We start from the raw sequence: 72089 nt of genomic DNA, 5'->3' as shown, positions 1-72089 counted from the left end.
AACACCAATTGTCCCCATCCTCTTTAATCACTCACAACAGGGAAGCAAAGAGGGCCCAAGGAGCCCATGAATCTTTCAGACCTCAATGAACCTTGGTTTTCACTCAACCTTTCCAGGTGCAGTGGGAAGAGAAAAGTGCAAAGGGTCTGACTGGGGGCCTATGGGGAAAGCAGTTGTGCCCCAGGGGGACGGTGGCAGAAAGGACTGTGAGGTTTCTATGGGGGACTGAACCACTGTTGTAACCTTTGTGGCCTTGCAGACAATCACACACTGCAGCCTACCCAGGCTCCAGACTGTGATAGGAGGATGTATTCTGTCCCTGACCCACTGCCAATGAACCGGGCTGGGACTCCACTGGCCCTGCTGGATGCACTATAGATGAGGCATCTGGGAGCCTGCCCAGGCCTCTGTTTGTACCAGGAGAAGGAGAAGCCAACACTCTGACGGCCCTGCAGGTTAGGGTGGCTCATTCCCCTGGAGACAAAGCCACAGAGGCTGGAGTCTGTGTCAGCACAATTTCTCTTGTGGCACCTGAGATGGAAAGAGAACAGAAAGGTCACCTGTGCACTCTAGGTAATATCCCAGTCTTCACAATAGAGCCAGGACCCAGCAGTGCCCTGAGCTTGAATCACTGGGCTTGCTAAACAGAGGTGCCAGGACACAGGACCCAATCACACTGAAAGAGTTTTTACAGACATGCAGAACCATCCCATAGTCCCTCACCTGGGAGCTGGAGTAGCAGGAGGCAGAGGAGCTGACTGGGGGCTGCCATGGCTCTCTCTGGGTCCCACCTGAGGCAGAGCTTCCCAGAGCCCTGCTCACCATGTCCCAGCAACATGAAGTCATCCAAGTTTATGAGCTTTACTAAATGAGCAACTTTAGCCACCAGGGAAAACTTGTAAAGGACCCTATATGTACATCTATTGAAGGAAAGGGGAATGTATCTGTGACAATGTTTTTCTTGTTTGAAGTGACAGATGGTACAGATGACAATATCGTGAAGTGACCTGGTTCAGCTCTGCTGGAGTGGGAGAGGCTTCAAGTACCAGCTGTGCCTTCAAAGCTCAGAAACAGAGTATGGTGTAACCAAGTGTCTCTGTTCAGACAGAAACAGGGACCAGCTACAGGGCCCAGTCACAGAGCAGATACTAGCTGCCACAGACCTCTGGCTGAACTTGTAGTCTTCTGGAATCCACAGAAGCTCAGGCCTCAGACCTGAGCTCAGGCAAAGATAACCCTCTTGCTCTAGTTAACAGCACAGCCTGAAGTAACTGTGGACATGAGGACACAAGGCAGCACCGCCCCATTTGACTGTATGGATGGCCTCATGTCGCTTGGACATGATGAGCAGGAAATGGCAAGAACTCTGGTGTCCAGAGAAAACCATGCTGTCCAGAAGGTGGGCTGCAGACCTACAGCAACTGATGGGCCTCTCACATTGGAAAGATGTTTGGGCCCAGATGTGTGAGGCCTTCTACCTCTTCCCCTTCAGAAGAAGGACAAGACATTGATCCTTGCTCCTCTAATCACTAAGAAGGATGCTCAGTGCTGGCTTGGCTCTGGGCAGAGCTGAGATGGCACCCTCCATGCTGGGTGAGCTGACCAACCACTCATAAGCTACCTGGGAATCCTGTCTGTGCTGAGGAATCCAGAGCAGGACACTGTGCAGGAGGCTTGTGCTGTGACCCAGGAGCCCTCCTCAGTGACCATGGGGCCCAGCACATTACTAGGGGAAGAAGGGTTTTTACTAGATGAGGACAGTGTGTGTGCCTCTGACAAGTCCCCAGTAAGAGTCACAGTGGAGATGTGCAGAGCATTAGAGAAAAGCAGGCCATCCCCAGGAAATAAAACAGAAGGAAAGAAAAGAAGGAAGGAAGGAAGGAAGGAAGGAAGGAAGGAAGGAAGGAAGGAAGGAAGGAAGGAAGGAAGGAGGAAAGAGGGAAGGAGGAAGAAAGACTACTGACTGTTCTAAAAGCAGCTCCGAGGCATCTCTGAGCCCTGGCCCCATGCCCTGGGCACTGAGTGACTGGGTGACTAAGCTGCTCACCACACGGGAGTGTGGGACTGAGCACAGGGCAGCACCAGCTGGGCCCAGCTCTGCTTACATTAAGATGGAAGTGGTACATTGAGATTGAAATTGAGAAGATTCAGAGGGTCCACTTAACAAACACACAGTGTCCCAGGATCCCAAGAGCCTTCCCTTTCCTTATGGCATCACTTGACCCCTGTGACCTCATTGAATTTTCACATATGTTAATTCCAAAAGGAAGGAAGTTAGACTGTCCTAAATGGCACAAAGAAGGTGTACTGCCTTCCCAGTTCAGCCATGGTAATGGGGACAACTGACATATTACTTGAGGTTAGCAAATGTCTGAGCAGAGCATATGGTCATAACCTTAATGGGTCAGAGGAGTGATCTGAGTCCAAGATGTGAGCATAGTTTTCTGGGGTCTGTGCAAGGCTGGTGAGCATGGCCTTTATTAAGAGCAGCCATACTCCCAAACTCCAGAGGCTGCAGCTTGCACGAAACCCACCTGCCCGCAGAAGCCAGGCAACTCCAGTTTCAAAATTAGTGCTGTGATGGTCTCCTGCTCCTTACTAGATGGCTCAGAAAAGTTCACCTGGGAATGTATCAGGACTGAGGAAACATGATGGACACCTGTCAAAAGCAGATGATAACTTGCCACCAGAGGAGGTAAGATAAGATTGGGAGCCATCAGGGAATGAGTAGGTAGAACAGTTGTAGGTCCTGCCCAGGCAAAGGCACCATAGAGAGGAGGTGCTGGCACTCACGATGGGATACCTGTGAGGAGGAGGGTTCAAGGATAAACCAGCACAGTGAGCTGATATTGCTGTTGCTGTTGGCACCAGGTATTGGTCCCAGGGGCACTTAACCACTGATCCACACCCCAGCACCTTTTCTGTTTTATTTGCTGCATGAGGGAATCACAACAGTTATGTGCACATTATTGTCTGTGCTATAGTTTGGGTGTCAGTATCCCTGAGGAGCTCCTGGGCCACTGCAGGAATCTACAGGCTCCACCTTCACTCAGATGAGCTGTGACTTCTTGGGAGCAGGGGACCTTCTCATGCAGAGATCCCAGGTTTTGAAAGCATTGACTTAGACTGTGATTCCATGGATTTCAAAAAATGCAACTTGAAATGGCTACAGTGTCTCATAATTTTGCTATGAATCCAAAGTGACACAGAGAGCCAACTCCTCCCATGAAGTGACAAAGTCACTTACTAAAACTGGAGGAAATGGTCATGTCTCACTTGTAGGGTCTGAGAAGGAAAGCAGGTGGGGTGCAGAAGAGCCTACCTGGCCCTTACTACCACAGTCTACTAGAGACCTCCAGAGCCTGGTGCCCCTGAGCAGTGCCCTCACCAGGTGGAGGCAGCAGGAGGAGTAGCTGGGGCAGCCCAGCCTCACACTTCTGCTCCCTGGGAGGTTTTTATCATGGCCTGTGTCACTGTGGGAGGGTAACTGTTATGCTGTTGGCAGTAATAAGTGGCCACATCTTCAGTGTCCATGCTGCTGATGGTAAAAGTGTAATCTGCCCCAGATCCACTGCCACTGAATCTTGAGGGGATCCCAGATTGTAAATTGGATGCATTATATATCAGGAGCTTAGGAGCTTGCCCTGGTATCTGTTGATACCAAGCTAACCAACTGTTAATATTCTGACTGGCCCTGCAGGTGATGGTGACTCTGTCTCCTGGAGATGCAGACAGAGAGGATGGAGACTGGGTCATCATGATGTTACATCTGGCACCTGACATTGAACACATAAAAAGAAATATCCTTATAATTAATCATCTTTCAAGAAGACTTTCCTGAGTATCCAGGCAGCACTGACCACACTGTGATTAGTACATTCCCAGTACTGTCCCTCCTTACCTGGGAGGCAGAGCATCAGGAGCCCCAGGAGCTGAGCAGGGGCCCCCCATGACCATGCTGTGTCCTGTCAGGGACTGACTCCTGCACAGGGTGTGCGCAGCCAATTAAGAAGTCCTCAGGGCAGTGGGCTGTACTGTGGGCATATGTAAATCAACTAGGCTCGGCAGGCTGGGCACAGCTGCAGGGCTGGTCCATATGTCACTCAGCACAGGCCAGGTGCCCATTGTCCCAGTTCAGTTGAGAGCAGCATAGATGTGCCAGAGCAGGATATGATTCACCTGGAAATCACAGGACACAACCAGAATACTCTCCTTGAAGAGTGAATTATTGCTTTCTTCATGATCCAGGGAAGGCTTTTCTTGTGTCTCCTATGAAAATTTCTTTATTAATGACCATAGGAACAGAAAGGAATTAAGAGACAAATTGACAATTCATGCTTATGATGTGAAAAGTACACTGAAGACAGAAAGAAATCACAATTGGTAAACTCTGTGATGTAGTTGAGGTTTCTGTACTCATTGGCCTTGCTGGACCAGGAGACCAGGGTGGGATGGAACCCAGTGTGACTGTGCCCTTCCTGCCTCATTGTCTCCAAGACGTACTTAGACATGTGGTGGTTCTTCCCATCCTGAGAATAGCAGGCAAAGCTTACACAGGCTCTTTCCTAACTTAGAGTGATTTTAGAAGCAAGTTTTAGTTTCTTTCATTGCTCTAGTGAAGATGGAGCTCAGGCCACCCTGGGACCCTGTGCACTGAATAGTTACCTGCTCCTAGCTGAGGACTACAGGCACATCCTGGAGACACAAGTGGAATTGCAACCCCCCCACACTTCTGTCTTCTCCTTCATGGATACATCCAGGGTCTGGTCACAATCACTGAAAGGGATTTTAGTGTGTTCTGTCACTTTTCTTAAATTCACAAGGGAAAATCATCCTCACTCCCCACCTGGGGCACCTTCAGAGCAGGATCTTTTGTCCTCCCACCAGCCTGGTCCACTTGTTGACCTGTATTCTGACTCCACTCCATGAATCACTAAGGAAGTGGTCTCTTTGTCTTATTATTATGATTCCAGATCACAAAGTAAAATGTTAAAAGTTTCCAAACTTGCATCTGGGGAGACACAGCTGATGTGCAGAGCCCCAGCAGCCCTGTGGGCCTGAGTGCAGGGCAGAGCTCCCAAGTCTTAGTGTTTCCCATGGGACAGGATCACTGCTTCTGTCCCTGGGTTTTTAGATCCGGTTCCTGGGGTTGTTTATTTTGTACTGTTTGCTCTCTAGTGACAGGTCTATGGAGCATCAACAGGCAGGATTTGTAGTTTGGGATCCCAGAGCCTTGATCAAGGATCTTTTTTCCCCAATTCATAAGGCTTCCACTTCCTCCATCACTAGGAGAAATTCTGTAGGAAATTCAAGTGATTACTCTCCCCAAGAAATTGTCCTATTATTTAAGGACAAAGGATTAACAGTTCAATAGGAATGAATAAACCATTCTGGTTTCAGGACTGTTGACATCTTGGCCTTGTGACTCAAATGAGATGTGGTTTTGTCAAAGAGACGTGGCCTGAGGATCCCTGTGTGGTGCAGGCATAGGAGTGGAGGGTATGGGGGCTCCTGGTGTGGAGCTGACAACATGTCTAATTCTTCCCACCCAATTCCTTCAGGAGCCTCTATAAGACCCTTAGGAGCTCCCAGGTGTTCACAGGCCCAGGCCAGAACTCAGCAATTGGGTGGGATCACCCAGGGCCCAGGGGAGTAGCAGGGAAGGTCCCAGAGGTGCTGCAGCTCCAGGTGCCACCAGACACTGGGCCTCTCCCTACAGCCTCTGCAGGTGGAGAGCAAGGGAAGGACCTACTCAGGCCCTCTGAGGACCGCTGCTCAGATGCCCATCTTCCCTGTAGGAATCCTGGGGCTCCTGGGTCATGTATAACTAGGGTGTCCTCTGCACAGGTGAGAGCAGCTTTGATTTTTATTTTTTAATCAAGTTTTCTCACACTATTTTTGTATCAAGAACAAACCCACTTGGAGGTGGGCCAGGAGCAAGGTGACCTTAGGCTCTGCAGGGGAGGATGTGTCAAGAGCTTGGTTCCTCGATGACTTCTGGAGTCTGCTGTGACCAGGGAGGTTCAGCACATTACAGCTGTGACTCATCCCAGCCACTAACACAGGGACAGAGGACATGGAAATAGAAGGGGGAAGGGAAAGTGTCCAAGGTCATCTACACAGGAACTCTCTTGGGACAGCAGACACTGTGGAGGTCAAGTTGAAAGAGAAAACGGTTTCCCAGCCCTGGAGACAGGTCAAAAAGTCCCATATGAGGGGGAAGAAGAGGATGAAAAGTAAAGAAAATCATGCACAGTTATGTTTTCACAGCACTGTTGGAAGTCGGCTCATCCAGGATGTAAGTTGTGGTCAATTAACTAGTGATTTTTATTTGAAATATTTTGAAAAGGTTATTGATTGCTGTAGACCTTGGTTGATTTTGTGCATTACAAAAGTAAATATATATATATATATATATATATATATATATATATATATATATATATATGAAATAAATATTTATATATATATGTGTGTGTGTGCATATATATATATATATATATGTATATATATATATATATAAATAAACAATGTTCTTTTGAGTTCTTGAGGTCCCTGCTTCCCTGCTTTTCCCAAGTGCCCCTCCTGGTCTTGCTGTTGCTGTCCCCCATGGTTATGGGGCTCCTTCCTCCCCTCTCAGATGCATCCCCATATGCCCCTGGGCCTTCCCTGATCCACACAGAGGAACAGCCCCACACACCACACACCACACATCACAGCAGACTCCACACAGAATTCAACAGGGATTGAAATGATTCTGCTCACTTTCCCTTCTGCAGTCACACTTTCCTGCATGCCTTGGTCCCCATGAACATGAGGACAGCGGTGCCTGTGTCACACACTGGCTCAGGTGCACCTGTCCTGTGTGAGGGCTGTTACTTATTCCTGCAAACTCTGCCATTCAGCTGAAAACCCTCAATCACAATAGTATTTCATGGCTTTTCTATTACATAAAAATATGGCGCACTCCACTAAACTTCAGGTACAACTTTCACAGTTGAAAAAGATCAATTGGGCAATGAAAAGGAAACTTACAAGAGCAACAAGGATCTTTTGAAATGATACAAAGACAGCTTGTATGTAAAATGTCAGCTATGGTTTATTGTTTGTTTATTGTTTATTGTTCCCCACAAAGGAGGACAGAGAGACCCCAGTAGGGTGGTGCTTGATGGGAAGGTCCATCCTGGGAAGGAGGTTGGGGTCTCAGGACACACTCATGAAGCCATCTGACATCAGGACCAGGTGGCTATTTACAACTGTGTCTCTTGAGCTCTGACCCTAGAAAGAGAGGGTAAGGTCTGAGCATGTTCCTAGAGTAAGTGGAGCAGACATTGAAAATAGCATCTTCACATCCAGCACATAGAGCTCACACACAGGCCCAACAGAAGGTCCCCTGAGTGCCCAACAGAAGGTCCCCTCTCACTAAGGCTGTTTAACATTTGGTCTCAACAATCATGCCACACAATTCCAGAGTATAACATATGATGATCTCCAATATGAATTTTTTGTGGAGATAATTTATGAATGTGTCTGGCAGGAGGCACACTGTAGAAATATCATCATCAATAATGTATTTTGCTCTATTTGGGATTAAATCTGTGCTATACTGAATATTGTTCAAAAATGATTTTCATATATAGTACTTAGTGAAAGTCATTAATGAAATGCCCTTAACTGAGATCTATATCTGAATTTTTGATGCTGATATTTTTATGCCAAAAATCAGTGTTGGAAGGGTGAACAAGCAGATAGATTACTTTATGTTAAGAAGCAGATAGATTACTTTATGTTAAGATGCAGATAATACTGTCATCGATCAGCAGATTTATGTCAAGTTATAATTCATGGACAATATCCTGATGTCCACTACCAATTTTCTGTCTTTCCCTGTCACCTCTGCATGAGCTCACTCCTGGAATCACAGGGATTCTCCCACAGTTAATGTCAAGGGGGTTGGGGGGGTAATATAGACTTTGACTTGAATGGATTAGCATTAAAAAATGGCACAGGTTACTTGACTGATCCCAGAATGTAGTCAGAATAATGGCTCCTCAGGGGTGACATCAAATGTCTTATTTAGGGGTTCCTCTTCATGCTGAGGAGGGTGTAAGTCACCTGAAAACTTAAACTCTAAAATAATTTGTGAAGAACAAAGGACAATTTTTCAGAAATATAGATACAAAAACGGAGCCCCTGATGCACCCAGTCCACACAAGAGCTGGAATTAGACAAAGGAAAGATGGCTATGGTGGTTTATTTAAGGGGGTGCATCAAAGGCAGGGGTAATGTCTCAAAGGAGAGCCTTGCTTCCTGTTGTCTTGCAGTTAGCAGGTTGATTGGCACCTTGGCAGGTCACATCCATCTCAGGTGCTGTGTGGGCCATGATAAAATGGGATAGAAATTCACAATATCTCTGGGCAATTGACATGATAAAATGCCCACTGGTTATTCCCAGATAACAGATGTTTCTATCCACCAGGCTTTCATGCACAGTGACCCACACACAACCCATGAATAGCTCATGACAATGGTGCATCTTGTATATTACATCAAGCTAGTAGATGTTTAGGAAGAGCATATGGTGTGTGGACAGGGGGTGCCCTGGTCAAAGATCTGTGCCTGGACTCTTAGACAGCTGCTTGGCTGAGGACCTGGAGGAGAAAACAGAAAATCAGACACAGTGATCCTGAGAGATGCAGCAGATGGGCTCGTGAGGGGGTTCTGCATGTCCATAATTTATGGATTCTGTGGAATGGAAGAGAAGGTGCTACAGAAGAGAGTCAAGTGACCATGTATGCTAGAAGCCTCTCTCTCCTCTTGGAATATTGTCTGTTCTCTGTGTCCCCCTCACTACCACCATATTTGCACAATAGATCCTTGATTAAGTGGAGGCAGGGATGGGGGTCATGACAAGTGCCACGTCTCACCACTCCATCTCTACTGTGCTGTTGGTACTACAGCCACCTCAGGGAATCTGATTTCTCTGCAGGAGAACCAAATGCCACCAGCCACCTGTGGGTAGCTGGAGTTTAATCAGTGTCCCCTGGAGGGCTGTGGTGCCTTTTTCCTGGAACATACCTGTTCTGTGGTCATGTGAACCTTCCCTGCCCATTCTGAAGAGTGTCAGTTTCCAGGCACTCAGAGAGCGTGTGGTCGACTGAGATGGGAATCTTCACACCTGGACCTACTGTGTGCTGCAGAAAAAGGAACACTAAGTGCATGATGGTGACTTCCACTGGCCCTCCTAATACAGCATCAACCACAACCCACTTGGGGAGGACCTACTGCAGACTAGAGGAATCTCCTTTGAGATTTGCTTCATCTTCATTTCATAACCCTGATGGCAGAAAGAAATGTCTTAGAGAGCTAAGGGGCAAGTGACTTCTAGTCTCATGACTGTAAACTCTGCTGGGAACAGATCCTCATCTCAGCAGTAAAATTTCTCCTGGAAACACGAAGAATACTTTAAAGTATATTCTAATTTTTATTAACTCAGGATCCTTCAGACAGGAGACAAAGAGACATCTAAGATACTTATTGTTGTGCAGGTTGTACAATTCAACTGTAATAATAGGTTTCTGATTCTCACTTGGTGGTTGAGACAAGTATGTTGGAGGATGTCCTCAAATGAAGGTGATGTAACATCAGCAACCAGCAGAAGGAGGAAGAGCATGGCATCTAATTTAAGCCCTCACCTGCTCATACAGGTCTCCACAGAGGCTGCAGCTGTGCTATGGAGGCCTGGGGTGGAGGGGGAGGAGAAGGTACATTGAGGACTTCTTGGTTTTCTCTCATGGCAGGCTTCCTTCAGAATCATGGACCATAGGTGCTGTTTGTTTCCAGGCCTGGAGCCCTTAGTGAGCCTCTGTTTTAAGACAAAATTACTGCAAGAGAGGATGAAGAGAATTTTTTTAAAGTGACTATTTGTGTACTTCTGTAGACTATGTTACAGTTTGATTTAGGGTTCCCCCTAAACCTTCTGAGTTAATGTAGGAATATTCAGAGGGGAGATGATTGGTCTAAAAGAGCTGAGCCTAGTCAGTCCCTCAAGTGGGAGTGAGCTAACTGGATGGGGACTGTAGGCAGGTAAGTGTGGCAGGAGGACATGTGACACTAGGGGTGAGCCCTGGAAGGGTGCATCTTCCCTGAAGCCCCTCCCCATCTCTTCTTACACTTCCTGATCCCCATGGGTGAAGAAGCTGTCCCACCACACCCTTCTGCCATGATTTTCTGCCCACCTGGACACAGAGCAATGGGGTCAGCTGAACATGACTGGACTTCTGAACTCATGAGTCCAAATAAATTCTCCTGCACTATGTTAGACTTGTGCTGAATTATTGGCACAACAATGTAAACTGACCAACACAAATTGGAGATTAAAAGGATTTGCCTTCAATTCAGGTATCTGTGGCTACTAAGTCTTTCCAAAGAGGTTCCTAGGCCCTGCAGGATAAGAAACTTTTATCTGGTGGGTCCTGCCCTCTGTGAAGTCACAGACTTGGCATGAACTAGGAAATGATTACCCATTCATAATTTCCAGCCCTGTGATGTGAGCCAATTCCAGGATTGTACAGGTTGCAAAGAAAACACTCAACATCATAAAAACTTTTACAACCTCCTAAAATGAGAAAACTCAATCAGTTCACATAAACATCTAGTTGAAAAGTATCTAAGGATTATCTGAACAGAATTTTAAATTAGCCAAAAGAAAAGTGCATTATCCAGCAATTGCAAATGTGTTTGAAATAAATGAAGAACAAACAAAAGCATCAGTCAGGGAACAGAAATTATGCAAGGACCAAAAAAGGAAAGTTCCAGAACTGAAAACTGCATTCACCATAATATGAGCCTAGTGGGGACCTGAGCAGGTGAATGGAGCAGACAGAGGAAGGAGGCAGCAGGAGGGACAGCCATGGTCACACCCAGCTAGAGAACCCTGGGGACAGCCTAGTGGTCCAGGGAACAGGGACTCAGATGACAAGGAGGTGCCTGCCAGCCCACCCCACAGCCACACTGCCAGCTTCTGAAGACAGACAGAGACATTAAAAGCTGGGAGGGAAAAGCAACTCCTTAGCTTTATGGGAGAAGCAACTGGGATGAACAGAAAATTTCTCCCCTGGAAACAGGGAGGACAAAGGAAATGACACACTTTCAAGTGTTGAAGGAAAATATTGTGGACACAGAACTCTAGATCCAGGAGATGTTCCTCAGGAATCATGGTAAACTCAAGAGCTCTCAGTTGTAGAAACATGAAGAGAGTGTGTAGCTGACCCCAAAGTGACTGTGAGGTGCTCTATAAAGAATAGAGACATGACAGGAGCAGGAACCTTGGAAGACAGGATGGGGAAGGACCATAAAAGATGGACAAGTGACAAGCATTTGATAGCTGTATCTGACCATTACACATTGTAGAAATTTGTCCAAACCTCACTGTGACATCCCAGTGGAAAATTTTAATGAAAATTAAAACACATGAGAAAACAGCCCCCCGAGGGATGGCCAAGTCCAGGAGGGAGCACCCACAGGCAGCAGGAGGGGAAACCAGGCCCCATCCCTGCTGCTGAGCTGCTCCTGGCTGCAGTCACAAGCCACTCCCAGCAGTTGAGTGTTCTCAGAAGTGTCCAAAAGCTGTCTCCAAGATGGAGACAGGACGTGCAAGACCGTGTGACAGATTCTGATAACACTAGGCATTCTGCTATGAAACTAAAGATGGTGAACATACATATTTAAAAATAAATAAAAATCTACAAATGAAAAATCATAAAAACTGTGTTCCGCATTGAAAACTTGGAGGACACAAGCCTGCCCTCTCTAGGGAAATGAATCGATACTTTCAAAGATCCAGAGAGTAGCATATTACTCAGCAATGAAAAGAACACAGCTATCATGGTGGCTGTGGTTCTCACCTGTACCCTCACCAAGCAGGAGGCTGAGCTAACAGGATTACAAGTTTAAGGCCAGGTTCAACAACTTAGCAAGGACCTAACAACTTAGAGGATACTGCCTCAAAAAAAAATTGAAGAAGATTTTGGAAAAAAAAAAAAAAAAGAAAACAACTCTCTAAGGTATAGTGAAAACCCCTGGAGGTTTGTGTGTACAGCACTCAGGGTGACCGGCCAGTCTGAACATCATCATGCTGTGAGTGCCAGGCAGGTGTCACTCAGCCCAGGTGAAACTACAGGATGGAAAATCATGAAGGTCAAAAGCAGAGATGGGGGTGAGGAGCAGCTGGAGCTCAGACAGTGTGAGGGAGACCTGCACTGAGCCAGGCCACACTGTTTGACACACATCACTGTCCACTTGTCTAGTTCCACAGAATGCACAAAGCTGAAAGAAAGAGTCTGGGTGCAGAGGAGCTCCCTGGATCCTTCCACAAAACCTCCCAGTCACCTCAGAGTCTGGCTGACTCTGAGCAGTGCCCTCAGCAGGTGGAGGCAACAGGAGGAGCAGCTGGGGCAGCCCAGCCTCACACTTCTCCTCCCTGGGAGGTTTTTGTCATGGCCTGTGTCACTGTGGGAGGGTAACTGTTACTTTGTTGACAGTAATAATCAGCAACGTCTTCAGGCTCCACGCTGCTGATGGTGAGAGTGAAATCTGTCCCAGATCCACTGCCACTGAACCTGGAGGGGACCCCAGATTCCAAAATGTTTGCATATTTGATGAGGAGTTTAGGAGCTTGCCCTGGTTTCTGCTGATACCAGTTTAAATAACTGCTAATGCCCTCACTGGCCCTGAAGGTGAGGGTGACTCTGTCTCCATGAGACACAGGCAAGGAGGATGGAGACTGGGTCATCATGATGTCACATCTGACACCTGCCATTGAAAACATAAAAATAAATATTCTTATGAGTGTTATGTTACAAGAGGATTTTCCTGAGTAGCCAGACAGCACTGACCACACTGTGATTAGTAAATCCCCAGTGCTGTCCCTCCTTACCTGGGAAGCAGAGCAGCAAGAGCCCCAGGAGCTGAGCAGAGGCCCTCATGGCCATGCTGTGTCCTGACTGGGACTGACTCCTGCACAGGGTGTGAACAGCCTCTTAAGAAGTCCTCAGGACAATGTGCTCTGCTGTGGGCACATGCAAATCAGCAGGGCTGGGCAGGCTGGGCACAGCTGCATGGCTGCTCCTCTCTGTCACTCAGCATAGAATCATCATCACCCCAATTTCCAGGGTAACACAGATATTCTGCTTCTCTCTTGGGCCCAAGACCACCTGTGTCCAGTACCCCTGAATAGCTTGTTATCTTGATCTCTTCTAAGTTCAGTGATTGCTTTCTCCCATCTATGATAGGGGCTATCAATGATGGCACAATCCCAGACACTGCAGGACAGTTTACCAGCTACTTTCCATTGCACTTACAAAAATTGCTGATACATATAAGCTTTCTCTTTGCTCTTATTCCCTAATACTTATGATTTAAAGTAGGGAGGCAATAAGAAAAAATGGGGAGTAAAACTTTATAATGGAGGGTGTCATTTGCTTTTATTCAATCTCATGACTACAGCTAAGAAAGTTTTCTTTCTCCATTTATGAATGCTCTGCTCAACTACTTCCATCCAAAGCCAGGAAGTATCTTTCCTTCCATCTGAGGAGCATGGGCTTCCTCTCTAGCTCAGCTCAAGATGATATATGTGCATGACCTACCTGTGTTCCCTGGCTGCTAAGAGCATTGATCCTATTCTCTGTCCTCTGGCAACCCTAGTCATTGCCATTAGAAGTATGGATCCTATTTCCACCAAGTGCCACTGATATTCTACTGTGTTCTCTAAACTGCATATTCCACATCTCCAAATGTCAGTCAGCTCCTAACAGAACTCTGTTCTCAGTGCCTGGTTTAGAACAGTTGGGACCAGGCAGGGAGCAAAGGAAGCATGTGGGTGTGTAAAGCCCTGCATGGGGATTTGCAGTCTCAGTGGGGTCCTGAGGGTTTCCCCACATGAAGGAGTGTTAGTGTTGTCCAGGTGTGAGTGTCCAAGAGGGGTAAGACAAGGAGGTCACTTGGAGGGATAGAAGTCCCCTGCATAGGAGACAGTCCAGGCATGATGAGAAAGGCACCCATGCAGGGAGACAAAGTTGATGGTGGCCAAAGAGGGATGTCAGAGTGGAGCAGGTGCTGGGTATGTTAGAGCGAGTGGGTACAAGAAGGCGTAGGTGAAGATGATAGCTGGGGACTGCATTTAAACAGGGGGATCGTGATGATTTGAATGTGAGGTGTTTACCAAAAGCTCATGTGTGAGACAATGCAAGAAGGTTTAGAGGAGAAATGATTAGGTTGTGAAGCTCTTAAGCCAACCTTTGAAATAATCCTGTTGGGATTAAATGAGTGGTAACTCTAGGCTGCTAGGGAGTGGGTGGAGTAGGTGGGTCATTGAGGACTTGTCTTTAGGATATGTATTTTATATCTGGCAAGTGGAGTGTCTCTCTCTCTCTCTCTCTCTCTCTCTCTCTCTCTCTCTCTCTCTCTCTCTCTCTCCTTGATGATCATCATGCGAGCTGCTTCCCTTTGCCACTCTCCTCCCAAGCTGTTTTTCCTTTCCTCAAGTCCAAAGGAATGTGGCTGTTTGAGACCTCTGAAACCATGAGCCCTTAGGTAAAATCTTCCTCCCATAAAATTGTTCTGGTCAGATCCTTTGATTACAGCAGCAAAAAAGGTGATAAGACAGGAATTGATCAAAATGCCAATTCATTTATTATAACTATATCCAAGAACTCAGTGTTACAGAAAGGAGTTACTTACTTGAAAGGAGACTAATTGAATAAAACCTACGATTTTTAGACCATAATCAAAGATATCACTGTATACTCACAACTCAGGTAGAGTAAGACATGAACAACTTGCATAATTACATATATATTTCTCTGTCTATTAATATAGGCATAAATAGATAATTTCCCTAGTCTAAAATAAATAGTCCTTTAGTCTCAAAAGCACCAATGGTTTCTAAATACAATTATTCATTTGTAAAAAGAACCATCAATCATTGAAAAATGTCTATTACAGAATCTACAATAGGAAACAGACATGGAGCCTATCCATTTGGGAACACTAAAGGAACAAGGTGTTCATAGCCTATCAAAACAGAAACCAGTTTCAATGGGACTCCAACTAGTTAGAGTGGAAATATTTGAGCATCAAAAGAATCAATGAAGAATATATGTTATAAACCACTGAATAAAATACAAATCTATAAATTGATACTTCTATCTTAATGAAGAAAGGGATATTCATGAAGTATCAAGGATATTGTCCACAAATCCCTTCTGATTGTGAAGGAGGAAGGTCAATTTGCATCAGAGAATTCAGGTGACACCACCTGAATCAGGTTCACAGTTTTGCCTCTGGACATTCCTGGATAGTATAGGCTGAAATGTTGGGGTTGTGACCCCAGTGACACAGGGCATGACAGATTGGAGACAGGGTGCTTGAAGGGGTAATTATGTAAAGGGAGGTCTTCTGTCTGGTTTAATTAAATGTTCCTGGTGGCCTCATAGAAAGAAGAACTTAGATCTAAGATACACCTTGGGAAGACCATGTGACACACAGAAGGACCCTGGAACTCAAGGAGAGGCCTCTGAGAAGAACAGCCTGCTGGTGCCTTCCTCTTTACCTATGGATCCCATGACTGCTAGACAATACATTTTTGCTGTTCAAACCCCCAGTCAGTGGTCCTTTTTCATATCAGCACAGCATCTCTGTGCTGGTCCCATGGCCAGATGAGTCAGGGAGTGGGCAGTTTGGCCTGCATAAGCCATCCTCCTGGGAACTAGCTGTGGTCACATGAGAAGGGCCTTCATTCCTTCTGAGTGCAGTGCCCCCACTGATGTAGGGACCTTCCAGTAGGTCCAGATTCTAAAAGTTCTACCACCTCCTAATATTGCCAGTTTGGGGACCAAACTTGTACACTACCATAGACTGATTAGTGAAATGTAATCAAGAGGGGACAGGAACTCCTACAGGGTGGATGTTCTATAAGGCAATTGGTGTGTCCTCTTCAAAAGTGACAAGGTCTTGATGTTCAGGGGAACACTGAAAGTGTTCCTGACTGAAAGAGTCTAGAGACCTGCCACTGAGGACTGCATGTGAACTGGGACATCAGCAAGTCCTGACCAAAGGTAGATGGGGACAGGTGATGGGATTTGAGGTGAACTTGATATCTAGAGGCACAATGTGCTAAGGCTGATCTCTAGATTCCTTGTGTTGTTGGCTTGTGTAGGAGGACCTCATCTGGAGGAGGCACATAATAAAATGTGGTGGGCCATCAGGTCTAAGCTAACTCTCAATGGTTTCTGTGAGAAAGTAGAACTTTGTGCTTTTCATAAATGTCTGTAAGTTTGAATTTTCCTCAAAAATTTTCAAAGATGAAAAGAAACATCTATTCTTGAAAGAGAGAATGTTTTTTCTTATCACTTTGCAATAACCCTGACCAGTTTATATTGCCATCTGCTATTGTCTGTTCGCAAGGGATGGAGCTGGAATCTCGGTCGCCAAACTGGTAATATTAGGAGGTGGTAGAACTTTTAGAATCTGGACCTACTGGAAGGCCCCTAGATCAGTGGGGGCACTGTACTCAGAAGGAATGAAGCCCTTCTCATGTGACCACAGTTAGTTCCCAAGAGGATAGCTTATGCAGGCCAGCCTGCACACACCCTGACCCATCTGGCCATGGGACCAGCACAGAGATGGCCTCTCTGACAGGTGAAGCTTCTGCCCCTGATTGCATCTTTGGAATTAGATTAGAGTGAGTGTCCCCCAGACCTATAATTATGCAAACTGAAATTGAGTGCTTTGGAAGGGGAATTCAGTGACTTGGAACAAAAGAGGACATTTTGGCTCTCCCACCTGTAACTGGGACTCTGAATGGAAGAACCCACAAGGAGAAGATCAGTGTTTAAGGAGTTCTGAGTAGAGATCAGGGGACACAATGAAAATGATCACTCCCACCCCCTTGTCTGTAAAAATCTTATGTTTTGTTAAAAAAAATTAAAGAGTAAAGATTATGGAAGAACAGAGTGATCTCCACCAAAAATAACTATTACACATAGTAAAAGGTGCTCTGCTTAAAGTGGGTCCAGTTTGTCCTCCTAGATGGTGACATAGCACAGATTCTGGGCACTGGCCTGTGTGTTGTGTGTACTCATGAAGCAGAAGCAGGATGGAGTGAAAGACAATGTCCTTCATAAACAGACATGTCAAGGGACAAAGGCCCATTAATGATGCTACATGTGACTTTGTTTCCCAGGAAGCACAGGAGTTCAACTGCACTGGCTTTTCCTCTCTTCCTCTGAGTCTGTCCATGCTGAAGGACAGGACCTGGACACTCAGTGCCCCACTTGTGTTGAGGGAGGTCAGTGTTCTAGGGCAGGGTGTCAAAGCAGCATTGTAAAAATGCTATTTGCAATTTTAGTGCCTGCCCATGACATTAAAATTAAAATTCCATGAGGCCAGGGTTTCTGCTTGATGTATTCAAGTCTCTGGGCCCAGCACTGGTCATGAGGCTGTGGGTACACAATGTTATAAACAATTTTCATCTTGGTTTGTGGTAAGTGAAGACCCGTGGTACCAGAGGTTGGGACCTAAAGTTGTCACTGTTACCCCAGGAGGAGTCATTGGCACCTGAGATCCATCAGTGACAGAGAGACTGTGGAAGACATGAGATGCGATTGAAAAGCCAGGTGACCTGAAGAGCAGTGCCAAGGATGATTGTCACACAGGTGGTGGCTCCTGTTCCGAGAAGAGTCTGTGCTGAGGGAAGCACCAGAGGGTTGAGTGGAGGTGTCTGGGTACTTTCTAGTGGCCAAAGAGGATGTTGAAGTGTGTATTTGAAATCCAGAAGAGATTTGGGACAGTGACAGAAGTTGTGCACTCTGTCCTCATTGTGTCCAGTGATAGGAGCATATTCCATGCACCGACACCACATGTAAATGTTTCAATAACATTGGAAGTTTGTTCTCACCTTCAGTGAGAGTGTGATGTAAAATGACTCATTTCTCCCAACTGCAGCTGAGTTGAAAGCGGACAGTTGATAAGAACATGTCATTGGGCAGGTTGATGAAAACTGCATTTGCACTTAGATTTCTGGTGATTTCCTTGGCACGGTGGTCCCTTCTCCTTTGGCTCTGGCCTTCTTTTGTCCTCTCTGACACCTGTCCTCTGGCCTCTGTGCACATGGGCTTTGCTTTGACACTCTGGTGTTTGGCAGGGCCTGGGGGCTCAAGGCCAGCTGCTCAGAGCTCTATAAATACACTTTCCCCGGAGATGGGGACTGAGCACAGACAGTGAGCACCAGCAAGATGGTGACACAGCCCACATCCTCCTCTGCATGGTGCTCTTGGGCTCAGCTGAGAGGTTCACACAAGTGTGATCCTTACCAAAGTACACAGTGACTGCAATGTGCACAAAGAAAAATCATATAAGCCAACCAATTCTTTGTTAAGAATCAGAAAATCTAGATTTGAAAAATATTTTAATACACTGGTAGAGAGTGTGTTGTCCTTGTACGTTGTTGATTGCAGGGACTTGTGGGGACCTTTTGATGATCAGTCTCCAGGCTCCCTGGCTATATCTTCCAGAGAGGGGGTCACCATCAACAGAAAGTCCAGCCAGTATTTTTATTTTTAATATTTATTTTTAGTTACAGGTGGACACATGTGTTTATTTTGTTTTATTTGGTGCTGAGGATAAATCCCAGTGCCTCAAGCATGCTAGGTGAGTGCTCACCTCTGAGCCACAAGCCCAGCCCTTCCAGCCAGGGTTGTGTCCAATCAGAAAGAAGCCTTGGACTAGGAAAAGCAGAAACCTGACCCTAACTGCTGACACCCACCCGGGGCAATGGGGCCCCATGCAGGTTCAGTGGCAGAGGGTCAGGGACAGATTTCCCTCTCACCACCAGCAGCCCCAGGCTGAGGACCTGGATGGTTCCTGTTGTCCCCTGTGCTCTCTGCTCCTGCCACAGTGCTTTGGCCTCCCACACACATCCTCCCCAGGGCCTTGGTCAGCGAGTCTCAGCTGCACACACTGCTTCCTTCCTGCTCATCCCTGTTTCTCGTCATCATCTCAAAGCCTTGTCTCCAGCATGGTCATGGGAGAATGTGCAACTCTGGGAAATATTGAGTAGAGCAGCCACCCTGAGTGTAGAGCACCAGGAAGCCATGGCCTGCATCTTTGTGGTGACTGTCAGAAACTTGCTCTTAGGTGTCTAGGACATCTGCCTCCCTGACATCTCCATACAGTTGGATTCACATTTCTGGTAAATGTGAGGCTCCCACTGCATCTCATCACCCAGGGCCAGGATGCTCAGGACCTTGTTAGACAGGATGAAGAAAAGACCACTGACTCCAATTAAAATCAAATTAAAGCAAGCTTATTATTTTGACTGGCAAGGCTGCCTCTCCCACCAAGAAGCACAGGAACAAGACAGCCCCACAGCTTCCTTGCAGCCCAGCTTTATATCCCAGAAAGTTACAAAAAGGGGGGGTATGTTAACAAAACTCTGAGGAGCATAACATGAAGGCTAGTTTACATTTTTTGTGGCCCTGACATCAGAATTTATGAAGGTCATTACAGCCTCAGAGAGGGTTGTTATTTGGCCAGGGAAGGCCAAGATTTATGAGGTGTCACTAAATTTTCGGAGAGGGCTGCTATCTAGTCAGAGAAAGCCAGGCATGAGTGATTTCAAGGCATAGACAGTCATTCCAAGCTAGGTCAGAATTTGCGGTAATTTATAGGAAAGCCCAAATTACCTTTTCATGGCTTTGTGGCAAGATGGCTTCCAATTTTAAGAGAATGTCAGGCTGGGTCTATCACCCTGACAGAGCAATTCCTCTCCTGTGCCTGATGATGCTGCACCAGGCCATCCCTTGCTTTTACAAAACCCACCTGTATTCTGTATCTGGCAGTGATCACAACTTCACGTGCATTATTGGTTGGGATGGTAGAGAACCCTAACACTAAGGGATGGAAATCACTTCCCAAATGACCTACATCCCTACAGTAGGACAGCCACAGAACCCTTCTCCACACAGCATCTCCAACAGAGAGGAAATTCAACAGAAGAGGTCACAAAGACCCTTGAAAAGTGCTTTAGGTTCGCCAGGTAATGTGTGGCCAGCCCCAATTGTCACTGGGTGAGGCAAGAGCAGGTGTCTTGTTAGAGCAACAACAGCCCAAGCCATTTTCTTTGGTTCACAAGTTGCATCATTTGGGGACCCAGGTCGTCTGGAGCATCTGAAAGCCAACATTCTAGGACATGTGAGTAGCAGCCTGTAGGTCAGCTCTCAGAGATGGGGACAGGGGCTCTCCTGCATAGGTATTGCTGCTCTAGGATCCAGTTGAGGGGTGCAGAGGACCATGGGCCACTCTCACTAGCCATGATGATTCTCAGTATCTCTGGGTTCTTAGTCACTGATAAAGTTTGTTGTGGACATCATGATTTTCTGTCACATTTTTCTTTCTGGTTACTCAGAGCAGTACCTATAATAGAGGTTATACTTCCAGTGAGCAGCAGGGCTGACCCTATGTGAGTGTTGCTGTTAGGCCTGGTCTACAATGTCGGTTCCCACTGAGTGTCCCACCCACAGAAGTTCTGTGCAGCACCCCCAGGCTCCTCACTGGGGTTGGGAGTCATGACTCAGCCCCCGACCTACTGCCACTGACCTGGGAACCAGGGACGTGAGCAAGGAAGCTTCATGTGAAAGGATATTTACTTTAACCAAAGTGACCATGTTACTCATAATTTAGGAATGTCTTCAATCCCTTGAACTAGGATATGCCTAGAAAATACATTCTTAAGTTTCTCCAAAACTACCCATTAACTTGACCAAGGGGAACACTATCGTGGTTTGGGAAATTTACTCACATCCTTCAACCCTCACCCACTCCATTATCCACAGTGAGCTGAAAGGTTAGGATGGAAAGCACAGGTGGATCCTGTTTGAGCCAAGACCATGCAAACCCTCTCTGAGGCCTGGGGGACACATAGCCATGGAAGTTCCAAGTGTCTATAGAGACCAAAACTGGCCTCCAGAGAGACAGCTGATCCTCAGGTGGGTAAGGGCTACTTCAGATCTGTACTTCCTTCTGCCTGATGATTGTGAAAGAGCAGGTTCTTAAGCCAATCCCAAGCAAGATCCTCCTGTGTGAGCCTGAGTGTGCAAAGTGGGTTGGATACACTAGGAAGGAAGGGACTTTCCTCCTGAGGACAGGGGTGGAGCAGGGAAATCCAGGAGGAGGGAGGAGTGGAGGCTGTGTATGCACATCGGTGTTGGTTTGGAGTGGGTTGTGATTAAGTGTGGTTTCCATGGTATCAGGTCCTACTTCATGAAGGTGTATAAACACCTTATATGGGAAAAGTGCCTTTGCAAATGGAAATTATGTCTATTTAAATATTAGAGATTATCCTGTGTTAACCAGGCATGCCCCAAATGCAGGCCCAATGTCCTCATAAAAATCAGGTAAAAACGTAAAGAGACACTTAACATAGATGTAAAGATGAAAGTCAAGGGTGATAAAGGGTGAGACAGAATCATGGGGCTGCGGCCACCAGAGCTGGAGATGGAGGACCACACTGTCCCCTTTCACCTATACACCTGGTGTTGGCTACTGGGTCTCTGGCCTGCAGCACTGTGGGGCATGGTGTAATGCTGTTTTAACCACCAATTTCTGGTGAATGTTTGCAGCTGATGTTGGGAACTCACCCCACGGGGTCCAGGGGATACCAGACTATGGCTGCTGGTGTCCTCACCAATATCCTAATGCTCCACAGGAATGGATGCTGGATGTTTCTCTGGTAGGAAATACAGCACGTGAAATCCCAAAGTGCAGAGAAGCATCTGCTTTCTGTAGAATGAACAGTGGTGGTGGCCATTGAAGAAGACATCTCACTACTGGGACATCACACAATGTCCTCATTTTGAGATATTCAAAGGCACTTACTGCACACTCTGTGACTGTGTGTTTCAGCATCATATTTCAAAGTGAGTCATTTGGTTTATCCCAGGACCCCCTCTGATATTTTTGCTGTGTCTTTTTACAGAGGAAGGAACCAGTCATCCCAGCACAGTGGGGTCAACAATTTCAAGTGGACTATGAGGGCTGGGGCTGGCTCTGAAGCCAGGTCTGTCTGAATTTAGATGAATTTCTTCCATGTGGCCACAGTCTTCCTAAAGGTACAGCATGGCCTGTGAGGTGGGAGGATGTTAGAGTCTGTAAACAAGTCAGGATGGCGCCTGGCAAAATACCAGAGGGAGTGATTTATGAAGTAACACCAGCAAGCCATTAAGTGTAAAGATTCCTTATTGGTTGACTGCTGTATCTAGTTTATGTTAATTAGATAAGCTGTGTGGAATGTATAAATACCCCTTCTGTCCTACAATAAATAGCTCCCACTCCTGTTGTATCAATCTACACAAGTTGTTTGTCACCCCCCGGCTATTTTGCTGCAGCCAGACTGCGGCAGGAGGAGAGGATCCAAACTGAATGCAGGGAATTTCAGCTCCCTGCTGCCTCTGCCCACCCCAAGCTGACCTGACCTGAAACTCAGGCCTCTGCAGGTTCTTCTGCAAAACACAGCCCTGCAGCCCTCCCTGCCCTACCTGCCTTCATTCCAGATATGGGAAGGGTTTTGCCTTGCACTGCCCTAACCCTCCCTCCTGCCCTCTTCCCCAAATGGTGACTCAGTACTCCCCTTTTACTCTCCCCTGTGAATCTAATACATACCCCTGTCATGGAGACCAATGAGCAGAGAGCAAGCAAAACCCTCTTCTCTCCTTGGGTGCTGTGAGATGACCCCACATGGGGGAGATTTATCTAGGTATTTCTACCTCAGAAGGGCTCTGGAAAGATCCATTCTTAGAATAAATGGTTTTCTGCCTCATATCAAAGTAAAAACCAAATGACAATAATGTGACAGTGTTTGGTGGGGCAGTGGATGGCCACTGTCAGGGGATCTCTGTCCCTTCCCCTGCCTCAGTCTCTACAGCTGCCCCCACAGACCACTATCAGCTTCTGGGCTTAGAGTGGCACAGGCTGGTATCTCAGGGTCCTGGAGCTCAGATTCCCAGTGAGCTGAAACCAGGGCAGGAGGGTTGGGTGCCTTCTGCAGGCTCCTGAAGAAAGAATCCAGCTCCAGACTTTTCAGCTCCTAGGCTCTCTCACTTTTTTCTCCTGGCCCTTCCTCATCTCTCAAGACCTCTCACCATTGTTCCATCCCATGACTGTGATGGTCCTTCCTTCCCACTCGAAGGACCCTAGTAATTATATTGATATCCTGCAGAATATTCCAGAAAATCTCCAGGTCGTGAATCTTTAACATAATCCCACCTCCCTTTGTTGATATAAGGTAATATTCCTAGAATATCAGGATCAGAACATGGGTGTTTATTAATTTCCTATAGAATGTCTCAGTGGAGGCAATACCTTGACATTGGGAAGTCATAAAAGTGCATCATTCATTTTCTCCTGCAGGTGATACATGGAGGCAGGGGAAGGGGAGAATCATCTGGTGAGTACTAGAGTTCATGGGCAGCTTCAGAACACAACCTCAAGCCTTCTTTATTGCTCTGAGGACCCCAGGGTTGGGCATTCTTTAATTTCAGTAGAATATTCTCTGTATTCTGAGTGAGCAGCAGGGATCCCTGTTTCTTCTGTCAGCTTCTCTGATTACCAGACCACAGGACATTAAAGGGTTGATTAGATGTCTGCTTTTTATCACCTAGAAAATCCCCACTTGGGACACCATTAGGGGCATGCATTTTGATATATGAATCCAATGGAAACCATAACCAAATTCTCCGTGTCTAACAAATGCTTTCATTGATTTCAGGGGAGCATAGTCATGTCTTTTTCCCTTGGGCTGAGGAGGAGCAAGGAGCGGGGGTACAAAGAATCCTCTTTGGCTCTTTCTACCAAAAGCTCCCAGTGACCCTTAGAGCCTGGTGCCTCTGGGAAATGCCCTCAGCAGGTGGAGGCAGGAAGAGGAGCAGCTGGGGCAGCCCAGCCTCACACTTCTTCTCCCTGGGAGGATTTTGTCATGGCCTGTGTCACTGTGGGAGGGTAACCTTTATAATGCTGACAGTAGTATGTGCCCAAATCTTCAGGTTCCAGGCTGCTGATGGTGAAAGTGAAATATGTCCCAGATCCACTCCACTGAACCTCAAGGAGACCCCAGATTGTAAACTAGTTGCATAATAGATGAGGAGCTTAGGAGCTTGCCCTGATTTCTGTTGGTACCAGGCTAAACCGATGCCAATGCTCTGACTGTCCCTGCAGGTGATGGTGACTCTGTCTCCTCGAGATGGGGAGGAAGTAGGCTGTGTCATCTGGATGTCACATCTCACACCTGACATTGAAAACATGAACAACAAAAAATTATTCAAATTAAAGGGCACTTCTATGTTTGGCCAGCAAACATGAACCCAGTAGGCTGATGAACTCCTCAGTACTGTCCCTCCTTACCTGGGAGCTAGAGCAGCAGGATACCCAGGAGCTGAGCAGGGGCCCTCATAGACATGCTGTGTCTTGTCTCAGACTGATTATTGCACAGGATGTGATTGGCATATTAAGAAGTTCTCAGGGAAGTGAGCTGTGCTGTGGGCATAAGCAAATCAGCAGGGCTGGGCAGGGCTGGGCACAGCTGCAGAGTGGGCTCCTGCCAGTCACTCAGAACAGGTCCAGGGTGCCCAAGTGTCTAGAGTAAACAGGTCACCATGGACTTGGCTGTGGATAATGTGTTCCTTTTTGGTGACAAAGGACAGCATCCTCCTTGTGCCCTGAGTGTAGAGGATTACTTGATCTCTTGAAGGTGGCCAAGTGCATCCTTGGTCTCCATTTCATCCTGATAGGGGCTATCAGGACAGAAATCCATTAAGTGAAAGTAAGTTAAATGAGGGTTGCTTGAGCACCCAAAGATATTAGTTAGATGAGACTAGGTCCTCTTTGGTCCATTTCCCTGGTGCCTTTACTGTGAATGGAAAGTCAATGTAAATATGGGGGGGTTACAATTTATAAGAATGAGCAAGATCTGTCCTCACTAACTCTTACTGGCTTCTACAGCTAACCAAGAGATTGTCCATAAATGCTGTGTCCCACTACATACATCCAAGTGATCCAAGGTCAGGAGGTGTCTTTCCACCAGAGGAATAAGAGTGACCTTCCTATCTCTGCTTGTGATTATCTATATCTACATTTAATCTGCCTTGGATTTACAGATTACAGCTCCTCTTCTGTATTATATAGTAATCAGATCAAAGTCTTCAGAAGGGAATATTCCCTCTCTGCAATGTTCCTCATTGACACCTCTGAATCTACAAAGTTCCCAAAACCTACGTATTCTAACCTTTTCCATCTCTTCTAGTTCAGAATGGAGCAGAGTTATTAATGGCTGCCCACAGGGCCCCTGTATTTAAGCAAGGTAAAGAGATGAAGAAGCATGTAAGTAATCAAAAAAGAGTTCAGCAGAGAATAAAGGGAAATATGGGTTCTGGAGGTTGTCCCGACTCCTCCCAACACACCCACACACCTGCTGCCCTCTGACAGCACTTCTCATCCATCTCCACTTTGTGCCTCATAGAATGGCCCCCTCACCATGCCTGAACTCTGTTCCTTACATAGGCACCTCATCCCTCTGAGTACTGTGCCCTTCCCTCTTTCTTGGATGCCCACAGTGAGCCAAAGGTACAACGAACCCCAATTTGGGGCACCCTCAGAACCAATAATACTTCACTCATACATGTTTCTCCCTTGCCCTGCTTGGGACCTGCAGTCCTAAAATAGCCATTAGAATTGAGTTCTTTAGGTAACTGCTAGGTACTTGGTGATGATAGAAATGCACACTTAGGAATCACAGGACATTCAAGGGCATCATAAAGCACTTGGCAGAGGAAGGACCTCCATCTTTGAGGACAGTGACTGGAGTTATGGGACTATAGCAAGCAAAAGCATGAACATGAGAATCCCGGGACAGCAGGCATGGATATGTGTAATCACAAGCTGCTAGGACAGAAGATCATAGTGCTCAGATGGGAAGGGAGAGATCCCTGATCTTGGATGGCTTTGATGGAAGCAGTGGGACCAACCAAGCCTTCAGAGATGGAGGATGAAAGGTGCTCAGCTGTACATGACAGCTGGGTCAGGTAGGTGACACTCTTCAAAATCAATTATGGCTTCCCATGATTTCCTATTGTTTCCCTGAATGAACCACAATGTCAGGGAATCAGAGTAAAGAGGAAGCTGCCCTGGTCTCAGTGATATGCTTGGGTACTAAGAAAAGGAGCTAGAGCACTCATGCATATGATGGAATTGTGTCATAATGGACAGTTCCTGTCATAGATGGAATCTAGCAAGATTAGAGTGTGCTGAAGCTGAAGGAGAAGGAACTAACAGGCCATACAGAGGAGACAAAACTGAGGCTTTTTGTTGTCCCCCCCCAATTAGAAAACACTCTATAGGAAAATATGTGATTATTGGGGAAAAGGGCAGATATTGAATTTCTGCTGAATGAATGAGAAGAGCTAGTCCTGCATCTGTGTCGAGCCCTGCCAAGCCCTGTGGATTTGCATGTGCCCAGAGTACAGCCCATTCCCTGAGGACTTCTTCTTTGGGTAGTAATAGTCTGTGCAGATGTCAGTTGCAGTCAGGACACAGCATGGACATAAGGGTGCCCATACAACTCCTGGGGACCCTACTAATTTTATTTTAAAGCAGGAAATTTCAACACTTGGGGATTTGCCCAGCACAATGGGGTCCGATGTACTTGGTCCATAAATGCATTTTCTCATAACAAGATTCAGTATGTGGATATTGGTTTTTATGTTTCCAATCTCAGATGCCAGATGTGACATCCAGATGACACAGTCTTCATAAATGGAAGAAGAATGTAGTAGGAATTCTTCTTTATAAATGGAAGAAAATAATTGTAGATCAAATGCTGTCATTGAAGAGTTTTGGCAGAGAGGAGACGTCTCTTTCTGAAGACATTGATTTGATTTCTAAAGAATACAGAGGAAGAGCTATAGTCTGTAAATACATGGAACACCAAATGTGAATATAAATAATCACAAGCCAGGTCTACATCTTTTTTTTATTTATTTTTCTTTTAAATTTTTTTTTTAGTATTTATTTTTTAGTTGTAGCTGAACAAAATATCTTTATTTTATTTATTTATGTGGTGCTGAGGATCGAACCCAGGGCCTCACAGGTGCTAGGCAAGCGTTCTACCACTGAGCCACAACCCCAGCCCCCAGGTCTACATCTTAAGGAGACCTAATCACAATGTCCCACCAGACAAGTCAGAGCCTTAGTTATTGATACTGATATCAATAGGAAGCAGGGAAAGCTCCAATTTCCTGATATATTCTGCAACCTTTTTCGAATAAGAGGTCCCATCCAGGGTCAGGGGCAGAGGATCCGGAACAGATTTAACATCCAGCATGACCAGCCTGGAGCCTGAAGATGTTGCCATTATTACTGTCAACAGCATAGCAGTTTGCTACCCAAAGTGACACTGGCCATGACATCAACATCCCAGAAAAACAGAACTGTGAGGCTGAGCTGCCCCAGCTGCTCCTCCTGCTGCCTCCACCTGCTGAGGGCACTGCTCAGAGGCAACCAGGCTCTGAAGCAAATTGCCTGGAAGGGGAGAGGGCACCTCTTTATGTATTCACCAACTTTCCTTCCCCTCAGCTCCACTGGAGCAGACCAGAGTGTGTCTCTCTTTATTTCCTAAATGACCAGAGTAGTGAAGGTTGGGAGTCCACATAGTGGTATCGCATGTGATTTATACAGCTAACAGATATTCATAGAAGGACAGGCTTTAATACAGGGATTGAAGTTCACTCTACAGATATTAATTGTATTAGCAGGTATGGCTGTTAGGGATATTGGTCTTAGAAATAGGGAATTCTCTGATTTTCCCCCAAATCCTGAACTTATCTCTTGGTGTAGATAAAGAATGCCTAATTCTGTATTCTCAGAATGCTTTAGGGAGCTCCAGACTGGAGGTGGTTCTCTTAGCCTCCTATCCCACATAACCTGGTCATTCTGCTGATATCTTGTCTGTCTATAAAAACTGCCTAATTTGAGCTGGGCATGGTAGCCCATGCCTGTAATCCCAGAGGCTTGGGAGGCTGAGGAAGGAGGATTGCAAGTTCAAAGTAGCCTCAAGAAAAAGCGAGGTGCTAATCATCTCAGTGAGACCCTGCCTCTAAATAAAATACAAAAATAGGGCTGGGGATGTGGCTCATTAGTTGAGTACACCTGAGTTCAATCCCTGGCACCAAAAAAAAAAAAAAAAAAAAGAAGAAGGCTGCCTAATTTTGTATTCTCAGAGTCCTCCAGAGAGGACTGCAGATGGTCCTCTCAGCCTCCTGTACTTCATCACCTGGTGATTTTACTGATATCTCCTCTGTTTCTTTGACAACATGTTCTTGGGGGTGTAGAATTAGTCACTTTGGCTTGTGAATCACAAGAGTGCCCCAGTTGAGCAATTCTATAGGAACTCATAAAAGAAAAATGGATTCTGTGATCTGTGCTTCCCTAAGTGATGGTGATCATGGACAGCTGCCAAGAGACAACAGTACCCTCTTATGACCACTATTATCCCAACTCTCATTATGTTTTCACAAAAGGATTGATTCATAATATGTGGAGTTAATATTTCAAGTATTATCCATGAATCTGAGATCAAGGGGAAATTTTCATAGAGAAAACAGAAAATGATGAGAATAATTCAATATGCAAAAATAATTGTTATTTTTACAGTGGGATTAGCAGAAGCCAAGGCAAAAGCATGGATCCCATTAAAGAGAAACAAGTATATGTTAAAACAAACCTTCCCTTAAGAGACAAATGACATGTAATTCACAAATAGGCCAGGAGGTGGCAGCACAGACACATTGAGATTATTAGAAATGGAGAGCAGCTGACTGTCCTGACCACTTAGGAGGAACAGCTGCTTTAACAAGGTGCAGGGAGTGCTCATCATCTTCCCATCACTGTGAGCAAACACCTCCACACAGCCACCTCGTGGGGAAAAGGCTGATCTTGATTCTTGGTTTCAGAGTTTTCATGCCACAGACTGTGGCACCTTGGCTGTGGTCTGTGTGCAAGCAGAAGAACATGGCAGGGCTTCTGTTGCAGGGCAGAGCTGCTAACCTCAGGAAGCCAGGGGAAGGGGAGAGAGAGAGAAGGAGAGAGAGAGAGAGAGAGAGAGAGAGACAGAGACAGAGAGAGAGAGACAGAGAGAGAGAGAGACAGAGAGAGAGAGAGAGAGAGAGAGAGAGAGGTGTCAATGACAAGGCTCACCTTCCTGTCACTCCTGTCCCACCTCAGTCACTTTTCGGTGACTGTCATAGGGATGCACATCTCCCTGGTCTCAGTGGCTCAGGTAGTAAAGATGAAGGTCCAAAGTCAAGGGCAGCAGATGTCATAGGCTCTCTTCCTAGGGCTCCCTTCTTGTCATCACAGGCTTCTCTTTGTGGCCTGAGAGGGATGGAGAACCTCCCTGGACAGAGAGCTTCCTGGATGTCTATTCAGAAGGACAGGATTACTGTGGGATCAGCCTCACCAGGATGACTTTGTTTACCCTCCATTCCTTCTTATAGTCCACTTCTGCAAACACACCAACAATGAGGTGAGGCATCAACAAATGAATGGGGGCAGTTTTACCAAGAAGTGGCCTTAGTGACTAGGTGGAAGGGTGCAAAGGCAGGGCTGTGCATCCAGTCTCAGAGCACCAATACAGAGAGGTTTGTCCACACCTCAACCCCCAGGCAGGTCCTCCACATGCTCCAGGCCACACAGAGTCCCCATTTCTTTTACCTACAGGGATATCCCCTACATGGGGATATCCCTGTAGGTAAAAGAAAGTATCACTCTATTACTTACCTAGCATTTCCAAGAGCAAGCTTCCCTTTGCAAATTGTGGTCTGTTTTGACACCTACTGGTTGATTATTGGCATTGTATCTTGCAGGGTAAGGATTTGCAAAGGTCAGGGGGAGGGGAGAGAGAGAGAAGGGGAGAGAGAGAGAGAGAGAGAGAGAGAGAGAGAGAGAGAGAGAGAGAGAGAGAGAGAGAGAGGTGGCTTTCTGGAGTCCCTTCTCTCTTCCTGATGGAGCTCTTTCTATTGCATCAGTCACCAGAGAGATTCTGTAGAGAACAAAAAATGATCCCTCCTCTGATGCAGACATCAACTTGAGGGCACAAGACAAACAGATAATTTTATAATTAGAAAATAAAATCATCCTAGTATAGTAGGGCACATCTGGGCACTGTGATCCAGGTGAGATGCCACAGGTGTGGATTTACAAAGGCTCCTGAGGGCTGCAGGGCATACTGTAAGAGGTAGCTGGAACCCTGTTCTCCTGGTCTAGATGTGTCCATGCAGCTCCATTTTCTACTCTAGGCCACAGTAGCTACACCAACTAGGGTAGGACCTGAGGCCACTCAGTAGATGAAAAGGTTTGTGTTCTGAGCTGCAGCACAATGAAAGACCCTGTGAATCTTTTAGATAAACACTGGGCAGCAGAGTCTTCTGCCATGATAAAGAGATATGCATCTGTGCTGTCCAATGCAGCAGTTCTTAGCCATACATGGCCTTTGAGATGAAGCACAGGAAAGAACAAAGTGCCAATGAAATGTTCATTATAAAATTTAACTGAATCTAAGTTTATAGAGTCAATGTTGCTAGTATGCTCCACGTGAGACAGCACAGTTCTAAAAACAGTATCAGCACAATTTCTTCTGCTACCAGGATTCTAATTGACAGGCACACCATCTGCCCCCTGCCATGGCATTAGTGATTATCAGTGGCATCCCCAGTCTCCAAGCTGCCTCTATAAGGCAGACATTGGAAAGGTGATGTCCTGTCACTCTGATGTCGTTTTCTGCTGGGATGATTTCTAAAGATTTGTGTTCCTTTGAATGGCTAATGTTTCTCTGGTCCTTTATGTGTCTTGCCATCTTCTGTTGAACTGCAGACTTTGAATTAAAAGTCTGCCTAGTCTTTGAATTCTGATATTGAATCCCTTCACTGATGATTAGGGCTTTCTCTGAGAACTGGGGTTTGCCTGGGTAAAGGCTTTGATCATTCCTGGGCATCCATGTGCCTGAGTATATGCTTCCCCTCCCAATTTCCCATAATCTATGGCTGTTTAGAAATGAGCTGGTTATCCAGAGGGTCCCATGGAAGCTTCTTTAGGGCCTGTGTGTGCTGTGTTTTTTTTATCCCTTTTCCTGCATGCAATGGTAACACACAGTGGTGCCTACCCCTGCTATCCACAGTTCCCTCACCTGAGCCCTGAGCCCTGCACTTGTCCCTGTCTGAGTTCTGAGTCATGTAATAGAGAGAGAAGTCCACCAAGCAGCCCACAGATGAAGTACAAAGTCACAAGTAAGTTCTGCTCTGTTCCTCCTGGGCCACTGGAGGGATCAGGGAATTGGGTACATTGTTCTCCATCCTACCTCTTCCCTCAGGGATGGGATAGGGAAAGGTGTACAAAGGTTCAGATGATTCTTGCTGTAACTCAAGTGGTCTTTTTTTGACCAGGCTTTGACTTTTGTGTTTCAGAAGAATTTGGAGTGTAATCAGAATTTGTATCACATTTTCCCACTTAGTTTTCAGTTTTCTTAATTTATTTCATTTTTATGTTTCAATAGGAAAAAAATTCCCAGAAATTCTTATTTAAATAGTGTTACTATGAAGCTGTCATCAATTTAAAACAAACTATTCATTGATAAAATTTATTTAAATTAAAAAAGAAATAATGAGACCATTCTTTTCAATTTGAAGGATTGAGGTGTATAACCACTCTGAAATATTTTCTTTACATTACACTAACAAATTACTTATTTTAACTTTAGTTGTATTCTTGATGGAATATATTAAGTTGGAAGTCTAAACCTTAAGCACAGTATATTTTCCTAAGTAGGGTAATTTGTTCATTTAGTTCAATTTTTTAAATTTCTACTATACAATATTAAAGCACTTGTTTCAAACTGATGAAATGAAGCATTATGGCCTCGCCCTTACCCTGGAATATAGAGTCCCTCCCTGTCAGTCATGTGAGCTCGGCTTTGACCTTCATCATTTCTTTAGGCTTTTCTTTATTTTCACCATTAGTATCCATGTAGGATACAGGTTTTGCTGTCTCTAGATCTAGATGTTTAAAACTCAGTAAAAAAGCTGAAATGCACACATTTTATTCAGTTTACAAAATGAACTTCCACTTTCACTTAAGATGTATCATGCCTCAGCAGACCAAAAAAATAACTGCACTAAGGACAGAAGAAAATAACCATAAAATAACCACATTACACTCAGAAGCCTTGGAAGAAATGGAAAGCAGACTTACAACTACTGACACAGGTTAGACCTTTTAGGTGAGCTGAAGTTTACCTGTTTTTTGTGTTTCCTCTTTAACATCTTGAGTGTCCCCAGCACTCTGACATGGCCCTGGAAGAGCGGCTGCCCTAGGGAAGAGGACCCGCTTCAGGAGTTGCCTTGAGCTGTGAGGTTGATTGACATGGCTGAGTCCTCAACAGCAGGCTGGGTTTCTCCTTTGGGCATTTGTTAAGGACACGGGTGAAAAAATGGCAGGATGCCAAGTCCTCATGGGGCCTTCTGTCCTGTGATTGTGCACTGACCATCTCTGGGTGTGTCAGGGACATGGACTTGGGCTTCTGTATGTCAGTTCATCTTCCCAGCTCAGCTTTGCCTCCTGGTCAACCTCCTATCCACCTTGTCCCCATGGTCTCTCCTGAGTGACCATTATCTCTGGACTCACCCAGGTCTATCTGTGGGAAGAGTCACCTGGTGGGAACTCTTCTCTGCCCCATTGTGTGGACTAGGATTGTGTGATGTGAGAGAAGAACATTTGGACAGGAGCTTCACTGATCCTTGAGTCACTGGGCTCCTGGAGAGTGCAGGACACATCACATTTCCATGAGGCTTGTAGTGGGCAAGCACAACCTTGAGGGCCAGGCAGGGCCTGTGACATTTGGTATTCTCTCTGAGAAAGAGAAGAGATTTCATCTAGCTTTCTAAGTAAAGCCCAACCCCAGCAGTGTTCACACCCCATCCAACAAGGACCACAGTTGTGTGCTGAACAAGACTAGACTTTTACCACCCCCCTTCACCTTCTCATTCAGTTCTATGGCCCTAAGAGTAAGAGTATTTTTCTCCATTTGAGCAAGTATTGCCTTACAGATTCTTACACCCACCCATAGTTTTTGGAATGTGGCATCTATTTTAAGTTCTGTAATTCTTTCACACTTGGCTGATTGTTTAAAAATATATCCATGAATTCATACCACTTCCTTGTTATTTCAGAACCCATGACTGAATCTGGTCCAAGGTATCAACATGAGGCCTTCCAGGGAGAGTGGTGTAAAATGTTGAGCCCAACACTGAGCTGAAGAGGGACTTGGGCCTAGAGATACAGTAGGTACAAAGAAGAGTGAGGAAGGAGGTCATCACAGCCCTGCTCAAGTCAAGCCATGTGCAGACAAGGTTTACACTAAAATAAACGCTAAAGAAAACACATACTTTTGTGTTTTCCACAACCACCAGAGTCTACGCCTTGTCCTGGTGAAGGCACCTGATGAGAGGGAGCCCCAGCCTGAGTGGTCATTCAGTTCCCCTTCCTTCTTGCTGGTTTGATCAGCAAGATCTGAAGACCCTTCCCCCTCCCTTCTGCTCCTGCCCTGCCCCTCTGACAAGGTCTTAAAAAGAGCTTGACTCTAAACTAGGTACATGGTAAGAGTCCTTGACTATGCTCTGTGTCCCTGAGATCCCAGGATCTCTCTCCCCACAGACAGAGATTCTTTGGTATTTCTCCCCTGACAAGCAGCACATGTGGCAGCTGGCCCACCCAGCAGGGAGGTTTGCATAGATTTTATACTTTAGTTTTTATAGTTAATTTTTATAGCTTGCACCCAGCAATAACACCAGCCTCTTCACCCTCCACTGTCCTGAGATCCAACATGAAATCTTTCCATAACCCTCTGCCACTCAAGTTGCCTGAGACCCAGAGACAACTGGAAGCCCAAAGGTTCAGAAGCCACATAGACTCTCCTGCCTTCTGCAAGAATCAATGTATCCATCTATCTGTAGAATGCTCTGTGTGGACCTGCAGGAGGTAGGTGGCTGAGAGGCAGGAGAGAGGAGTTTGAGTCATCACAGTAGCACCTGTGGGTCCTCAAATGAGAGAGAAATGGAAGGTTATGCTACCATTATAAGCCATGTTCATGATTTATCTCCCAACCTTAATCTCAGGTTACTGTGGTGTGTGTGTATGTGTGTGTGTGTGTGCGTGTTTGTGGGAGTGAATGTCTATGTGTGTGTCAGTGTGTGATTGTGTGTGTAAGTGTGTGTGTGTGTGTGTTGTGTATGTGTGAGTGTGGGTTTGTGTCTGTGTGTGCGTGAGTGTGAGTGTGTGTGTGTGTGCCTCAGCAGTGGTGACCAATACCTAAGGGTCCCACCCCCAGCAGGCCTGCTCTCCTTGCAGCCCACTTGCTCTTCCTGATGGGCAGCGGCTACTCTTTCACTGTTGGGCTCCCCTGACCCCACCTGTCTGAGATCAATGCAGGAGGATCCTGAGGTGAATGTCTCAGAGCCCACCCCTAGCTGGGCTGTGCTGCTGGGAGGAGAGCAGGTGGGAAGAGCAGCTTGGAGCTTCACAGACACACCTGCCACACATGTGGCCGTGTCTCCTGACCTCAGCACACACAGGCCCAGGGTGAGAGGGTAAGGGCTGCAAGTAGCCTGAACCTGCTCCTCCTGCCTCGTGATCCTGGTCCATGACCATGGTCAGACCTTCACTTAAGCAGCCAGGATGGCTTCTGTAATATACAGGTGACACTGTGACATCACAGTGAGGAAGGAAGAGACTGGACACCATGATTCTCAACCTTCAGGCTGACCAGGAAGCTGTGGCTGCAGGTCACATCTCCCTGTCTCTCTGTGCAGGTCACATTCCCAGTGTCTCACAGTGCTCCCTGGACCTGTGCTGGCCATCTCCTGCATTACCTAAAGCTCCATGCTGACACCTTCTCAACTGTCCTACAAGGTGTTACCAGTGGCAATGTCATCAGGAGGACCACTCCTGAAGCTCTTCCAGAATTGACACATTTTCCAGGCACTTTCTTAAAATGCGTAGATAGATTCCTATTAGCCATTGATTACCAGGATCTATAGTCCTAGCCTCAAAAATAGAACCCTTTCTTCACAATTAGTCCTTTGTCCTATGGGATCTGACGACCATGTGTTCATCCTTTCACTCAGTTTAATGGCGGAGCGACCATGACAAATCTTTGGGTCAAGAACTTTTGACCAGAAAACCAAAGTGAGCAAATATAAGTTCTCAAGTTGTTCCATGGGCACAACAGAGAGGGTGGGGATGACACCATGATTCTGAAAAGTGAATATTCAAAGTCTGAGAGAAACAGAACCACACAGGTCAGTGCCTCTGAGCCTTTTCCACACCAGGCAGGACAGGGAATCAACTCTCCAGGGCCCAGGGCCAGCATAGCTTGATTTGTATGGGCTTCTCTTAACACCACTGCACCTGCATTCATGATAATAACATGGTCAAGTACACTAGGTTGATTATTTTTCTGTAAATGAGTTGCTTGGTTGAAATGTGTATTATGTAAGAATTATAGCACCCATGAAAGCTCTCAGGAGATCTCCACATGTTTCTGGCTGATACAGGACTGAAAGCAAAGGCACAGAGGAGCACCTTCCCAGCCTTCCAGTGTCAGTCAGGTCCACTGTGGTCAGGTGGACATCAAGTGTCAGTCTGGTCTCATAGTGTGGATAGAATAATGGGGGTAAAAAGAGAGAGCCCTCTTGGTGAGTTGGATCCCTTCAAGTGCCAGTGGTAACATGAACTGGGTGAAAAGAGACTGATATTAGAGGAGTCCAAGGAGGGACCTCCATGACATTGGTTCATGAGCCTAAATGGGGGAGTAGATGACTATGTAGAATCTTTGTTTGTTCATGCTAATTATTGGCAATCCCTGCTCAGTAATGACCTTTAGATGATCATTTATCATTTAAATTCTGATCCATTTTCAAATACTCGGCCATACCTGTTCCAAAAGGGAATTGTCCCTAATACACCCACTTCGTTTCTTCCAAGGCATAATAATCTGTCAAAACAGGTTATCAACAGCATTGCCTTGCCCATCTCTGTTTGGAACTCAGTCCAAGAGGCAACAAATCTCAGAAGGAGAGTGACCAGGTGCATTCCCATTTCAGGTCTCCAGGTCTCTTAGCCCACGAAAGGACAACAGGTGCAACTCCAGGTCCACAGGTCAAAAGACTCAGGGTTGATGTCCATGCAACCTAGCAAGGACCTAAAAACTTAGAGAGATCCTGTCTCCTCCCAAAAATAGATAGATAGATAGATAGATAGATAGATAGATACAAATATGACCATGAATGTAGCTAACTGGTAGTGTGTCTGTGTGTGTGTGTGTGTGTGTGTGTGTGTGTGTGTGTGGATTTAATACCAAGTTTAAAGAAAATTTTGAAAAAAAGGAAACAACTCTCTATGCTCTAGTAAAAACCCCTGGAGGAGGTTTGTGTGCACAGCACTCAGGGTGGAAGACCAGGCTGAACATTGTCCATACTGTGAGTGCCAGGCAGGCGTCACTCAGCCCAGGTGAAACTAAAAGATGGAAAATCATGAAGGTCTGCAGAAGAGAGCAGAGTGAGAAGCAGCTGGAGCTCAGACAGTGTGAGAGCGGGACCTACACTGTGCCAGGCCACATTGCTGGACACACATCAGTGTCCACTTATCTAGTTCCACAGAATGCACAAAGTGACCCTGGTGGCAACTGTAGACATGGGCAGAGGGTGATAAATTGTAACAGAAGCAACAGAGTCTGAGGGTAGTGGTGGAGGGACTGTGGGAGCAGGGGGACAGGAGAACCCTGTACTTCACCCAGTTTTGCTGAGAACTTAAACTACACTGAAAATCAAAGTCTTAAAATATTCCCATGAGGAATACATGGAGAGGCCTGTCTTTGCTGCACAACACCAACTATTGCCTCTTTCAGGCCCTTGAGGTCTAAATTCTGTCCTGTACCATGTCATTGAGGCTGTTATCATGGTCACCTGCTCGGGCTGAGCTGAAGAAAAGAGTCAGAGTGCAGAGGAGACACCCTGGATCCTTCCACCAACCCTCCCTGTGGCCCTGGGACCCTGGTGCCCCTGAGTAGTGCTCTTAGAAAGTGGTAGCAGCAGAAGGAGCAACTGGGGCAGCCCAGCTTACACTTCTGCTCTCTGGGAGGTTTTTGTCATGTGTCACAGGTTTTTACCTGTGTCACTGTGGGCAGGTAACTACTACCTTGTTGACAGTAATAAGTGGCAGCATCTTCAGGCTCCAGGCTGCTGATGGTGAAAGTGAAATCTGTCCCAGATCCACTGCCACTGAACCTCAAGGGGACTTCAGATTGCAAACTGTTTCAGAATAGATGAGGGGTTTAGGAGCTTGCGCTAGTTTCTGCTAATACTAGTGTAAATTATAGCTAATACCCTTACTGGACCTGCAGGTGATGGTGACTCTCTCTCTCCATGAGACACAGGCAAGGAGGGTGGAGACTAGGTCATTGTGATGTCACATCTGGCACCTGACATTGGAAACGTAAACATAAATATCCTTAAAATTAATCATGTTTCAAGAAGACTTTCCTGAGTAGCCAGGCAGCACTGGCCACACTATGCTGAAGACATCCCCAGTTCTGTCCCTCCTTACCTGAGAGGCAGAGCAACAGGAGCCCCAGGAGCTGAGCAGGGGCTCTCATGGCCATGCTGTATCCTGATGAAGACTGACCCCTGCACAGGATGTGAGCAGCCTCTTAAGGAGTCCTCAGGGCAGTGGGCTGTGCTGTGGGCACATGCAAATTAACAGGGCTTGGCAGGCTGGGCACAGCTACAGGGCAGGCTCCTCCTGCTCAATCAAAACAGGCTCAGTGTGTCCAGGTGTCTGAGATCAGACCAGGGCAGCTCAGATTTGCTTGAGGAACATAGTTCCCTGGGGCCACAGGACACAGTCAACCCCCTGAGCTGTGAGGGGTGAGCTGTAGTCACTTTCTGGTTCAGGATAGGCTGTCCTTGTGTCTTAAGCACAGTTCTGTGTTGGTGACCCTTGGAGGAGGAGGAGGCATTACAGAAGCAAAGGGATAGTTTCTGCTTTGGAGGTAAAACAGAAATAAAGACATAAAGAGAGGAAGATGTATAAACTCACTGAGGTGTTTGGGGTGTCTGGACATTGGTACAGCATGGGTAAGAGGCAAGAAAGGAGGTTACTGTTAGAGTCTGTAAACAAGTCAGGATGGCACCTGGTACTTTGCCAGAGGGAGTGGTTAATGTTAGAGTCTGTAAACAAGTCAGGATTGGTGCCTGGCATTTTGCTAGAGGGAGTGGTTTGTGAAGTGATGCAAGCGAGCCATTGAGTGTGGATATCCCTTATTGGTTTACTGCTGTATCTAGTTTATGTTAATTAGATAAGCTGAGTGGAATGTATAAATACTGCTCAGGTTCTACAATAAACGGCTCCCTCTTCTGCTGTACACAAGTTGTTCGTCATCCCCCGGTTATTTTGCTGCAGCTGAACTGCAGCAGGGAACTACTCATGGACCAGCCCTCCCTGCCTCAGAGTCCCTCAGAGCACACTCGTACCCATCATGGTGCCCATCTTCTCCAGACCAGCAGGTCTAAGGCCAGCCAGGCTCTTCCTCTTAACTGTTCTTTATAAGAAGAATAATTATACAAACAAGTGAAAGTACTATAGAAGACTAGAGAATATAGGGCTGGTCCAGCATCTTGGTAAAAACAGCAAAGTTCCTGAATCCTTACATATTTCTGCTTTTCCAGTATTACCACAGAACCTTTTAATTCTTAGTAATGCCTCAGGACCTCAAGAGGGCTGCATTCTCTCTAAACATTGTGTTCTGCATCAGGACCTCTAGTAACTTTTCCAGGAATAAAACAGGACAAAGTTCTTCACTTTTGTTCTTCTTAGAGTTACCAGCAACCTTTCTTACTTTTCTCTTTCTTTCTTCCTTCCTTTCTTTCTTTCTCTCATTCTTGTAGTTCTTTCTTCCTCCCTTTGGTGCTGATGCCTGAACCCAAGGCCTGGTGCATGAGGCACAGTTCTCTACCTCTGAGTCAGCCTCTCCCTCCCTCCCTCTCTTACATATCATTCCTGGGATCATCAGTTGTCTCCTGATACTTCCTCATGCCTTGTTCTGGGAGGGTCACATGTTCCTACCACATAGAGGAGGACAGAGCTGGTGAGCAGTAAACAAAAGAATGGGAAGATGTTTTGTAAGCTTTACTCTATTTTAAATATCCCTGTGCTTGTGCTAAGAACCTTAGGGAAGAGAGACAACAATGAAATCTTTACTGTGGGGCTGGGAAGAGTACATTCAGGTCAAATTTCTCCTTAGCACCTGTAGGTGGATAATTGTGGCAATGTGGTCTGAGCTTTAGAGGAAGGAAGGACTTTTTTTGTGTAGTAGTGTCATGGTGAGATTGCAATAAATCACCTGTAAGTCTTAAAGCAGTGGACGAGACATTTATTCAGGAGCTAGTGGGCCAAGGGGCAGGCAGCAAGTGTAAACTCTTGGGCCCCCTTCAGGGTTTGAGTCCACTTTTTATACCATAAGTAAAGAATGGCAGCACATTAATCACAAGTGGCTGTTGCTGGTTCCAAACCACAAACCAATATCACAGGATCTAAAATCATAAGCAGCAGGGAAGTGGGTCAAAATCACTCTAGTTGAGCACAGGTTAAAGAATGGTCACCAACATCTAGATGACCATTCTCTGGCAGGAAGTATGGCCCAGGAAACGTGGGGACCTCAGAGAGAACAACTTTACATTGTATAAGAATTGCCATTTTGTGTTGCCAAACTGCTGTGCCAGCCCCTTTTGATGGGCACAGAGGCTGGCGTTCCCATGGGAGAAGCACTTCTTACAGAAGGTGGAGTCTCAGGGTAAAATGGAGTCTGTGTGGTCACTGCCCATGTAGCCTGGCCCATAGCTGTAGATGGGATAGGCTGGGCAGGGGCTTAGCCAGGCTGAGCTCAGGAGGGGCTGCCCCAGAGCTGCAGGCTCTGGCCCTGGGCTGTGAGGACCCAGCTCTGCTGGACGGTGGGGCTACTTTTACAAAGTCTCTGGATTAATTTTCAGTATATACAGTACATGTGGTGGATTAAAGATGATTTGTATAAATACTTTATTATGTTCATAGAGAAGAAAACTTGATGATATTAAGATTGCATTTAACCCAGAATTTAGACACACATACACACTCCATTCAAATCAAAATCTACAAATGATTCACTGAAATTGATGAATCTATGATAGAATTTATAAGGAAATTTAAAGTACCTGGTATGACCACAGAAAATTTAAAGGAGAAAAATATTAATATTCTCCTATTTTAAAACCTATTATTAGGAATATAGCTCAGTGATAGAACATTTAAGAACATTTGCCTACAATATAGAGTATCTGGGTTTGTTTCCCAGCACAGCAGGAAAAAAAAGAAAGAAAAGAAAGGGTTATAGATCTTCAATAAGAGTGCACTCTAGGTACAACTACAGAGGATACACAAAAACATCACAACAACGAAACAAACAACAACAACAACAAAACCTGAGAGTCCAAAAGGATCCACATATACAGTGTCATATGATTTCTAATAAATAATAAAGAGGGATATAAAAATTTCATTTTTTCAAAAAATTGCAGACAGCATTTGGATATGAAAATAAAATTAAATGGACTTTAGAAAAAAGTTCTCACACCTATCTTTATCAATAAACCTGTGAATTAACAGAGGATCAGAGTCCACAGGTAAGATCTAAATTAATGCAGCTTCTAGGGAAAGCTGAGGATGACGTCCAGCCTAAAGCAGGTAACATTTTAAACAGAAAGCATGTATATAGAACCATCACAGGGGAACATTGATACATTAGACTTAATTACAGCTCATTAAAGAAATTATCAAAGACAAAAATAACTGAAGCTCTTGGCAGAGCACCTCCCTTGCACGTGGATGCACTAGGTTCAATCCTCAGCACCATATAAACAAATAAAGAAAGATATTGTGTTCATCTACAAATAAAAAATATAAAAAAATTATAATAATTGGCTATCCCATGTTGGTGAATTGAAAGTTGCCCAGACTACACCATGTGATATAGAGATTCAATGCAGTACTTATCCAAAGCCCAAAGGTACTTTTAATGTAAATTTGTGGAGTCTGTCACAGCAGACCCTAAAGAGCCAAAGCAATCTCAAGAAATAAGAAGAACCTGGAAGCAATGTCTTTCCAGATCCCATTTCCTGATTTCAAACTGTACTGTAACAGTGGAGTAATGGAAACCCTGTGGTGTTGGGAAAACAGCCTAATACATAGACCATGGCATAAGAACCCAGAAATAAGCCCCCATGTCAATGGCCCACCAGTCTTGACAAAAGCCCTGAGAACACACACAGGGAAAGGAAGTCTCCTCAATAAATAGTGTTTGGAAAAAGGAACACAACACACACACGCAAAGAATGAAACTGGAACCTCATGTAACACGACATATAGAATTGAACTCAACTGGACTAAAGATGTAAATATAAGATTTGAAACTGTTATCACCTAAAAGAAAACATAGGAGGAAAGATCCTTAACACTGGTGTATCAGTGACTTCCCAGATATTACAACAAAACCACATGCAACAAAAGCAATTATTGACAAGTGGAACTAAAAAATTGTGTATAGCAAAGGAAATAATAAGAGGAAGAGGAAATTAAGAGAATGAGAGATGATACCTGCAAAGAAAATAAACCAAATAGAGTTAATATCCAGGATATATAAGCTGTTTACACAACTCAACAGCAAAAATGGAAAATAAAAACAACAACAACAAAAATAAATAAAAATTGACCAACGACCTGAACAGACATTTTTCCAGAGAAGATGAGCAAGTAGTCAACACATACTTGAAGATGCTCATTGTTATTGTTACAATTTAAAAATGAGGTGTCCCCAAAAGCTCATATGTGAGACAATGAAAGAAGTTTAAAGGTAAAACTGTGGGGTTAGGAGAGCCTTAGCCTAGTCAGTAAATAAATCCATGTGTGTGGATTAAATGGTGGTAACTGTAGGTAGGTAAGGTGTGGCTGGAGGAAGTAGGTCCCTGGAGATGTGACTTTTGACTTTGTGATTTGTCCCTGGTTAGAGGTGCTCCCCCTGCTCCTTGTTGCCATGTCCTGAGGTGCTATCCTACTCCACACTCTTCCAACAACATGTCCTGCCACAACTCAGGCCCAGCACCATGGAGTCAGCCATGGATGGACTTAATCCTCTGAATCCACAAGTCAAAACAAACGTGTCCACTTCTATGTTGTCTAGTCTAGTGTTTTGGTCACAGCAATGAAATGTTTAGGTTGACTAAAACAAAAATTGGTAACAAAAATGGGGGTCATTTTTGTGTCTACCTGGTCAAGTGTTTCAGATTCTTTGAAAATATTTGGAACTTGTGGGCAAAAATTTGAAAATTATAGAGATTCAAGTTGGAAAATGTTTAGATTGTTGTAAGCAGAGTTTACTGTGTGATTCTGCTGAAAGCTCAAAAGACCAGAATGCTGATAGAACTGTGGTCTGTAAGGCTGGGATCATGAGTTTTCAGAGAAAGTAGACTATTAGAAATTGGAATAGAGGTGACTTGTGTTGCTCTCTGGCACCGAATTCCACATTTTGTACATGTTTTGAGATTTTCTGTGAGAGTGAATTTAAAGCTGATGGACTAGTTATTCTGATGGAGAAAATTTCACCCTCTATATGCTTTAAATCATCTCTTTATGTAAATAATGGTTCCACTATATTGTGTAGGGGCTAATATCAAGAAAATTTTATTACAAGTTCAGTGTACATTCAATCTGTGATTGAATCCAATAATGCAGACTCTCGAAATACAAAGGTTTGACTTTGCTTGTCAATAAAATATTTTAACATTTAAACATAGAAAGCCAATTGCCAAGGGATGGACTGGGAGAATATATCCCAGGGTGACCAAGAGGCCTGTTCACAGGGATTTTGAGAAGCAGAAATGGGCTCTGGGGAAACATGCAGATCAGGAAGGGTGGGGGAGACTTAGCCTGGCAGCTGCAGAGCTGGTGTTCTGGGGGCTCAGTTCCTGCTGCCATCCACATGCAGTCCCAGAGGATTTTCTTGATCTTGTAAGAGAAAAACTTCCCTAGTTATTCTGGTTCTTATCTGTGTAAGATTTTGTTGTTAGAATGAGCTATCCTCCTTTTAAGAAAGAGTAAACAAAAGAAGCTACTTGATCTCATGACTTAATCCTTAATATGAATATGTGATACTTTCCCCAAAATCCCGTGCAATATAATCTTCTAGACATCATAAAAGTGGCTCTGTGTTGACATGTGGCTTAGAGGAGATGCTGGGTACCCTGGGCAGGGGGATTTCTTGGGGTAAATTTATAGCATACCTCTTAGGGGTGCTGTGCACCAGAAAAGATCCAGATTATTGGAGAATATTTTCATGGCCAGTATGATCCCTTGTTTGGTAGACTAATGAATTTTGTCTTTAACTTTTTCTTGTTTTCTATATCATTTTTTGAACAATTTCTCTGATAGCATTGTCATACTTTAGGGTGTGTTTTCTTTGCCTGAGAGGGTTCTTGGATGCTCATTAACAGCACTCCTTTTCTGTCCTCACAGTGAAACTCTGTGGTCACTCTGCCTTCTGATTCTCCTTCCTCCAAGTACACTGAGATATTTCTTAACTAAAAATTATTAATACATGCAAAAATTAACATATATTTTACATCATCTATTAATACGGTTGGGCTTTTGTTCTGTAACTCATTATTATGTTCAGTTACACTAATTTATACATCCTGAACTCACTGGAGCTCTTGAGGATCATTATTTTGGTTAAACTGCACTTTCCAATAGCTACTCTTCTCAGAAAGCAGTCTTCCAAAACCAGAAGACAGCAAGGACCACTGCAGTCCCCAGCAGGTAACTAGACTTCAGCACAAAACTGAACAGGGAATGAAGGGAAAGGTCATTACAGAGACACTGGATCCAGTTCATCAAGAAGCTGGGATTATGAGTGTACATGAACCCAACATTGGAATACCTAATCATAGAAAGCAAACATTAATAGACCCACAAAGAAATGAAGACAGCAGTACAATAATACAACGGCACATGGGTCCCCTACTTTCAGCAGTGAATAGACAGGAACCACCATTGTAGACAAATGGACCCAATGGACATCTACTAGACCTCATTTCCAACAGCAACAGAACACACATTCTTTTCAATCAAACATGGACCATTCTCTGGAGCATATGTTAGATCACTAAACACATAATGGCTACTTAAGAAGGCTGAAATCACCAATTGTCTTCTCCTGACACAATGCCATAAAACTAGAGCTCAGTACAGAAGAATTGTAGCAAATTCACAAATGGGTGCAGATTTTAAAATTTGGGCCTGAAGTACCAAATAGTCAAAGAAGAAATGAAATAAAAGATTTTGTACTGAGATAAATGAGAATACAAACAAAACACCTGAGCCTGTGGGGTGAAGCAAAGGCTTTTCAAAGAGGAAGGTTTACAGCAATAGCTGTCTTCATTGAAAAAGGAGAGATGTCCAAACAGCTGGTTTTACACTCAGGTGAGGAGGAACAGATGGACCAGCTAAGCCCCGTGTTATCATGAAGAACAGACATTACAAACATCAGAATAAAATAGAAAGATGAATACAACAGTTGAAAAGAAGTAAAACTAAATATTGGTTTTAGGAAAAGATAGATATAATTGGCAGATTATTGACTATGCTATATTAAAAAGAGTCTCAAATGAAATTAGAAAGAAAAGAACATTTAGAATTAGTTAAAGCCATTCAAAGGATCATAAAAGAATAGAATGAACAGTTTTCTGCCAATAAATAGCATAACCTAGACAAAATGGATAAAATCCTAGACAGAATCAACCAACAAGTCATGGAGAAACAGACAATGTAAATAGAGAAATATAAAGAAGGAGATGGAGTCAGTAATGGAGACTCTCCCCTCAAGGGCTGGGGTGGAGCTCAGTGGCAGCCATGTTGCCTAGTGCATGACAGGCCCAGGGTCTATTCTGAAAACTTCAGGAAGGAAGGAAAAGAAGGAGGAAAAGAAATCATCCATTATAGAAAATCTCCAGAATTTGATGGCTTCATTATTGGTTTTATGAAATATTTATAATATCGCACTGTTGGGATTGAACCTGGGGCCTCTTGCATGCCGGCAAGTGTTCTACCACCCAGCTACATACCCAGCCCCTCAAATATTTAAATAACATTGATCCTTCTTGCCCAGCACAGAGGTGCATGCCTATAATCTCAGCTGCTCTGGAGGCTGAGGCAGGAGGATTATAAGTTTTAAGGCAGCCTTAGTAAAAGTGAGGCACTAGGCAACTCAGTGAGACCCTGTCTCTAACTAAAATACAAAACAGGGCTCGGGATGTGGCTTAGTGGTTGAGTACCCCTGAATTCCATTCCACATACACATCCCCTGACACCAAAGAAAATATTGAGAATTTTTAAACTACCAAAAATTGAAGAGGCAGGAGCACTCCCAAACTCTGGACTTGTTTGACTTGTAGAATGCGTGAAGGCTGCACTGCCCAAGAACCCAGGGCTGACCCTGCAGTACCAACCACCTTCTACCCTTGGAATGTGAAAACTGAGGCTGTCCACTGGAGAGAGAGAGGCCACCTGCAGGAGAAGCATCCAGCCCACAGCCACACCCACCACCACACCTGTGGGCATTCTGGACCTGGCACAGCAAGGGAGCTAGCCAAGTACTGTGAGCAGGCTCCTTCTTGTGGGGAGGAGTGTTCTGTCTCTGGTGCTGTGCAAAAGAGCTCAGGAACATTGACAGAAACCAAAATACAACAAACAAAAACAGTTTGAAGTCACCCACGACTCCTTCAATTGGCCTGTCATTAAGAAGAGAACCTAGGAACCCTGGTTGAAAGTAACTCCAAATGTGAGGCAGGTAGATAAGGCCAGCATGAAGCTCCAGCCAAGCTGACCTGCTGTGGATAGTTGCATGCAGCAACCAGGCATAGTGGCCGAGGACCCACTGCCATGCCACAGACTCTCAGAAGAAATGAACCATCATTCAGTCTGAGTGTCAGTGACTCTATTATATGGTGATCAATGATGGAAGCCTCCATCCATAAATCCCTTGGTACCTCCCCTGTGGTGGAATGTGACTTGCACACTGTCCCCAGCCCCTGTTTCAGCAGGTCAGAAAGAAAAGCTCTGAGAACCTGCAAAGCTGCAGAAAGGGCTCTTACACATCTCAGGCTGTGCCTCCTGCAGGGAGCAAGTGTCTGCACAGGGCAGTGTCTGGAGTACACAGGGGACATTTCTGCTTGGGCTCAGTCACTGTAAGAAGCTGGCTGAAGTGCTGCTGACAGTAAAACACCCCAGCATCTTCAGCTTCCACTCCATGGATGGACAGGGAGAAGTCAAAACCAGAGCCACTTGCCCAGATCTGGGAAGGGGTTCCAGCAGCCCTGAGGGATGCCCCAAAGATGAGCAGCCTGGGAGCCTCCTGGAGTCTCTGTTGGTACCAGGCCATGGAGGTACCTACTGCCATGTTGCTTCTACAGGTGATGGAGACAAAGTCACATTGAGAGGTTGCCAGGCTCTCTGGGGACTGAGTCAGGGTGAACTTCCCCCTGCAGCCAGCAAGGACACAGCATCCAGGGTGCACCATGAGTTACTTCCCTCAAAGGATTGTTAGAAAAACAGTGCACCCACCTCAGAGAGGCCCAGGGAAGGTCAAAGTCCCCTGCCTCTGCCTCTCTATCACCCTGGGGCTCAGCCTCAGGTTCCCAGTAGTGAAATCACCTTGCCTTATTACACCGCCATTTCTAAAGTCCACTGACAAACAGTATCTCTAGGCCTACAGTTAAATTCCTACCTTATTGTCTTCCACCTGAATGTGCTTTCCTGGAAACCCCACCACCAGGAGGCAGAGGAGCCAGACCAGGAAGCTCATCTCGCAGTGTCCATAGAACCTGCTGCTCTGGACCCAAGGACAAGCAGTGGGGCTGGGGACCTGTTGTAAGTCCATGTGCTCTGGAATTGGCACTCATGTCCAGGGGTTAAATAGGCACAGCTGGATGTGAAGTTCATTTGCATACCCGATGGCCTGAGCAGAGCTACTCTCCAGGGTCCTCCAGGGCTGTCAGGCTCTCTCCACCTGCCCCTCTATGGAGGTGGCCAGGGGATGCATGAGCCTCTCATCTCTTGGAGGGTGCATTGAGTGAGACAAAGATGCTTCCAGTTTCCAGGCTCCTCTACAGAAGATAGAGTGAGGCCACCCAAAGCCTGCAGGACACCTGTAGAGAGGTCCCTGTGCCATGACAGTGAGGGGCAGCTCTGCGGCTTCTCTAAATAGATGCCAAGCTGACAGAAGGCCAGCAACTAGGTGTCCCAGGAGGACTGGGCCCACTGACCTTCTTCATAACTGGACTCTGTGAAGAGAGAGTCCTGTTAGTCCCTGAACTTCACCTTGAGTCGAACAAAGGAAGAACTAAGTGGGGGCATGGATCTACAACAGTACCCAGGATAGCTGAGGGCTCTGGAGGGATGGGTGGATGGGTGGATAGGTCCTGGATTTTTGAGTTCCAAATCAGAACCTTTGGATATTACATTGGTATATGAAAGATTTTTTCCCATCAGATGAGATTAGGTGGGACTAGATATCTGGTTCTAATTCAACACTGAAAGCATTAACTAAGAAAAATACAACCAACATTGTAGTCATTTTTTACTTTGGAAGTGTAGTGGTGACATCACTTGGCCCACAACATATGTGCCATTTTAGTCAGGGTTTACCTGCTCCCTCCCTGACTCCTGAGGGCCACTCAGCTTTGAATACAATCCAAGGTTCAGGTAGAAACAAACCAGGACACTCCTCTGTAAAGACCACATCTCCCCCATGGTGGAGGGCCATCCTGGTTGTGTCTGTCCTCTGAATGGAAATGGAGACAGGCAGGTCATTCAGCAACTCTTCCTATGTGAGCCCCTCCAGGGTGCAGACACCCTTGGAGAAGTGTGGTCACTGGTGATCATGAAGGAGAGAAGCTGAGGGTGCAGGGAGGGAGACACAGAGGTGTGAGAACATGGAGAGATGGTTCTTCACCATTCATGTTACTGAGTGTGGGGTCATCAGGGCAGATCCTCCCCAATGCTGGCTTGCCTTTTATGGAAAGTGCCTGGAACATGTGATGGAGGATATTCACATGGGGAGACGATTTGGAATTCTTCAATGGGCCCTGAGGGTGTTCTCATAAGAGAGCAGGAGATCAAACTTGGAAGAGGGGAGGCCAGGTGAACAGGGACATAGTCACTGTTGGGATGTGGCCTCAGCCAGAGGAGCTGCAGATGCCAGAAAGTTAAGACAGTAAAGGCTGGTGCAGGAGCCCTGCCATCAGTGCTCTGGGCCTGTTCCATGGAAGGAGAACCAGCCTTCTGCACTTCAAAACCTCGAGAGACTATCTGATGTTTTAAGCCAACAGCTTTTTGATACTGTGTTATGACAGCCCTAATCAGCTGACACAAACATAGCTTAGAAAACCCATATTGAAGGGGCTGAGGTCATTTGTAATCTCATTGACTTTCTAATGCTGCACATCATAGGTAGAAAGAGACTTCTCTGGTGGAACAAATGCACATCTGCCAACAGTGTGTATGATGTCAAGCCAGAGCTCTCGGCACCACTGGTGGAGAAGACAGGCACATGCACACCGTGGCCTGGGGTTGTATCAAAGGGAAGGACTTCACTGCAGATCAACCAATATGGAGACAGGAGGACAGCTTACACCTAAATCCCCTGCTCGCCAGTGAAGTGGCCTTCTAAGGGCTGTGGGAAATCCATGATGTCCTGGGTGGTCTTTATTGGATGCAGTTGTATCTTTGAAAGTTTTTATTACATTTTTCTGTGTTCTGATTTCATGGTCAGCACCCCAGCTCTTGATTTTAGGGGGCTGAAGTTAAAATCCTGGGTCTAGGGTTCTGTTGGTTTGAGTATTTTGGTTCTTCCAGGCTCAGGGTCAACCTTAGGTCAGACTTCTAGGTATGTCCCAGGGCATGTTCTATAAAACATTACACAACAGCTAGAAATGAGACAGTTATTTGGAATGTGAGCAGTAGGGTAGAGGGCTTAACTTCACTCTGATTGGAATGGTTAGGAGGCAGGGGCATGTGGATGCTCAGGAGAAGCAGAGAGCAAAGAAACATGGGAAGGTCAGTGACTGTGGCTGACATGGCCAAAGCCAGGATTCTGCCTCCCACGGTGACCTGGGGACATGGCCCCTGTTCCTTTGATGATTCCACACATGAAAAAGACTCTCAGGTCCTTGAGAGATGCTTCTGAGTTGTAATCAGTTTACATAGGCCTTAGTGGTGCCCAGGAGAAGGCTTGGCCTAGATCAGAGGCAGGCTCCAGAGAATCAGGTGACCCTGAGGACTTTCAGTTAAGAATGAAAACCGACTAGGAATATCTTACATATTGTCTTCATTCTAAGATATTCAAGGGTGTATAAAACAGCTCTGGGGATTTTCTCCAATTTGTATGTATATCTCACAGTTCATGATATGGTCCGTTGCAGGCAACCTTGGATTCTTTAGTGTTCCATTCACAGATGAGGGACATTCACAGTCTGGGTCATTCACCCAGAGCCACATGTAGAGAGAGATGGAGAAGGGGGCTGTCAGAGCTGTCCCCAGCATGCCTCCTGGGATGGCCGGAGACCCTCAGCAGCTTTCTGGTGGAGCAGCAGCTGGAGTGGGATTGATGTCTTAGAGGTGACAGAGGAGGCACCTGTCCTGAAAACAGCACAGCTACTGGCAGAATGGCATCTGCCAACATGCCAGTCATCATGGCCAGGACAGCGAGAGTGAGCAGGAACTGGGAGCCAGGCCTGGTTTCTGATGCTGCCAGACTGGGACCCTGTTTTTCCTCAGGTAGGCCCTAGAGAGGATAGAGATTGTCTCTTCTGGGACAGAAGCAGGGAAGCTAGAGACACGGTCCATTTTAGGATTCACTAGCCTCTAATCAGAAGTAACATGAAGACCCTCAGCTATCAACAGCAAGCATGTGTTCACTCCATGTGCTGTGACTGTGATCAGAGACAAAACAGGTGGAAAACATCATGTGCAAAGGAACATCACATGTCACACATTGAGGACTAGAGTTAGAGTACCAGGAAAGAGAGGAGCCTGGCAGGTCAATGTCCATGAGGTTGGTACTGAGGATGCTCCTGCTCAGGGAAGGTTGAGATTCTGAAGTAATCTTCAGGGACTGTCATAGGGAGACACACCTCACTGGTCTCAATGACTCAGATAGTAAAGGTGGGTCTTCTCAATTTTCTTCAGCCTGAGGTTCGAAGTTAAGGGGCAGCAGATGATCCTTTTGTTGTAGACTCCCTTCCTGGGGCTCTCTTCTTGTCCTCACAAGCTTCTCCTTGTGTCCTGAGAGGGATGGAGACAGCTCCCTGGACAGAGAGCTCTCTGGACATCTATTCAGAACAACACAGGTTCTGTGGGATCAGTCTCACTTGGATGACCTTGCTTAAGCTCCATTCCTTCATATAGACCACTTATAAAAACACACCAACAATGAGGCGAGGCATCAACATTTGAATGGGGGCAGTTTCACTAATACTAAAGAAATGGCCTTAGTGACTAAGTGGAGGAATGCAAATGCAGGGCTGGGCATCTAGTCTCAGAGCACCAACACAGAGAGGTTTGTCCATACCTCGGCCCCCAGGCAGGTCCTCCACATTTTCCTGGCCGCACAGAGTCCCCCATTTAAGCCTGGGGATCTCTCTGTTAGTAAGGGACAGTATCAATCTATTACTTACCTACTATTTCCAAGAGCCAGCTTCTCTTTCTAAATGGTGGTCTCTTCTGACACCTACTGGTTGCTTATTGTTATTGCACCTCACAGGATCAGAGTCTGGTACCAAGGAGGCTTCCTGGAGTTCCTTCTCTGTTCCTGATGAAGCTATTCTATTGCTTCCATCACCAGAAGGATTCTGTAGAGAACAGAAACTTATCCCTTCTCTGATGCAGATACCAACTTGAGGGCACAACACAAACAGATAATTTCATATTCAGAAAATTAAGTAGTCATAGGACAGTAGGGGCTGGACACTGTGATCCAGGTGAGATGCCACAGGTATGGATTTACAAAGGCTCTTGAGGGCTGCAGGAAATACTGCCAGAGGTGGCTGGAACCCTGTTCTCCTGGTCTAGATCTGGCCATGCAGCCCCATTCCCATCATCCCAGAGCCTACCCTAGGCCACAAGAACTACACCAACTGGGGAAGGACATGAGGCCACCCAGTGGATGAGGAGGTTTGTGTTCTGAGCTGCAGCACCATGAAATAACTTGTAAATCTTTTAGACCAACACTGGCCAAAAGAATCTTCTGCCATGATGAAAAGATCTGCATCTGAGCTGTCCCATGTTGCAGCCATTAGCCACACATGGCCTGTGAGACTAGGCATGGGAAAGAACCCAGTGCAAAGGAAAGGCTCATTGTAAAATTTAACTGAATCTAAGTTTATAGAGTCATTGTGGCTAATGTGCTCCATGTGAGACAGCACAATTCTTTTTTTTCTTTCTTGTTTCTTTTTATTGGTTGTTCAAAACATTACAAAGCTCTTGACATCATATTTCATACATTAGATTCAAGTGGGTTATGAACTCCTATTTTTACCCCAAATACAGATTGCAGAATCACATTGGTTACACATCCACATTTTTTACATAATGCCATATGAGTAGCTGTTGTATTCTGCTACCTTTCCTATCCTCTACTATTCCCCCTCCCCTTCTCTCCCATCTTATCTACTATAATTCATTTCTCTACTTGTTTTTTTTCCCATTCCCCTCACAACCTCTTATATGTAATTTTGTATAACAATGAGGGTCTCCTTCCATTTCCATGCAATTTCCCTTTTCTCTCCCTTTCCCTCCCACCTCATGTCTCTGTTTAATGTTAATCTTTTCCTCCTGCTCTTCCTCCTTGCTCTGTTCTTAGTTGCTCTCATTATATCAAATAAGACATTTGACATTTGTTTTTTAGGGATTGGCTAGCTTCAATTAGCATAATCTTCTCTAATGTCATCTATTTCCCTGCAAATTCCATAATTTTGTCATTTTTTAGTGCTGCGTAATACTCCATTGTGTATAAATGTCACATTTTTTTATGCATTCATCTATTGAAGGGCATCTGGGTTGGTTCCAGAGTCTAGTTATTGTGAATTATGCTGCTGAATCCCCTCCTCTCGCCATGCACAAAAGTTAACTCAAAATAGATCAAGGAGCTTGATATCAAATCAGAGACTCTGCATCTGATAGAAGAAAAAGTTGGCTCCGATCTACATATTGTGGGGTCGGGCTCCAAATTCCTTAATAGGACACCCATAGCACAAGAGTTAATAACAAGAATCAACAAATGGGACCTACTTAAACTAAAAAGTTTTTTTCTCAGCAAGAGAAACAATAAGAGAGGTAAATGGGGAGCCTATATCATGGGAACAAATTTTTACTCCTCACACTTCAGATAAAGCCATAAAATCCAGAGTATACAACAAACTCAAAAAATTAAACAATAAGATAACAAATAACCCAATCAACAAATGGGCCAAGGACCTGAACAGACACTTCTCAGAGGAGGACATACAATCAATCAACAAGTACATGAAAAAATGCTCACCATCTCTAGCAGTCAGAGAAATGCAAATCAAAACCACCCTAAGATACCATCTCACTCTAGTAAGATTGGCAGCCATTATGAAGTCAAACAACAACAAGTGCTGGTGAGGATGTGGGGGAAAGGGTACACTTGTACATTGCTGGTGGGACTGCAAATTGGTGCGGCCAATATGAAAAGCTGTATGGAGATTCCTGGGAAAGCTGGGAATGGAACCACCATTGGACCCAGCTATTGCCCTCCTTAGACTATTCCCGAAGACCTTAAAAGAGCGTACTACAGGGATACTGCCACATGGATGTTCATAGAGACAGCACAATTCTAAAAGCAGTATCAGCACAATTTCTTCTGCCACCAGGATGCTAATTGACAGGCACACAATCTGCCCCATGCCATGGCAATAGTGATGGACAATGACATCCTCAGCCTCTAAGCTGCCTCTGTAAGGCAGACATTAGAAAGCTGATGTCCTGGCACTCTGATGTCTTTTTCTGCAGGGATGGGTTCTAAAGATTTTTCTTCCTTCAAATGGTTCTTGTTTCCCTTCTCCTTTGTGTGCCTTGCCATCTTCTGTTGAAATGCAGACTTTGAATTAAACATTCATTTGCCCAGTCTATGAATTCTTATGTAGAACCCCCCACTGATGATCTGAGGCCTGGGGTCTGCCTGGGTAAAGGCTTTGATCTTTCCTGGGCATGTAGGTGCCTGAGTATGTTCTTCCCCTCCCATTTCCCCAGAATCCAAGGCTGTTTAGAAATGAGCTGGTTATCCACAGGGTCCCATGGAAGCTTCTTTAGGGCCTAAGTTTTCTGTGTATTTCCTGATCCCTTTTTCTTCATGCTGTGGTCACACACAGTGGCGCCCACCACTGCTGTTCACAGTTTCCTCACATGAGACCTGAGCCCTGCACTTGTTTCTTTCTGAGTTAAGAGTCATGTGATAGAGATAGCAGTCCAACAAGCAGCCCTCAGATGAAGTAGAAAGTCACAAGTAAGTGCTACTCTGTTCCTCCTGGGCCACTTGAGGGATCAGGAAATTGGGCCCTTTGTTCTCTATCCTGCCTCTTCCCTCAGGGATGGGGTAGAGAAAGGTGTACAATGGTCCAGGTGATTCCTGCTGTAACTTAAGTAGTCTTTTCTTGACAAGACTTTCATTATAATGTTTCACAAGAATTTGCAGTGTAATCAGAATTTGTATCAGGTTTTACCATTTAGTTTCAGTTTTTTAAATTTATTTAATTTTTATGTTTCAATAAAGAAAAAATTTCCAGAAATCTTTATTTAAATAGTGTTATGCTTACCCTGTCATTAATTAAAAAAAACTATTCATTGATGAAATTGATTAAAATTTTAAAAAATATTTAATGAGGCCATTCTTTTCAATTTGAAGGATTGAGTTTTCTAACTGGTACAATATTTTCTTTACATTATACTAACAAATTACTTATTTTTACTTTAGTTGTATTCTTGATTGAATATATTAAGTTGAAAGTCTAAATGTTAAGCACAGTATATTTTACTAAGTAGGATAATTTGTTCATTTAGTTCATTTTTTAAAAATTTCTATTACACAATATTAAAACACTTGTTCATGGATCACTGTAGTTACTAGAACACAATTTGAAACAGATGAAATGAAGTATCATGGCCCTGCCCTCACCTTGGAATATGGGGCCCCTCCTGTCATGTGAGCTTGGCTTTGACAATCATCATTTCTTTAAGCTTTTCTTTATTTTCACCATCTGTGTCCATGTAGAATACAAGGTTTGCTGTTTCTAGATCTATATGTTTAAAACTCAGTAACAAAGCTGGAACCCATACATTATATTCAGTTTACAAAATGAACTTCCACTTTCACTTAGGATGTAGCAGGTCTCAGCAGACTATCAGAATCATTGCACTAAGGACAGAAGAAAATAACCATAAAATAATCACTTTACAATCAAGCTTTTCACACTCAGAAGCCTTGGAAGAAATTAAAAGAGGACCTACAAATTTCTGAGACACAGTAGGCCTTTTAGGGGAGCTGAAGTTTACCTGTTTTATTGAGTTTTCTCTTTAACATCTTGAGTACTCTGGCATGGCCCTGGCAGAGGGGCTGCCCTAGGGAAGAGGATCTGACTGGGCTTTGGGAGTTGCCTTGAGCTGCAAGGGTTATTGACATGGCTGAGTCCTCAATAGCAGGCTGGGTTTCTCCTGTGGCCAGTTGCTAAGGTTTGAGGGGGCAAAAGTGGCAGGATGCCAAGTTCTTGTGGGGCCTCCTCTCCTTTGATTCTGCACTTACCACCTCTGTGTGTGTCAGGGACATGGCCTTGGGCTCATGTATTTCTGCTCATCTTCCCAGCTCAGCTTTGCCTCCTGGTCAACCTCCTATCCATCTTGTCCCCATGGTCCCTCCTGAGTGACAACTCTCTCTGGACTCAACCCAGGTCTATCTTCTGTGGAGGGTCATCTGGTGGTAACACTTCTCTGCCCCCCTGGGTGTACTAGGATTGTGTGATGTGAGAGAAGAACACTTGGACAGGAGTTTCACTGACCCTTGAGTCACTTGGCCCCTGGAGACTACAGGATACACCACATTTCCATGAGTCTTGCAGTGGGCAAGGACAAACATGAGGGCCAGGCAGGGTCTATGACTTTTGGTATTCTCTCTGAGAAAGAGAAGAGATTCCATCTAGCTTTTTAGGTAAATCCCAACCCTAGAAGTGTGCCACCCCAGACAACAAGGGCCCTGGATGTGTGCTGAACAAGACTAGACCTTTACCACCCCCCTTCACCTTCTCATTCAGTGCCACGGCCCTAAATGTAATAGTATTTTTCTTCTTTTGAACAGGTATTGCCTTAAAGATTCTTACACCTACCCATAGTTTTTGGAATGTGGCATCTATTTTAAGTTCTATAATTCTTTCACACTTGGCTCATTTTTTAAAAAATATATCCATGGATTCATACCACTCCCTTTTTATTTCAGAACCCATGACAGAATCTGGTTAAAGGTATCAACATGAGGCCTCCCTGGGAGAGTGGTGTAAAGTGCTGAGCCTGACCCTGAGCTGGAGAGGGATGTGGGCCAGAGATACAGGAGGTACAAAGAAGGGTGAGGGAGAGGAGGTCATCAAAGCCCTGCTCACGTCCAGCCATGTGCAGACGAGGTTTAACCAGAATAAACGCTAAAGAAAACACATTCCATTGTTTTGCCACAAACCACCTGATTCTGAGCCTGTTTTCTGGTGAAGGCATCTGATGGGAGGGAACTCCAGCCTGAGCTGTCATTCAGCTCCCCTTCCATCATGCTGGGTTGACCAGAGGCTCCTGAAGACCCTTCACCCTCCCTCCTGCTCCTGCCCTGACCCTCTGATGAGGTCTTAAAAGAGCTTGAACTCTAAGCTAGGTACATGGTCCAGAGTCCTTCACTACTCTCTGTGCCCCTGAGATTCCAGGGTCTTTCTCTTCAATAGACACAGAATCTGTGGTGTCTCCCCCCTGACAAGCAGCACATGTGGCAGCTGGGCCACCCAGCAGGGAGGTTTGTGGGTTTTATACCTTATTTTTTTATAGTTAGTTTTTATACCTTGCTCTGAATAATAACACCACCAGCCTCCTCAGCCTCCACCGTCCTGAGGTTCAGCATTAAATCTGTCCCAGACCCTCTGCCACTGAAGTTGCCTGAGACCCAGATATAACTGGAAGCCCAAAAGGTCAGAAGCCACATAGACTCTCCTGCCTTCTGCAAGAATCAATGTATCCATCTGTCTGTAGAAGGCTCTGGATGGACCTGCAGGAGGTAGATGGGTGTGAGGCAAGAGAGAGGAGCCTGGGTCATTACAGTAGCACCTGTGAGTCCTCAAATGAGAGAGAAATGGAAGGTTATGCCTACCATTTTGAGCCACGGTCATGATTTCTCATCCAACATTAAACTCAGGCTACTATGGGTTGTGTGTATATATGTGTGTGTGTGTGTGTGTGTGTGTGTGTGTGTATGTCTATGTGTGTATTGTTGTGTGTATGTGTTTGAGTGTGTCTGTGTGTGGGTGTGTGAATGTGTGTGTCTGTGTGTATGAGTTTGTGTGTGCATGTGTGTTAGTGTGTGTGGGTGTGAGTGTGTGGGTGTGGGTGTGAGTGTGTGCGTGTGTCTGTGGGTGTGAGTGTGTGTATGTGTTGTCTGTGTGAGTGTGTATGTGTTGTCTATGTGAGTGTGTGTGTGGGGGGTGTCAGTGTGTGTGTATGTGTGGTCTGTGTGAGTGTGTGTATGTGTGGTCTGTGTGAGTGTGTGTGTGGGTGTGAGTGTGTGTGTATGTGAGGTCTGTGTGTGAGTGTGTGGGTGTGTGTGTGCACTTGTCTGTGTGTCTTTGTGTGTGATTGTGTATGTTAGTGTGTGTGCCTGTGTTGTGAGTGTGTGTTTGTGTGTGTGAGTGTGTGTGTGCCTGTGTCTGTGTGTGTGTGAGTGTGTGTGTGTGAGTGTGTGTATGTGTTGTCTGTGTGGGTGTATGTGTTGTCTATGTGAGTGTGTGGGGGGGTGTGAGTGTGTGTGTATGTGTGGTCTGTGTGAGTGTGTGTGGGTGGGTGTGAGTGTGTGTATGTGAGGTCTGTGTGTGAGTGTGGGGGTGTGTGTGTGCACTTGTCTGTGTGTCTGTGTGTGTGATTGTGTGTGTATGTTAGTGTGTGTGCCTGTGTTGTGAGTGTGTGTTTGTGTTTGTACGTGTGTGTGCCTGTGTCTGTGTGTGTGTGAGCGTGTGTGTGAGTGTGTGTGTGTGCCCCAGTAGTGGTGATCAACACCTAAGGGTCCCACCCTCAGCAAGCCTGCTCTCCCTAACCCCACCTGTCTGAGATTGATGCAGGAGGATCCTGAGGTGAAGGCCTCAGAACCCACCCCTGGCTGGTGCTGTGCTGCTGGGAGGGGAGCAGGTGGGCAGAGCAGCTTGCAGCTTCACAGACACACCTGCCACACAAGAGGCTGTGTTTCCTGACCTCAGCACACACAGGCCCAGGGTGAGGGGGTCAGGGCTGCAAGAAGCCTGAACCTGCTACTCCTGCCTAATTATCCTGGTACAGGGTCATGATCAGACCTTGGCTAAGCAGCCAGGATGGTTTCTATCATATCCATGTGACACTATGACATCACAGTGAGGAAAGAAGAACTGGACCCCATGATTCTCAACCTTCAGGCTGACCAGGAGGCTGTGGCTGGAGATCACATCTCCCTCTCTCTCTATGCAGGTCACATTCCCTGTGCCCCATGACGCTACCTGGACCTGTGCTGGCCACCTCCTGCATCACCTGAAGCTTCATGCTGACACTTACCCAACTGTCCTACCAGCTGTTACCAGTGGCAATGAGATGTCAAAGAAGTGGTTCTGTCAAACAGATGTGACCTGAGGGACCCTATATTGGCAGGCATGGTGGGGGGGTCTGCTGGGACTCCTGGTGTGGAGCTGCCAACCCACCTAATGCGTCCCACCACAATTCCTTCCAGAGCCTCTATGAGACCCTTAGCAGCTTCCAATGGTTCTCAGGCCCAGGGCCAGCACTCAGCAGTTGGGTGGCTTCACCCAGGGCCCAGGGGAGTAGCAGGGAATGTCCCAGATGCACCACCAGGCACTGAGCTTCTCTCCTCAGCCTCTGCAGGTGCTAAGAAAAGGAGGGACCTATCCAAGCCCCCTGAGGATATGATGCTGGTATTTTTATACCAAACATCATTGTTGGAAGAGTGAACAAATAGATTATTTTATATTAAGATACAGGTAATACGGTCAGTAATCAGCAGATTTATGTCAAGTTATAATTCATGAACTTTATCCTCATGTCCACTACAAAATTTCCATCTTATCCTGTCACTTCTGCATGAGCTCACTCCAGGAATCACAGGGATTGTCCTAGAGTTAATGTCAAGGAGAAAAATAAAACTAGGATTTGACTTGAATGGATTAGCTCAAAAACAGTCACAGGTTAGATGTGTATGCTCCAAGAGTGTAGCCAGAATAATGGCTCATCAGGGGTTATGGCAAGTGTCTTACTAGGGGGTTCCTCTTCATGCTGAGGGGGATATAAGTCACCTGAAGACTTAAAGTCTAAAATAATTAGTGAAGAACAAAGGACAAAGAGTCAGAAATATATACACAAAAACGGAGTCCCTGATACACCCAGTCCACACAAGAGTAGGAATTAGACATAGGAAAGATGGCTCTGGTGGTTTATTTAAGGGGGTGCATCAAAGGCAGGGATAAGGTCTCAAGGGGGAGCTTTGCTTCCTGTTGTCTTGCAGTCAGCAGGTTGATTGGCACCTTGGCAGGTCACATCTCAGGTGCTCTGTAAGCCATGGCAGAGTGGGATAGAAATTCACAGTATCTCTGGGCAATTGACCTGAGAAAATGTCTACTGGTCATTCCCAGGCACCAAATGTTCCTATCCACCAGGTTTCCATGCACAGTGACCCACATACAACCCATGGACAGCTCATAGCAATGGGTGGATCTCATATGTTACATAAAGATAGTAGATATTTAGGAAGAGCATATGGTGTGTGGACAGGGGGTGCCCTGATCAAAGATCTGTGCATGGACTATTTGTCAGCTGCTTGACTGAGGACCTGGAGGGGAAGACAGGAAATCAGAAACAGTGATCCTGAGAGATGCAGCAGATGGGCTCGTGGAGGGGGTTCTGCATGTGCAGACTTTATAGATTCTGTGGGACAGCAGAGAAGGTGCCACAGAGGAGAGCTAAGTGGCTCCGTGAGCTAGAAGTCTTTCTCCTCTGGGAAGACTGCCTGGTCTCTGTGTCCCTTACTACCACCATATTTTCACAATAGATCCTTGATCAATTGGTGGCAGGGATGGGGGTCATGACAAGTGCCACGTCTCTCCACTCCACCTCTACTGGTGCTGTTGGTACTACAGCCACATCAGGGTATCTGATTTCTCTGCAGCAGAACCAATTGTCACCAGCCACCTGTGGGAAGTTGGAGTTTAATCAGTGTCCCCTGGAGGGCTATGGTGACTTCCTCTTGGAACACACCTGTGCTGTGGTCATGTGTGCCCACTCTCAGGAGTGTCAGTATCCAAGCACTCAGAGAGCATGTGGTCGGCTGAGATGGGAATCTTCACACCTGGACCTACTGTGTGCTGCAGGAAAAGGAACACTAAGTGCATGATGGTGACTTCCACTGGTCCTCCTAACACAGCATCAACCACAACCCACTTGGGGAGGACCTCCTGGAGGAGTCTCTTTGAGATTTACTTCATCTTCATTTCATAACCCTGATGGCAGAAAGAAATGTCTTTGAGAGCAAAGGGGCATGTGACCTTCTAGTCTTGACTGTAAACTCTGCTTGAAACAGGTTCTTATCTCAACAGTAAACCTTCTCCTGGAAACACGCAGAATACCTTAAATTATATTCTAATCTTCATTAACTCAGGATCCTTCAGACAGGAGACAGTGAGACATATAATTTCCTTATTGTTGTGCCAGTTGTACAATTCAACTGTAATCATAAGTTCTGCTTCTCACTTGGTGGTTGAGATGAGTATGTTGGGAGAACATCAGGACTGAGTGTCTGTGATGGACACTTGTCAAAAGCTGATGGAGGATGTCCTCAAATGAAGGTGATGTAACATCAGCAACCAGCAGAAGGAGGCAGGGCAGGGCATCTATTTTAAGCCATCACCTGCTCACACACGTCTCTACAGAGGCTGCAGCTGTGCGGTGGAGGCCTGGAGTGAAAGGGGAGGAGCAGGTGCATGAGGACTTCTTGGTTTTCTCCCATGGCAGGCTTCCTTCAGAATCATGGACCATGTGTGCTGTTTGTTTCCAGGCCTGAAGCCCTGAGTAGGTCACTGTTTTAAGACAAAATTACTGCCAGATAGAATAAAGAGAATTATTTTAAAGTGACTGTGTGTACTTCTGTAGACTGTGATAGGGTTTGATTAAGGTGTCCCTAAACCTCCTGAGTTAATGTAGGGATATTCAGAGGTGAGATGATTAGTCTAAGACAGCTGAGCCTAGTCAGTCCCTGAAGTTGGAGTGGGCTAACTGGGTGGGGACTATAGGCAGGTGAGTGTGGCTGGAGGACATGTGACACTAGGGATGAGCCCTAGAAGGGTGAATCTGCCCTAAAACCCCTCCCCATCTCTCTACACTTCCTGGCCACCAGGAGCAAATCAGGTGTCCCCACCATATTCTTCTGCCCTGATGTTCTGCCCACCTGAGCCCAGAGCAATGGGGTCAGCTGAACATGACTGGACTTCTGAACCCATGAGCCCAAATAAACTTTTTCTGCACTATGTTAGACTTGTGCTAAATTTTTTTTGGCACAACAATGTAAACTTACCAACACAAATTGGAGATTAAAAGGATTTGCCTTGAATTCAGGTATCTGTGGCTACTAAATGCTTCCAAGGAGGTTCCTAGGCCTAACAGGATAAGAAACTTTTATCTGGTGGGTCCTGTCCTCTGTAGACCACAAGTCACAGACTGGGCATGATCTAAGAACTGATTATCCATTCATAATTTTCAGCCCTGTGGTGTGAGCCAATTCCAGGAATGTACAGGTTGCAAAGAAAACACTCAACATAATAAAAACCTTTATAACCTCCTAAAATGAGAACATTCAGTCAGTTCACATAAACACCTAGTTGAAAAGTATCTGAGAATTATCTGAATAAGATTTTAAATCAGCCACCATAAAAGTGCATTATCCAGCAATTGCAAATGTGTTTGAAACAAATGAAGAACAAACAAAAGCATCAGCCAGAGAACAGAAACTGTGCAGGGACAAAAAAGGAAAGTTCCAGAACTGAAAACTCCATTCATCATAATAAGAGCCCAGTGGGGAGCTGAGCAGGTGAATGGAGCAGACAGAGGAAGGAGGCAGCAGGAGGGACAGCCATGGTCATTCAGGGCTAGAGAACCCTGGAGACAACCTAGTGGGCCAGGGAACAGGGACTCAGAAGACAAGGAGATGCCTTCCAGCCCACCCCACAGCCACACTGCAGGCTTCTGAAGACAGAGACAGAGACCTTAAAAGCTGGGAGGGAAAAGCAACTCCTTAGCTTTATGGGAGAAGCAACTGGAATGAACAGAGAATTTCTCCCCTGGAAACAGGGAGGACAAAGGAAAGGACACACTTTCAAGTGTTGAAGAAAAAGACTGTGGACCCAGAACTCTAGATCCAGGAAATGTTTCTCAGGAAGCAAGGTAAACTCAATAGCCCTCAGTTGTAGAAACATGAAGAGAGTGTGTAGCTGACCCCAAAGTGGCTGTGAGGGGCTCTATAGAGAATAGAGTCATGACAGGAGCAGGGACGATGACCACAGAATGGGGAAAGACCATAAAGGATGGACAAGTGATAAGCATTTGAGAGCTGGGTCTTACCACTGCACATGGTGGACATCTGTCCAAACATCTCTGTGACATCCCACGTCACCAGGGAAATGCAAATTAAAACACATGAGGAAACACCCCCCCTCTCCTAGGGATGACCAAGTCCAGGAGGGAGCAGCCCACAGGCAACAAGAGGGGAACCCAGGCCCAATCCCTGCTGCTGAGCAGGTTCTTGCTGCAGTCAGAAGACACTCCCAGGAGCTGAGTATTCTGGGGAGTGTCCACAAGCTGTCTCCAAGAGGAAGACAGGACACGCAAGACAGTGTGACAGATTCTGATAACACTAGGCATTCTGCTATGAAACTAAAGATGCTGAAGATACACATCTAAAAATAAATAAAAATCTACAAATGAAAATTGATAAAAACTGTATTCTACATTGAAAACTTGGAGGACACAAGCCTGCTCTTCTCTGAGGGAATGAATCAATAATGTCAAAGAGCCAGAGAGTAGCATATTACTCAGCACTGAAAGGAAACACAGCTATCATGGGTAATGTGGTGCTCACCTGTAATCCCACCAACTGGAAGGCTGAGGCAGCAGGATCACAAGTTTAAGGTCAGGTTCAGCAACTTAGCAAGAACCTAACATCTTAGAGAGATACTGCCTCAAAAAATTGAAGAAAAAATTGAAAACAATTATCAATCATGTAGTGAAAACCCCTGGAGGAAGTTTGTGTGCACAGCACTCAGGGTGACAGGCCAGGCTGAACATTGTCCATGCTGTAAGTGCCAGGCAGGTGTCACTCAGCCCAGGTGAAACTACAGGATAGAAAATCATGAAGGTCTGCAGCAGAAGGGGGGGCGGTGAGGAGCAGATGAAGCTCAGAGAGTGTGAGGGTGGGACCTGCACTGTGCCAGGCCACACTGTTGGACACATGTCACTGTCCACGTTTCTAATTCCACAGAATTCACAAAGTAACCCTGATGTGACCTGTAGACATGGGGAGATGTTGAAGAATTGTAACTGAAGCAATGGAGTATGGAGTGGTGATGGATGGTCTGTGGAAGCAGGGGGGACAGAGGAGAACTCTATAGTTCACCTCAATATTCCTGGATACTTAAACTATACTAAAAAATAAAGTCTTAAAATATTCCCATGTGGAATACATGGATAGGCCTATCTTTGCTGCACAACCCTGATATCGCCTAATTCAGTCTCTTCAGGTCTTAAATTATTTTCTTTATCATACAGTGAGCTCATTGCCTGTTGGAGCTGAGCTGAAGGGTCAGGGTGCAGAGGAGCCCCCTGGTCCTCTGACTGACCCTCCTTGTAGTGCTCAGGGCCTGGTGCCTCTGAGCAGTGCCCTCAGCAGGTAGAGGCAGCAGGAAGAGCAGCTGGGGAATCTCAGCATCACACTTCTGTTCCCTGGGGGGTTTTTGTCATTTCCTCTATCACTGTGGGAGGGGAAATGCTACCTTTTTGAAAGTAATAAGGGCCAACATCTTCAGGCTCCAGGCTGCTGATGGTGAGAGTGAAATAAGTCCCATATTCACTACCACTGAGTCTCGAGGGGATCCCAGATTGCAAAGTGTTTGCACCATAGATGAGAAGTTAAGGAGCTTGCCCTGGCTTCTGCTGATACCAGTATAAATAATGATAAATGTTCTCAATGGCCTTACAGGTGGTGGTGACTCTGTCTCCATGAGACTCAGGCAAGGAGGATGGAGACTGGGCCATCATGATGTCACATCTGACACTTGACATTGGAAACCTAAAAAGAAATATCCTTGTATGTAGTGATGTTACAAGAGGACTTTCCTGAGTAGCCAGGCAGCACTGACCACACTGTGATTAGTAAAACCCCAGTACTATCCCTCCTTACCTAAGAGGCAGAGCAGCAGGAGTGCCAGGAGCTTAGCAGGGGCCCTCGTGGCCATACTGTGTCCTGACAGGGACTGACTCCTGCACAATGTGTGAGCAGCCTCTTAAAAATTCCTCAGGGCAGTGGGCTGTGCTGTGGGCACATGCAAATCAGCAAGACTGGGCAGGCTGGGCACTGCTGCAGGGAGGCTCCTCCTGGTCAATCAACACAGGCTCAGTGTGTCCAGCTGTCCCATGTCAGATCAGGGCAGCTCAGATTTGCTTGGGGTGGGGGACATGGTTCCCTGGGGACAGAGGACACAGTCAGCCCCCTGAACTGTGAGAGGTGATCTGTAGTATTTCTTGGTTGAGGACAGGCTGTCCTTGTGTCTTAAGCGCAGTTCTGTGTTGGTGATCCTTGGAGGAGGAGGAGGCATTACAAAAGCAAGGGGCTAGTTTATGCTTTGGAAGTAAAAACATAAATAAAGGCATCAAGAGAGCAAGTTGTATAAACTCACTGAAGTGTTTGGGGTTTCTGGGCATTGAAACAGCATGATAAAGAAGGACCCATCCATGGACCCAGCCCTCCCTGCCTCAGAGTCCCATAGAGCACACTCATACCCATCATGGTGCCCATCTTCTCCAGAACAGCAGGTCTAAGGCCAGCCAGGCTCTTCAACTTAACTATCTTTTAGAAGAAGTAAAAATAACTTTACAAACATTAGAGATTGTAAAAACTTTAGAGTTGAAGTTTGGAGAATATAGGGCATGGTCAGCATCTTAGTAAAAACAATGAAGATCCAGATTCTGTTTATAATTTTGATTTACCCATCATGTGTTTTTAAGTCCTAGTAATGCCTCATGACCTCAAGAGGGCAGCAGTGTCTCTAAAAATCATGTCCTCCATAAGGTCCTCTTGTAACATTTCCAGAAATAAAGCAAGTAAAACTTTTCACCCTTGTTCTTCTCCGAGTTATCAAAAAGCATTCCCAATAACTGTCCACAATCATTTTCTTTTTTTTTTCTTCTTTTTCTTTAATTTCCCCCTGTGGAGCTGATGACTGAACCCAAGGCCTGATGCATGCTGCACAGTTCTCTACCTCTGAGTCAGAACCCCAGCCCCTCCCTCCCTCCCTCACTTACACATCAGTTCTGGGATCATCAGTTGTGTCCCCTGATACTTCCTACTGCCCTGGTCTGGGAGGGCCCTCCTGTTCCTACCACAAACAGCAGGGAAGAGCTGGTTATCTGTAAATTTAAGGAAAAGAGGAAGTTTTAAAAGATTCACCCTATTTTAAATATCCCTGTGCTTGTGCTAAGTTTCTTAGGGAAGAGAGACTACAATGAAATCTTTACTGTGGGGCTGGGAAAAGTATATTCAGGTCAAGTTTCTCCTTAGCAAGGTGACAACCTGCAGGTGGACAATTATGGGAATGTGTTCTGAGCTTTAGAAGAAGGAAAGATTTTGCTTGTGTAGTAGTGTCATGGTGAGATTGCAATAAACCACCCTGTCAATCTTAAAGCAGGAGACAGGACATTTATTCATGAGCTGGTGGACCAAGGGGCAGGTGGCAAGTCTACACACTTGGACCCTCTCCAGGGTTTGAGTCCACTTTTTATACTGTAAGTGAAAAATGGCAGCACATTAATCACAAGTAGCTGTTGCTGATTCAAAACCACAAACAAACACCACAGTTTCGAAAATCATAAGCAGCAGGGAAATGGGTCAAAATCACTCTAGTTGAGCACAAGTTAAAGAATGCTCACCAACATCTAGATGACCATTCTCTGAGGGACACATGGCCCAGGAAATGTGGGGACCATGAAGAGAACAACTTTACATTGTATAAGAATTTCCATTTTGTGCTGCCAAACTGCTGTGCCCGCCACTGTGGATGGGCACAGAGGCCGGGGTTCCCATGGGAGAAGCACTTCTGACAGGAGGTGGAGTCTCAGGGTAAATTGGAGTCTGTGTAGTCACTGCCCATGTAGTCTGGCCCATAACTGTAGATGGGAGAGGCTGGGCAGGGGCTCAGCCAGGCTGAGCTCAGGTGGAGCTGCCCCAGAGCTGCAGGCTCTGGCCCTGGGCTGTGAGGACTCAGCTCTCCTGGACAGTGGGGCTGAGGATGTGGGAAAGTAGAGGCCCTGCCCTTAGGCTTTGGGGCAAGAGGACCAGGGAAGGAACGTGTTCCATACCCTGGAGCTGAGCCAAGCTGAAAGGCCATAACCAGGGGAGGTTCAGAGACCAGGAGTCAGGGCTTGGTCTGGCCCTGCGGGGTGGCTGCTGTCTGTGCTGAGCCCACTGTCCTGAGCAGAGATCCTGCTGGACCTGAGAGGAGGGTCAGCAAAGACCCACCAGTGCCTCATCTCAGCAAGAGTCCAATTTGCTTAGAATTTAATGAAAGGAATATTAAATGCCACATTTAGAATATGTAGGGGATAAATTATGTGGATATACCTGTGTTTACTCTGCATCTCTAGTATGAGTATATGTATACACATAGATATGTCTTGAATTTTGGTTTAATGTGTGATTTTTTTTTCTTTGTTATTTTGTCAGTTCTGGTGATCTACACAAAGTCTCATACATGCTGGGCCAGCAATGAACTACACCCAAATAGGTTTCATTTTATTTATATACCGTGATTCTATAATTTTCCTGGGGTGACCTTGAACCTCCTTGAACCTCCTTGACCTTGAAGTCCTCCTCCCTCAGTCTCAAGATGTCCAGGTCTATAGGCGTGTGCCACCCTGCCTATGGGACTCTAAGTGCAGACACCCTGAGCCTGGGCAGGTAAAGCTGGCATCTCTTGCCTAAACCCATGGCTGCCTCTCCACTCTCAGGACTCAGCATGAGCACCATAGAGTTCAGGACCTGCACAGCATCCTCCTGCTTCCTGGAACAGTGACCTTCTAATTCCTCATGACACTGGGTGACCTACAGGGCTATAGTTATAGATAGGAGCAGGTGTCATACAGATGAGCAGTTGTTCTTGATCTCAAGGGGACAAAGTTCTGTGTTCAGAGCTGAGCAAGGGCAGCTCCTCCTACTGGCTACCCCCACACAAGGCAGAATAGCTGGTTCAGTGACTACATGGACACAGGACAAACCCACCCACAGTTGCTGCTGGCCACCCCTCTTATGGAAAGACAGAGGTGCCTCTGGTAGGTCACAGCTGACATGATGCTGGGACTCTGCTCACATTGGACCATAGCAGCCACATGAACAGCCCTGAACACCTGCTGCTCTCCTTTCTGCTCTCTAAAGACCACCAGGCACCACCTTGACTCTCCCATGAGAATCAAAGGGGTGGAGTCAGAGGCAGGCCAAGGGCCAGGATGTGCAGGAGAACAGGGTTTTGACCCACATGAGGACAGCCGTATTGGAAGTGAGGAGTGACAGGTGTGAACTCAGAGTAAGAGGGTACAGGACAAAGAATACCCAGGCAGGAGGGCAGAGGAGAGACCCTGGTGGAGGCCAGGATACAGGAATAAGGGATGGGAGGGGGAGGAGGGTGTGACTTCAGAGCTGTCCCAAGCCTGCTCCCCTGAGGGTCCTCAGACTGTCAGCAGCCCTATGCACAAGCAGCATCTGTGGGAATTTTTGCCTCCTAGTGGGGACAGGAAGAAGTTCAAGTTCCTTGAAGGAAGTGTGTCTACTGGGGGCCAGAATGACCTGTGTCCCTGCCCCACAGCCCTCCCAGGCAGGCAGGGTGTGCAGAAGGCAGCAGGAGGCAGCAGGAGCTCAGCAGCCAGGCCTAGTCCTGATGGTTCCAGGCTGGATGCTGCTAATCCTCTTGCTGAGTCAGTAAGGGACAGTGACCTCTCTCCTGGGACACAGAAAGAAAGACTAATATGAGTGACACCCTTTGTGTTCTCACTTTACCAGAAGTGAGTCCTCTCTCCCCATTTCTGATGGATAGTAAGACGTACATCACTGGACAAATGCAGGAGGAAGTGCCCTGGGGGATCAGGAGGCAGTAGGTGGTGTCAGAGTGCAGGATGGTTGGGAGGGATTTTACTACCATCCTGGCAATCAGGAAGGCAGCACAGTACCTTAGTGTCTGTTTTGCAGAGGACAAGGTGGCCATTCTCTGAAAGTCCTCTTGGGCCTGAGCCCTCAGCAAGAAGCGACAAATTGTCTCTGTGGACATCCTGGCTATGCCCTGGACTGACTTTTCTCACATGTGTTCATGCTTTGGCTCAGGCCTGCCTGTCCTCCTCCAAGGCTCTGCACTTTCCCCCCTGAGCCCAGCCTAGTGTCCAGCATCCCCTGGACTCTGCAGCTGCTCCTTCTGCACCTGGAGGCTGCCCTCCCTGGGGGCTGGTGCTGTGGCTGCTGCACCTGCAGGGCCTGGTGTGTGTCCTGCTCAGGAGAGTGGGCAGCAGCTCCAGGACACACACAGGGGACTATGCAGGTGACATCTATACAATTGTGGATGTATGTGTGTTCACAGGTGTGCATAGGTGTAGAAATGTAATTTGAAGGCTTGTGCTACAAACACCCTCCCATAAGTTATTTTTTATTTGTTTTTCCCTTTTAGATGTGGAATATGGTTATGTTAAAATGGAAATTGTTACCTTGGAATAAGCTAACAGTGGAAAATACATTATTTTCTTAACCCTATAAGACAATGTTGTTCTGGTTTCAATATTTTTTTAGTTGAATATCGTGTCTGATAACTAAATGGGCACTATTAATTTTGATTACTATTTTAATGAGAGAAACGCCTCTTCTAAACAATTTTTTTGGCTGAATATACAAATCAGACTAATTTCCATGGGGGTTGGTCTAGGGAGGTGTTTCACCATGCTCAGCTGCCCACACATTCAGAGGCTGCTGCAGATAGGGACATGGTTCCTGGAGTCTCGGCTGCTCATCAAGATGGTGACAGTCCTGGTGTCAGAATGTCATGCTGCTTCTACAGAAATGCAGGATGCTGAAGTCAGGGGTTTGTGGAGTCTTGCTCTGATATTTCAAAGGAAGTCCTGGGAGGCCAGACAAAGTGTCCTGAGGTCAGAGTCCCTGCAGTGTGCCTCTGAGAGGGCCATTTATGCCCAAGGAGAAGACAGCAGAGGCCACAATGGAGATCTTGGAGACTAGAGGTGCCAGTAACCCAGACCATCTGCTGAGGAAAGCCACAGGGAGAGCAGAGACCACTGAGAGGGAAGCCATGCAGATCCCCAGGGATGGAGCTCTCAAGCCCTTTGGAGAGACCCTCGCCGAGCCAAGTGTGGCAGATGCTATGAGGGGCTACAGGACTTGTTTTCCCAGCTGGATCCTGGTCTGGCTTTTATACCATCACTTGTAGTGTGGGACCAAATACTATAGTGAAATAGGATGCCCCTATATGTTTCTTACTTTTTGTTCTTTTTTAAAATTTTGGAGTGGAAATGTTTGTGGTGACCCTTTATATATTGGATATATGCAATGTGCTTTTTGATTTTTACAGGTTTCACACTGAGAGTTTGCCTTGAACTTGGACTTTTGGGCCATCCTGGAACTCTCTAAGATCATGGAAACTCATGGAAATGAGCTAAATGTATTTTACATTGTGAGATGTGAGCTTTGGGGGTCCAAGGACAGAATGTTATGATGTAGATATGAGATATCCCCCAAAACTGATGTGTGAGACAATGCAAGGATATTTATAGGTGAAATAATTGGGTTATGAGAGTCTTTATGTAATCACAAATCAGTGCATTAATCTCCTGATGGAGATTAATTGGGTAGTTCCAGTAGGCAGGCAGGGTGTGGCTGGAGGTTGGTCTTTGGGGACCTTCCTTTGAGTGATATATTTTCTCCTTCATCTTTTTCCTGGCATCCTGGTGACACTTCCTAAACCCTATTCCTCCAAGTCTCCCTTCTTCCAGAATCTTCTGCCTCACCTGAGGCCCATGGCAATGCAGTCAGCTGCCTATTGACTGAGATCTTTGAACTTGTCCTCCTCTAATTGTTCTTGCCAGGTCTTATGGTAACAGCAGCATAAAAGTGACTAAATCAACTTCCAACATTGTTAGGGTGGAATCTTATGGAGCTTGAGGACAGTGGGGTTGGAGGCAGCCTGAGAGAGAAGGCCTGGGCTGGGGTGACCATGTGGACCCATTGACATGGCCCATAAGAAGGGAGCTCAGGACCAGAGTGAGTTTCATGGGGTTCAGTTTTTTTTTGGGGGGGGAGGGGGAGGATACATTGGTTTGGGCTCAGAACTCCAGAGGTCCAGTTCAGGTCAAGGCCGTATGATTCCATTACTCTGGTGACAAAGTGAGGCCCATGGAAGAAAGGCATAAAAAGAGGAAGCTGCTCACATCATAGTGCTTAGGAAGCAGAGAATGAGAGGAAGGGAGACAGAGATATGGAGGTGCCAGGGTGACAATATGGACTTCTCAAGGCATGTCCCCAGTAGCTTGACTTCCTCCAGGAATACCCAGCATACTTGGAGTTACTACCCAGTTAGTCCATTGAACTATATATCCACTAAATGGATTAATCCACCAATGAGGCTACAGCATTCATAATCTAATCTTTTCACCTATGAAGATTCCTGCATTAATGGAAGTTTACACCAGAGTGTTTGGCACCTGGACCCCAGAAGCTCAATCATGCAAAATGTATTTAGTCCATCTGCAAGTGACCCCATAGTCTAAACAATTTCTGCATGTCCAAAAGTTCAAGGCAAACTCTTGATGTGAGCCCAGTGATGGGCAAGAGGAAGAAAATTTTGAAAATTTTTTTTGGTCACTAGGTATTGAAACCAGGATCACTTAATTATTGAGCCACATCTTGGGCAATTTTTATTTATTTACTTATTTTTAATTTTTGAGACAGCATCATGCTAAGTTGCTTAAGAATTTACTAAGAAGCTGAAGCTGGGGTTGATCTTGTAATCCTGCCATAGGTTCCCAAGTTACTGAACTTAAGATGTGCAACACCATGGCCTGTCCATTTTCTTTTTCTTTTTTCCTCCTTTGTCACTAAGACCCTGTGTCCACCACCGTGAGGAGCAGGGAAGCTAGAACCTGTTCATCCTGTCTTGGAGGCATGAGGACACTGGATGTGAGCCAGGTGAGTCTGGTCTGCAGGTCTCCAGTGCTTCAACCCTGACCTTAGGGAACCTGCAGGTGTTACACTTCCTCCTAGCTGGGTGAGGAGCACCTTGATCCTGGTCACCCTGAGGCCCATTAATGGAAAAACCAAACTCCAGGGACCTAGTCCTCCTTCCCAGTCCTTCACTCCAAGGACCCCCTTCAAGTGCAGTTTCCCAGGGAGGCATCAGCTCAGACTTCACACATGCTACTTCTCACTGGCTGTTAGAAGTACTGGTCTTAACAAATTGCTCATTGATGACTCACTCTGAGTATGTCCTGGGTGCCCATTGTCCTATGGACAAAGTCCACTGGAACAACGGGCAGTGGGAGGAGGTGAAATGACTCCTCCATGGAAAGTGTGAGCTGTTACAGGGGTTGATGGAGAGGAGACTGCAATAACCCCAGAGCCGTCTGGACTCATAATTACCAGGGCCAACATGGAGGATGCCTGCCCACTACACTGTGCACTGGCACCCTCTTTTGGTCACGGGTGGAGTTGCAGGCTCAGAATTTTCCTCTTGACAGGGTAATTTTACAGCAATATACACTTTCTTGCATATTTAAATAATATATTGCTCTTGTGGTGCTTGTTTAGATAAAATAATCACAAATGATTTTGACTCACTTTACAGGACTGTGGTTATATTTGTTAATGGTGCATAGTGAGATGTTAGCAGTCCAAGAAGTGAGATTGAGCTTCCATGACTGGAATTCAGATGCCACACAGAATTTTGCCACTCAACACAATCTATGTGGCAATGTAGGGACCAGAGAGTCATAATGCTTGGGGTCCAGGCAATTCAGTGAATCTTTGATTGAAGCATACAGTTGTTGAACTCTTCCAGCATGTTCCTTGGGTGTGGTTAATGGTAATTCTGAATTATCATTAAATTAAATTAAATGATCAATTAAATTAAATCATTGATTTAATTAGGAGGGATGGAGGATGCAGGGGGGAAATGAAGGAGTCATCAGTTAACAGATACTGGACAAAAACA

This window comes from Ictidomys tridecemlineatus, chromosome 12, assembly GCF_052094955.1.
Source record: "Ictidomys tridecemlineatus isolate mIctTri1 chromosome 12, mIctTri1.hap1, whole genome shotgun sequence".
Taxonomy (NCBI): domain Eukaryota; kingdom Metazoa; phylum Chordata; class Mammalia; order Rodentia; family Sciuridae; genus Ictidomys; species Ictidomys tridecemlineatus.
The sequence above is the reverse complement of the archived record's forward strand: the minus strand, read 5'-3'. Positions refer to the sequence as shown.